We start from the raw sequence: 60,948 nt of genomic DNA, 5'->3' as shown, positions 1-60,948 counted from the left end.
CCAGAAGAGTGGAGGCTGTTACAGCAAAGGGGGGGACCAACTCCATATTAATGCCCATTGTTTTGGAATGAGATGTTTGACAAGCAGGTGTCCACATACTTTTGGTCATGTAGTGTAAGTTTAATATTTAACATTGTGTTATTTCTAAATACGTTTTTTTAAGTGTTATTTATTACATATTTATTTAAAGCTCCTAATCAATCATGTAACCAGATAGGTGGAGAAAATATGTTTTATCACAATTGACAAAAGCAGTATCGCTGATTCATTTAAATGCATACATTGTGTGCAAAACAATCTCTCAAAAATATAACTGAGAACTTTGGTGAAAATCAAAACAATACGGTACCTTGCTTAATGCAGCAGATAACACTAGCTGAAACTTACAAGATCAAAGTGCTTTTGATCTTACACAATGAAGAATTAGTTATACGATAGACAATTTATCAATTGCTATAATCAATATGGGTTAAGACAATGCAACTCAAAGAATTAGAATATTCTCTGGATCCAGCAAATGACACCCTTATAAAATCATGAAATGGAAGCAAGCTTATCATTAAAGCCAAAGAAGTTAGTGAATAGATTTTAGGATATGAAAAGGACAGCACTGGCAAGGTGTTTTTGCTTGTCCTTGAGCAACTGTTGACACCAACAGATTTGCTTCTGTTATCTTGTTTTGTGGTGCGTTTGGGATTATTTTTAACCCAACTGGCCACAATGTTCTTTAAGCGCTCAACATTAGCTACACACAGATGAATGCCGATTTTTTCCACTGAACAGAATTAGCTGTTTTGCGGCACTACAAGTCAACAGAGGGGTTTTTAGTTTCAGTTCCCCCAGAGCTTTAGCGTGTTACACACTGTCTGTCTGGAGAGGGGCAGGTTAAAACATCATCTGTTTACCTCTACACTCTTTAAGACTTGAACACAACCCCCTAGATCACAACAGTTTCTGCTTTTCCTCATCCTCCTTGACTGTGACTTTCACTCTGTGCCAGGCGTTACTCAAAACTCCCCTCAGGTTCCAGATAGGTGCCACTGAGTCTGGCTGCATGTTGTAGCTGTTGTCCACCGCCTTGCACACAATCTCCAGTTCCTGGACCACGGGGGGCAGTGGGGCTGTCAGCTCCCACAGCTTCCAGGCCCAGGCTCTGCCGGGTGGGGGCGAGGGGGCCGGGACCTGCCCCTTCTCACTGCTCTGTAACTGCGCCACTTGCCAGGTCCGCCCCCCATCCAGAGACACATCGACACGCACCACCTCCCGGCCGCCCCCGCTCCAAGCGTAGCCCTTCACCGTCACCTCCTCTGCGCTGCGTTCCACCACAGCTCCTTCCACTGGCTGGGTGATGGCCGACTGGATGGGCAGCTCCTGGATGGCTGGGGCCGACTTGAAGTCCACCGTGTCCCAGTCAGTGGCGGGGGAGAAGCCCTTGTAGTCATTCTGCTGCCAGTGGCTGCTGCTCTCCTCCTCACTCACTATGATCTTTCCCAGCCACTTGACATTGCGGGCGCCCACCGTTCCCGGCACCACCACCCGTACGGGATAGCCGTGGTCAGCAGGTAGGTCTTCTCCATTCATCTGGTAAGCCAGCAGCACGTCACCCTCTTCACTTACCGCCTTGTTGAGCGGGATAGATGCTCCGTAGGTGGTGCCGGTCACGTCACTGTCAAGGCCTTCAAATTGAACGTGGGATGTCTGCTGGGCCACCTCTGACCTGTAGCCAGCTGCCAGCAGCACATCCTTCAGCCTGGCGCCGCTCCACGTAGCATTACTTATCGCAGCGATGCCCCAATTGAGCCCCTTCACCTGCTTGACTTTATTCATCTCCGAGCGGCGGTTGCCAGCACACTGCAGCGTGGCCGTGACTGTGTGTTTGGGGAAGTGTGTCTTCAGCTCCTCCAGAGAGAGGCTCAGAGATACTCCACCAGGCACACCCTCCACCTGCAACCGGTAGGATTTCGGGTCCACTTGTGGCACAGGCAGGTGGTTCCTCTTAAAGAAGATGGCTGAAGGGGTGATGTAGTTGTCGGAGAGGATTTCGGGTGGGGGCTCGGCATTGAAGGGCTTGAGGCTGTTGATGCGCAGGGCAGGGTGCCGCTCCGGGTCGGTGGAGTAGGGGTCCGTGGATTTCACGCTTTGTTGCTTCAGCCGATCCTCCGCACTCAGCTCACCCACCTTTTTTTTTTTTTTAAAGTATACAAATATATATATATATATATATATATATATACAGTGCCTTGCAAAAATATTTGGCCCTCTTGAACTTTGAGACCTTTTGCCACATTTCAGGCTTCAAACATAAAGATATAAAACTGTATTTTTTTGTGAAGAATCAACAACAAGTGGGACACAATCATGAAGTGGAACGACATTTATTGGATATTTCAAACTTTTTTAACAAATCAAAAACTGAAAAATTGGGCGTGCAAAATTATTCAGCCCCTTTACTTTCAGTGCAGCAAACTCTCCAGAAGTTCAGTGAGGATCTCTGAATGATCCAATGTTGACCTAAATGACTAATGATGATAAATACAATCCACCTGTGTGTAATCAAGTCTCCGTATAAATGCACCTGCACTGTGATAGTCTCAGAGGTCCGTTAAAAGCGCAGAGAGCATCATGAAGAACAAGGAACACACCAGGCAGGTCCGAGATACTGTTGTGAAGAAGTTTAAAGCCGGATTTTGATACAAAAAGATTTCCCAAGCTTTAAACATCCCAAGGAGCACTGTGCAAGCGATAATATTGAAATGGAAGGAGTATCAGACCACTGCAAATCTACCAAGACCTGGCCGTCCCTCTAAACTTTCAGCTCATACAAGGAGAAGACTGATCAGAGATGCAGCCAAGAGGCCCATGATCACTCTGGATGAACTGCAGAGATCTACAGCTGAGGTGGGAGACTCTGTCCATAGGACAACAATCAGTCGTATATTGCACAAATCTGGCCTTTATGGAAGAGTGGCAAGAAGAAAGCCATTTCTTAAAGATATCCATAAAAAGTGTCGTTTAAAGTTTGCCACAAGCCACCTGGGAGACACACCAAACATGTGGAAGAAGGTGCTCTGGTCAGATGAAACCAAAATTGAACTTTTGTCAACAATGCAAAACGTTATGTTTGGCGTAAAAGCAACACAGCTGAACACACCATCCCCACTGTCAAACATGGTGGTGGCAGCATCATGGTTTGGGCCTGTTTTTCTTCAGCAGGGACAGGGAAGATGGTTAAAATTGATGGGAAGATGGATGGAGCCAAATACAGGACCATTCTGGAAGAAAACCTGATGGAGTCTGCAAAAGACCTGAGACTGGGACAGAGATTTGTCTTCCAACAAGACAATGATCCAAAACATAAAGCAAAATCTACAATGGAATGGTTCAAAAATAAACATATCCAGGTGTTAGAATGGCCAAGTCAAAGTCCAGACCTGAATCCAATCGAGAATCTGTGGAAAGAACTGAAAACTGCTGTTCACAAATGCTCTCCATCCAACCTCACTGAGTTCGAGCTGTTTTGCAAGGAGGAATGGGAAAAAAATTCAGTCTCTCGATGTGCAAAACTGATAGAGACATACCCCAAGCGACTTACAGCTGTAATCGCATCAAAAGGTGGCGGTACAAAGTATTAACTTAAGGGGGCTGAATAATTTTGCACGCCCAATTTTTCAGTTTTTGATTTGTTAAAAAAGTTTTAAATATCCAATAAATGTCGTTCCACTTCATGATTGTGTCCCACTTGTTGTTGATTCTTCACAAAAAAATACAGTTTTATATCTTTATGTTTGAAGCCTGAAATGTGGCAAAAGGTCGCAAAGTTCAAGGGGGCCGAATACTTTCGCAAGGCACTGTATATATTACACACATACACAGTGCCTTCAAAAAAGTATCCAGACCCCTTGACTTTTTCCAAATGTTTTTAGGTTACAGCCTTATTCTAAAATTGAGGAAAGAATTTGACCAAATCTACACACAATACCCCACAATGACTAAGCAAAAACAGGATTTTAGAAATGTTTGCTAATTTATTAAATATAAAAAACTGAAATATCACATTCACATAAGTATTCAGACCCTTTACTCAGTACTTTCTTGAAGCACCTTTGGCAGCGATTACAGCCTAGAGTCTTCTTAGGTATGACACTACAAGCTTGGCACATTTGTATTTGGGGATTTTCTCCCAGTCTTCTATACAGATGCTCTCAAGCTGTCAGGTTGGATGTGGAGAGTTGCTGCACATCTCTCCAGAGATGTTCGATTGAGTTCAGGTCCGGGCTCTGGCTGGGCCACTCAAGGACATCGAGACTTGTCCCGAAGCCACTCCTGCATTGTCTTGGCTGTGTGCTTAGGGTCGTTGTCCTGTTGGAAAGTGAACCTATGCCCCAGTCTGAGGTCCTGAGAACTCTGCAGCAGGTTTTCATCAAGGATCTCTCTGTACTTTGCTCCGTTCATCTTTCACTCAATCCTGACTAATCTCCCAGTCTCTGCCGCAGAAAAACATCCCCACAGCATGATGCTACCACCACCATGCTTCACCGCAGGGACGTTGCCAGGTTTCCTCCAGACGTGACGCTTGGCATTCAGGCCAAAGAGTTCAATCTTGGTTTCATCAGACCAGAGAATCTTGTTTCCCATGGTCTGAGTCTTTAGGTGCCTTTTGGGAAATTCCAAGAGGAACTCTGGAGCTCTGTCAGAGTGACCATCAGGTTCTTGGTCACCTCCCTGACCAGGGTCCTTCTCCCCCGATTGTTCAGTTTGGCCACGTGGCCAGCTCTAGGAAGAGTCTTGGTGGTTCCAAACTTCTTCCATTTAAGAATGATGGAGGCCACTGTATTCTTGGGGACCTTCAATGCTGCAGAAATGTTTTGGTACACTTCCCCAGATCTGTGCCTCGACACAATCCTGTCTCGGAGCTCTACGGACAATCCCTTCAACCTCACAGCTTGATTTTTGCTCTGACATGCACTGTCAACTGTGGGACATTATATAGACAGGTATGTGCCTTTCCAAGTTAAGTCCAATCAATTGAATTTATCACAGGTGGACTCCATGTTGCAGAAGCATCTCAAGGGTGATCAATGGAAACGGGATGCACCTGAGCTCAATTTCGAGTTTCATAGCAAAGGGCCTGAATACTTAGGTATGTGTTTTTAATATGGAATACATTTGCAAAAATAAAATAAAAACTTTTTGCATCGTCATTATGGGGTATTGTGTGTAGATTGCTGAGTTTTTGTTGTTGTTGTTAATCCATTTTAGAATAAGGCTGTAATGTAACAAAATGTGGAAAAAGTCAAGGGGTCTGAATACTTTCTGCAGGCACTGTATATATTTTATTGTTATGTTATTTAGATAAAAAAAGAGAGTAAATTGTAACAAAGGTTTCATAATAAGAATTGGTTGTGGGAAGATATGCTGTCGTAGCAACAGTAGAATTATTCACACTTGCGCAGACCAGATAACAAGACCATACACAGCTCGCCCACCTTATACTCAGACAGGATCTCCAGCACGTGGTCTTGACTGTGAACGGCATACAGTGCCCAGAAGGGCTCCAGAGCCCCACCTGCTGCTAGCAGGATCTTATCACCACCAGGGTGCATGGACACAAACTCTGTGATGTCATAGACACTGCCCTTGTAGGTGACCCAGACGCCCTCCTCAACAGAGCGGTGTTTGGTGACCTCGTCCTGGGTGTAGATGGGTAGAGAGGAGGCTGGGGCTATGGGCTGGACTATAGTGGTGGCTGCCTGCTCAGTCTGGAGAGAAGACAAACAGTCAAATATCAGCTACAGAAGAAACAAAAAGAAGAAAAAAAGAGCAGAAACATACCGAAAAGTAATTTTTGACATAATTTATGCTACAAAACAGGTAACAAAATGAATTGTACTGAACAATATACAGCCTTGAAAAACTATAAATGCTGTTAAATGCCCATATTGTAGGTTAGATTTCTCCAACAGTATAATAGCATAAATGCACCACAACTTCCATCACACCAGCTATTAGTACGCAGACTGTCCCTCTCACCTGGCTGTGGTGGAGGCCATAGGCCAGTACAGCCCCTGTCCCAGCCAGCAGCCCTGCTAGGGCGTGTCTCCAGTTGGGGCCATGGCTGCGTTGGTACTGCCCTGACTTATGCCCCCCATGACTGCTGCCCCAGCGTGCACAGAGGCTGCCCGCACACACTGCCACAGGAAGGGCCGCACCCTGCAACAACTGCACCCTGTGGGAGACACACAGACCAGTGTCACAATCAGACAAACAGTAGGGGTGGGTCCCAAATGGCTCTGGCCAAAAGCAGTGCACTATATAGGGAGTCATTTGAGACACACCTAGCAGTTTACTCATGTACTGATTGCATTCATGTTACAGATAGTTACACCCATGTCCATACAAAGGACAAGTTATGGTAGGCAGTGCAAATATACTTGAGTAGATCCTGCTGTAAGATAAGGCGTAACTATGCAACTGACAAAAGCTTTTTCTATTCATGGACCAGAGGCCTAATCTAAAAAAGTTTGGGCCCATTAGACTTAACTGACATGTTAAAATAGTTTCTATGGTCCAGATTTCACCTGATAACCCAGACAGAGGCCTCTCCTAGGAGACTCCACTCCTTAGATGTTAAAGGTCAGGCAAACTGCTTACAGTTCATATCAATAAGCAATAAGACTAACTAAACAAATAAAGGGGGAGACAAATCTGTATTTCAGAAGCTCGTTTGATAAGGAGGTAATTGATTATCTCTGCTCCTGCTTGGAAATCATTAACCCAGCTTCTGACACTAGGGCCACATTCCTATTTAGTGCACTACCGTTGATCACTTTTTACTTTGGGTCCTGGTCAAAAGTAGTGCACTACGTACAGTACATTTGGAAAGTATTTTGACCCCTTGACATTTTATAGATAGAGATCACTCAGACAGCGCTCCAGAGTTCCTCTGTGGAGATGGGAGAACCTTCCAGAAGGACAACCATCTCTGTAGCACTCCACTAATCAGGCCTTTATGGTAGAGTGGCCAGACGGAAGCCACTCCTCAGTAAAAGGCACATGACAGCCAATTTTGGTGTTTGCCAAAAGGCACCTAAAGGACTCTCAGACCTTGAGAAACCAGATTCTCTGGTCTGATGAAACCAAGATTGAATTCTTTGGGCTGAATGCCAAGCGTCACGTCAGGAGGAAACGTGGCACCATCCCTACGGTGAAGCATGGGGGTGGCAGAATCATGCTGTGGGGATGGGACTGGGAGACTAGTCAAGATCGAGAGAAAGATGAACGGAGCAAAGTACAGAGAGATCCTTGATGAGAACCTGCTCCCCAGCGCTCAGGACTTCAGACTGGGGAGAAGGTTCACCTTCCAACAGGACAACAACCCTAAGCACACAGCCAAAACAAAGCAGAAGTGGCTTCAGGACAAGTCTCTGAATGTCCTTGAGTGGCCCAGCCAGAGCCCGAACTTGAACCCGATAGAACATCTCCGGAGAGACATAAAAATACCTGTGCAGCGACGCTCCCCATCCAACCTGACAGAGCTTGAGAGGATCTGCAGAGAAGAATGGGAGAAACTCCCTAAATACAGGTGTGCCAAGCTTAAAGCGTCATACCCAAGAGGGCACGAGGCTGTAATCACTGCCAAAGGTGCTTCAACAAAGTACTGAGTAAACGGTCTGAATACTTATGTAAATGTTATATTTTAAAAAATAAAATAAAAATTGAAATGTGCTAAAATTTCTAAACAACGGTTTTTGCTTTTTCATTATGGGGTAAAAAACTATTTAATCCATTTTAGAATAAGGCTGTAACTTAACAAAAAATTTTAAGACCTGTCTGGGTTGGCGGCCCCCCTTGGGTTGTGCTGTGGCAGAGATCTTTGTGGGCTATCTTTGTGGGCCATCCTGGCCTTGTCTCAGGATGGTAAGTTGGTGGTTGAAGATATCCCTCTAGTGGTGTGGGGGCTGTGCTTTGGCAAAGTGGGTGGGGTTATATCCTTCCTGTTTGGCCCTGTCCGGGGTTGTCCTCGGATGGGGCCAGTGTCTCCTGACCCCTCCTGTCTCAGCCTCTAGCATTTATGCTGCAGTAGTTTATGTGTCGGGGGGCTAGGGTCAGTTTGTTATATCTGGAGTACTTCTCCTGTCCTATTCGGCGTCCTGTGTGAATTTAAGTGTGCTCTCTCTAATTCTCTTTCTCTCTCTCGGAGGACCTGAGCACTAGGACCATGCCTCAGGACTACCTGACATGATGACTCCTTGCTGTCCCCAGTCCACCTGGCCGTGCTGCTGCTCCAGTTTCAACAGTTCTGCCTTATTATTATTTGACCATGCTGGTCATTTATGAACATTTGAACATCTTGGCCATGTTCTGTTATAATCTCCACCCGGCACAGCCAGAAGAGGACTGGCCACCCCACATAGCCTGGTTCCTCTCTAGGTTTCTTCCTAGGTTTTAGCCTTTCTAGGGAGTTTTTCCCAGCCACCGTGCTTCTACACCTGCATTGCTTGCTGTTTGGGGTTTTAGGCTGGGTTTCTGTACAGCACTTTGAGATATCAGCTGATGTACGAAGGGCTATATAAATAAATTTGATTTGATTTTAAAAAGTCAAGGCATCTGAATACTTTCCGAATGCTAAGGAATAGGATGACATTTGGGACGCAGTTAGCCGTAGTGAAAATGATTCCTTTAAAGTCATACTGGCCCTGCCTTGCACTTTCCTGGCTGACAGCCCTGGGTGGATGGTGTGTTTTTTTTTTTAAAGACATGTAAGATATTTTTAGTGGCTGTTCCGACTCAGACCTTTGACTAGGCAAGACATAAACAGGTAATTAAAGTGGACTATAGCAATAAGGAGAAAAGGCAGATGCCAAGTCTGCCAGAATGGCCATGCAGTTAGTGATATATTTTTTATAACTTTGATATTACTTTTAAGCTGAAAGGTAACAAATGCAGCTTATTTTATGACTACCTTTGAGTCTTGAGAAGGCCTACTCTGGTTAGGCCTCGACAGTGTCTGAGGAGCAGCATTGCATTGGTGTTGATAGTCTGAGGGGAAAGAAGTACAATTAATAAACAAGAAGCACAAATATACACGTTCCCCTAACATGAAAACCTCATTTAAACATACCCATAGCATGGACCCGTACAAAACATGGATGTCATTCTTTTTTACACAGTCAACTGCCTCATGGGAAATGCTGACCCTACTGTTCTGTTATATTATAACATGGTAGATCTGTACCTGAGATCTGTAATCATAGTTTTTTGTTTGCAATTTTGTCATGTAAAAACTGGCGCACTGGCATTTTCCATCCCTTATGCCAGGTTCGGCAATTTACCTGTCTCACATCAACCCACTTGTACTGAGGTGGGAGGGGTGGTAATATTTGAGGTATGTCGTAAAAGCAAGCACAAAAGTGACAATTGCATGCAGCACGAAAGTTGAGCCCAACCAAAAGCAGGTCTTAACAATAATGCAATAATACACAATATATAACAACAATAATATAACAATAATAAAGAATGCTTGGTTTTTCATTTCAGCAGCCTATCAACAAAGGATTTGGTTCATGAGACTGCTTTAAATAAATATTAAATCACCAAAGCTTTATTAAAAGATCAAGTTTAGGAGCAGCAAAACAGTGAGTGAATGCAATCTGTATGATCCTTCCACAATGTTTATAAAACGTATTATGTATGGGGGCTGCTCTTGCAGAGACACGGTCATTTGTGCTTGTCGTTTTTCGTGCTTGTTTATTTAATGTGTTTTAAAGTTGCGATCCACCTGCGATCCACCTCAATCAACCAGTTTTTAGTGGTATGAAATTAGATAGCTAATAATGAGGCAAACAGCAGTACTTTTGCTGTTAGTTTTAAAAAAATGTTTTAAGTGAAATGCACCAATCATGCTGTCGACCAATACATCCATATCAATGGATATAGAGAGCCGCAACCGCGGATATCATACACAAGATATCCTGCTTATTCTCCGACCCTTGGCTGCAAGTTTACACTAGAATGGACTTTCAATATAAAATGTGAATACTGTCAATACACAGTGGACTCACCTGCTCCCGCTTTCTCACATTGTGCTATTTACAAACAAACAAACATGTGACTGGCTCAACTGGGGAACTACAATACGTTTCATAATGTAAAGTAACGTGACAGGTGAAATGAAGAACGCGGTCTGCTTTATCTCCTAACGTATTGCACAAGTTAACTACAGGTATTTGCTTACAAAGTAGCTACAAAAATTTAAATTGGTTGAAAAAAATAATAATTTAAACAGTATTGAAAACCATCCCATGGCTATTTCCAAATACCCCAGTATACTGTATACCGCCCAAGCCTACTGACGAGCTACAGGCAATACCTGTCTGAGTACCGACAATCCTGCCTGATCTGTCTGAGACCTGGCTTATGGAATAGGAACCCGACTCTGCAGTGGAGCTGGACGGCTACACAATCATTAGAATGGACCGAAGCATCAACTCCAGTAAGAGGAAAGGCAGAGGAGTTTGAGTTCATCAACGAGAAATACTGTAATTCAGCCCATATCACAACGAAGCACCAGGTCTGTACTAAAGATATTGAACTCCTTGCTCTTAACCTACAGCTATACTACCTGCCACAGGAAATAAATCAAGCCCGACTGTTTGTTTACACAGCCCACAACTGCCGACGTGATCCATGACCTTGTTTCCCAGGCTGAAACAGTCACCTGACGCAGTAAAGCCGATCATGGGAGACTTTAACATGTGCAGTCAATCTGAACATTTACCATCATACCAGCAATATTTTACATGTCCTACCCGAAATGAAGCCTGTCTGGACCTCTGTTATGGTAACATCCCAGGTGCGTATTCCTCCAAGACACTACCCAATCTCGGAGATTCAGCTCATAACATGGTCCGGCTCATCCCAGTCTACAAACCGCGACTGCAGCGAAAGAAGGCTAAATAGGTGGAGATTAAAAGTGGGACTCCTGAAGTTACTGACCCCCTCCAAGACTGTTTCAAGCCCACTGACTGGGCGGCCCTGATGGACAGAGACATTGCATGACCGTTGATAATGACTTTGTCTTTGCAAATTATTTGAACAGTTTCTATTACAGGTTTGATGTGTGATTTTACAATGCAGCAGAAAGTGGAGTCACTGGAAAGCGGGATAATTCCAGATTCATGGAAAAAACAGCTGATTGTCCCAGTACCTAAAAAAACAGGCCAAAATAAAATAATGACTTATGCCCTGTAATCTGTACCTATGAAATGTTTTGAAAAAATAATTATAAAAAACATCTTCTCTCTGGTGTCTCAACTTGGGGTGGGGTGTTAACCCCGGTGTCCTGGCTAAATTCCCAATCTGGCCCTCAAACCATCACGGTCACCTAATAATCCCCAGTTTATAATTGGCTCATTAATCCCCCTCTCCCCTGTAACTATTCCCCAGGTCGTTGCTGCAAATGACAATGTGTTCTCAGTCAACTTACCTGGTAAAATAACGGATAAATAAATAAATAAAACTAAATCCAAACAAGGGGTGTTGATGATGTGTTACTGGTCATGCTGAACAACATTTACAAACACTTAGAACAGGCAAATAGCCAAGTTAAAGTGGTATTCATTGACTTCAGTAGCGCGTTCAATAACATCCAGGATAAACTGGTGAATATGGGTGTCAACTCTGTACTGATCAACTAGATTAAATGTTTCCTTGTGAACCGTACTCAACAAGTTAAATTTAACTCCGCTATCTCCACATCTAAAACGGTGAATATGGGAGCCCCGCAAGGTTGCGTACTTTCGCCAATCCTGTACACGAACGATTGTCAATCCTCTGATCCAGCCCAAAAAATTATTTAAATACGTTGAGCAACAAAACCGACGTGTGCGCAACTATGGGAAAAACAGAAGAAAAAAAAAAGACTTCACGCAAAAAAGTCATGCTATTTGCATTTGAGCAACATGATTGGAGGTTCATTCAACAACGCTCCTCGCGAATTACAACTTCTCGAGAAGTACAAAGCTAAATTGATGCGTTCACACAGCACACATGAGCTGTCGAGAGTAAAAATAAGCTCTCATCAATCCACTTGCTGAATTTAGGGAAATTGATTTACAAGTAAACGTTCAATTGTGAACATCCTAGTAATATGCTAGCTACTGCTGATAGTCTGCACAAAGAAAACTACAAAAAGGCACATAGCATTAATCTACTGTAGCCGGATCAATATCTCTTTTTAAAGGCTGTTGTCTTAAAGGGGCAGCATCCCGATGTTAAATGTTTAAAAAATCTTCTCAAAATGAGAGTAATAAAGTAATGACTTACACTGCTAGATTATATTACACAGCTTTTTAATACATACCATAATAACCAACTTTTGCCTAATACAGCTGAACATAGAAAGCACGTCAACCTATTGGCCCTGCATGATCCTAATGCATTTTAACTAGGCTACGCCATGTCCGGGCCAGTAAAGTTTTGATTAGTGTTATTTAACATTGGAAACTATAGGAATAGTGGTTTTGGGTTGATTTTTTCCTTTAATATTATATGCCCACGGGGAGCAATTATGGTGCCTGTAACTGTATTTCGACATAGCCTATTTAAAACAAGTTGTTTAGTTTTGATTAGAATTATTCACTCTTCTAAGCCTTATCAATAGTGAATTTAATCTTGCTTATTGACAACGTTTGACATGTACATGGCAGACATAATGCAATTTACAGTGGGTCTAGCCCCTATATCAGTGTGAATGCTATGTTTAACAATATATACTGAACAAAAATATTAAAACAACAATTTACAGTTACAGTTAATATAAGGAAATCAGTCAATTGAAATAAATAAATTAGGCCCTAATCTATGGATTTCACAAGACTGGGCAGGGGCGTAGCCATGGATGGGCCTGGGAGGGCATAGGCCCACCCATTGGGTGCTAGGCCCAGCCAATCAGAATTAGTTTTTCCCCACAAAAGGGCTTTATTACATTCAGAAAAACTATTGAGTTTCATCAGCTGTTTGGATGGCTGGTCTCAAACGATCCCGCACGTGAAGAAGCCGGATGTGGAGGTCCTGGGCTGGCATGGTTACACGTGGTCTGCAGTTGTGAGGCCGGTTGGACGTACTGCCAAATTCTCTAAAACAACGTTGGAGGTGGCTTATGGTAGAGAAATGAACATTCAATTATCTGGAAACAGCTCTGGTGGACACTCCTGCAGTCAGCATGCCAATTGCACACACTCTCCAAACGTTATGTATCTGTAGCATTGCATGACAAAACTGCACATTTTAGAGTGGCCTTTTATTGTGTAATGATAATGCTGTTTGATCATCTTCTTGATATGCCACACCTGTCAGGTGGATGGATTATCATGGCAAAGAAGAAATTCTCTAACTGGGATGTAAACAAATGTGGGCACACAATGAGAGAAATAAGCTTTTCATGCGCGTGAAACATTTCTGGGATCTTTTATTTCAGCTCATGAAACTTGGGACCAACACTTTACATGATGAGTTTATATTTTTGTTCAGTATATATCCATATGAGCTAGCTGAAAATGTCACGAAAACAATGCACACGCTTCAATGGGGCAGAAGTCAGAGCTGTTGTGATTCTGGATGGCCAGATGGCTACCAACATTGACAAGAAACTGCCATCGGGGAATTGTACGTGGTTCATTTCAGCTAGTTTCATCTTGTTCTTGATAGCATGTCTTGTTTTGAGGTCTTTTGACCGATTTCATGGCAATGCTAATGCTAAAATTCAAAAGCTAGCTAACAACTGTAACAATGTATTTGAGAGACAACAAGTGATCATTCTGCAAATGTATTTGTTTTCAATAAACATTGGAGACTAAATATAATTTACATTCTAAGCCAACCCCATCTGCTTTGCCCCATAGTTGCGCACACACACACACTTCGGTTTTGTTGCTAAACAACCAAACCCATTTATTAAAGCCACGTAATTAGGCTTCCTACAATGTAGACCGCAAACATGTTCAACATATTTAGGAAAGATGACATAGGCCTACATACATTTAGTTTATCTAGGCTATTTAACAAACTATGCTGTAACGGACTAACATTCTTATTGGAGTTGATGACAATGCAATACATAAAAGACTGTAAATACACAACTTGAAGCAACCACTTATTTAGCCCTGGAGCATGTTGTGATTGGCCAGTGAGGGGGTCAAGCCTACACACACCTACAGCTAATTTATGAATTAAAACTCAGTCCTTTCGCACTACCGCACCCATAATTCCGATTGTGAAAATAGCTGAAATATTTCTGCCACACCCCCAAACCTATAACGCTACCGCAAGCACTAAGATTTACCATTGCGTTAGGCCTAGGTTTGTTAAAATAGAGCCCAGATTGTGTGTGTGACCTAAAAAGAGAGTCGGTGCTATCAGATTTCACAGTGCCTGGGTGACCCCAGCATGAGTCGGGCATGCACCCAACAATACAACCAGGGCATGCACCAAAGTTCAAAATAATTGTTCAAAGTAGACATGTCATTCCCCATGAAGTAACCTGTTCACTTTATTGTGTGTACAGTATAGTCCCTAGTTATATCTACAGAGGGGAAAATCTCACATGGCAGGAATAGGGCAAAACTATTCAATGTATATGGAACTCTGTGTCCTAAATGACTCTGTGTTGAGAATGTATGTTTTCAAATAGAAAGGTTAGCCTTAACAATTTAAGGGGCATTTGTCATATGAGATATCCAGTTCCAGTTAACTTAGCATGACTCACTATAACTCGATATTAACTGCTCTCTGTTTCACTGCCAACATGTTCCTGCTGCTCCGGAGTGAAGTTTCCCCTAGATCGGGAGCCTGATTGGTGTTGTACTTTTGCCCCAGCCCCAGCTAACAAACCTGACTCCAATAATCAACTTCAGTTCAGAGAGTAATTAGTTTAATCAGCTGTGCGTGCTAAGGGATGGAGAAAAAGTGTGACACCACTCCGGCCCCGAGGGCTGAAGTTACCCATCCCTGCCCTAGATACAGATCTAGGATAAGCTTCCCTTCCTCGATACTAACCTTAACCAATAGTGGGGGAAATGCAAAACTGACCCCAGATCAGCATCTAGGGGCAACTTCACCCTATACCAGTTCTGCTCCAGCAACCAATAGGTCTTTCAATCTCCTTCAACGCCTCCTCCTCGACCAATCAAGGGCTACCAAGCCAAACTAGCCAAGGGGCGTGAACCAAGGGGAGGGCTAGCTTGTCAGAGTCAGTTATTTTCTCCGCCCATTCAGAACTGTTACAAAAGTAGATTCAGTAGGGAAAGAAGAAGTAGGCTAACTGGGGAAAACTCTGGGCCCTTGTAGTATTAATAAGCTATACATGTTGTATCAACACTTATTTAAGTCTTGTTTAAATTCCTGTTTATGACTTTAGCAGCTACCTGCATCATTTACTTATATCAGTATCATCTCATATCATATCAGTTGCTGACAGTACCGCCTAACACCAGTCAGAGCTGTGGGTGACCCTCACGAAACTGGCACTTGATCAGATATTATGCATTTTACCACAACTTCCACAACCACCAACGCAGGTATATAAAAATGACCTGACAATTTCATCTGGATGCATTTCGGGTAATGAGAATTTGGGGTTAAAATGTAAAAAATGAAGTGTGAAAATGTATTTTAAATCAGACACTAGACATCTTAGCCTTCAGAATGATAGTTGATTGTTGAAGATGCATCATGGTTTTCTACACTGAATAAATATAAATGCAACATGTAAACTGTAAACTGTTGGTCCCATGTTTCCTGAACTGAAATAAAAGATCCCAGAAATGTTCCATATGCACAAAAAGCTTATTTCTCTTAAATTGTGTGCACAAATTTGTTTATACCCGTTAGTGAACATTTGACCTTTGCCAAGATAAACCATCCACCTGACAGGTGTGGCATATCAAGAAGCTGATTATAAACAGCACAATCAAACCTTGTGCTGGGGAAAATAAAAAGCCACTCTAAAATGTGCAATTTTGCCACACAAAATGCCACAGATGTCTCACATTTTGAGGGATTGGCATGCTGACTGCAGGAATGTCCACCAGAGCTGTTGCCAGAGAATTGAATGTTCATTTCTCTACCATAAGCTGCCACCAACGTCGTTTTAGAGAATTTGGCAGTACGTCCAACCGGCCTCACAACCGCAGACCACGTGTAACTACACCAGCCCAGGATCTCCACATCCGTCTTCTTTACCTGCGGGATCTTCTGAGACCAGCCACCCAGTCGGATGATGGAACTGTGGGTTTGCACAACCTAAGAGTTTTTGCAAAAATTGTCTGAAACCATCTCAGGGAAGCTAATTTGCATGCTTGTAACCCTCAAGAGGGTCTTGACCTGACTGCAGTTCGGCATCAAAACCGACTTCAGTGGGCAAATGCTCACCTTCGGTGTTCATTAGCACGGTGGAGAAGTGTGCTCTTCACGGATGAATCCCAGTTTCAACTGTACCGGGCAGATGGCAGACAGCATGTATGGCATTGTGTGAGCGAGTGGTTTGCTGATGTCAACGTTGTGAACAAAGTTCCCCATGGTGTCAGTGGGGTTATGGTATGGGCAGGCATAAGCTACAGCCAACAAACCCAATTGCATTTTTCGATGGCAATTTGAATAAACAGAGATAACGTGACGAGATCCTGAGGGCAATTGTCATGGCACTCATTCACCACCATCGCCTCATGTTTCAGCATGATAACGCAAGGCCCTATGTCGTAAGGATCTCTACACTATTCCTAGAAGATGAAAAATGTCCCACTTCTTTCATGGCCTACATACCCACCAGACATGTCACCTGTTGAGCATGTTTGGGATGCTCTGGATTGACGTGTACGATAGCATGTTCCAGTTTCCGCCAATATCCAGCAACTTCGCACAGCCATTGAAGAGGAGTGGGACAACATTCCACAGGTCACAATAAACAACCTGATCAACTCTATGTGAAGGAGACGTGCCACGCTGCATAAGGCAAATGGTGGTCACACCAGATACTGACTGGTTTTCTGATCCACGCCCCTACCTTTTTTAAAAGGTATCTGTGACCAACACATCTGTATTCCCAGTCACATGAAATCCATAGATTAGGGCCTAAAATTAATTTATTTTAGTTGACTTATTTCCTTATATGAACGGTAGGCCGTCATTGTAAATAAGAATTTGTTCTGACTTGGCTAGTTAAAAAGGTTAAATAAAAAATAAACACATTTTAAACTCATAAAACTCTTTGAAATTGTTGCATATTGCGTTTATATTTTAGTTCAGTGTAATTCAACTACTGCCAGGGTTAAAACAGGTTTCATGAGAATCACCTGACTACACTATCAGAAGAGTGAAAAGTCGGTGATTAATCAACTGTTAAGTGGTTTATTGTCCATCATAAATCTACATAAGACCGATTGTGATAACACGTTAAACACAGCAATCCGGCGCTTCCTGCCTAGAAGAAAACGTCCTGGACACTGAAAGAGTGCATTTACTTATTTTCTTGCAAATTGAGGCACTCGTGGTAAACACCCTTTTAGTAGGCTTTTAATCAAAAATCAAATGTATTTTAAACAAGTCAAATATACTTTAAACACAGCATCCTGGCTTGATACATACATACAATATAAACACAGAGTAACAAATCCTGGACACTGCAATTGTATTATTGCGATGCTGCTTATTGAGCCATTCTACAATTTCCAGGGAGTTTACCCTACTGAGTATTGACGCAACTCGGGTGTCTGGCTTTCATGCCAGCGACCCGGGTTCGATGCCTTGCCGTTCGTGTTAAAAGTGGGATGACTGCTGTGAGGCCATCGGAACGCACGACCCGGACTTGTAAGGGGGGCTAAGCATACGAAGCACCGGAACGTGCTTCCCGTTTGTAAGGGGCAGTGTTGCGTCAGCAGTGTTCTAATTCATACCAAGTGACGTCACTATTGACGTTATGCGTTTCCTTTCACACCAGCGACCCGGGTTCGATTTCTGGTGCACCGTTCGCTAGATATGTGTTTTTTCTTAAGTAATCAAAACCATATTTGCTACAGCACTAATTCCACATACCCTTATTTCGAATGGCATCATTGGTTCAATTGATTAAGAAATACTCATGATTTCATTAAATTAATTACCTAACGTTACCTTTGATGTGCCTGCATAATCTGAAAATCGGATGGATGGCAAAGACCTGATAAAATGTCATGGCTTGTATCATAGCTGCTACCAGCCGCAAACTAGCTACATTACGTTAGCATTAGCTAGCATGTGGATTTGCCAGCTAGCCATGTCAGGACCATGTCATAAACAAGCCACTCAATAGTATTTCTAGGTGTGGCTAGTGTTCTTGCATTCCAATTATTGAATAGAAACGATAAATTAGCATCTTCAAAAGAAAGTGACATTAACTGTTACTCACCTAAAGTTTAATATTGTCTATTTTTGTATATTCCAGATGCACTGCTGACAAGTCCTCGAGGATCGAGCTCTCCTCCACTAGCCGGTTGGGTACGTAGTTTGATTGTCAGTGGGCAAGTTCGTCTTGCATGCCCCGGTGCACCGGCTCGGTGGAGATGTTGCCTAACGACCAATGGAATGGTCTAAAATATGCAACATCCGCCCATCCAGGGCAACTGGCAATGTTAAACGAACTCGCTCATTGTGGAATACTCGCTGGCAGAAATTGGCCAAATAGGGTTAACTAGTTACTTCAGAAATTGTCTACATCCCCAAATAAAATGGTAAAACATAAAGCAAGCCGTGAGTAAACCTATTTTGTTATTCCAATTCCTGATGCTGCTGATCAATTTAAATATCCAACATCCACATTTGATCAGATACCACTTTGTTTTACATTATCTGAAGATGGTAAATCCTCACTGTATGAACAACAAATAGTGGGGAAAGATTTCTAAACGAAGATCTGTATTTAGACAAATGTCTTTTAGGTGAACGTAGCAAAAATGATCCAGCTCACCGAAAAGACTCAGAATGCCCATCACTATAAATTGGCACCCAGGATAACACAGAGTGTTTGATTTAAATTTAACAGAAAATTCCACAATGAGGAGATAGCATAAGAGCATAGGGTTTATGTAAATCATACCACTATTTATTAATGTATTAACTGCTACTACAAGTGAGCGTTAACAGATTAAAATCATATTTTTCAATAGACTTCTTTCACTTCTAGAAAATCTGCATATCCACTGATGTGATATTCTTTAATATTGCAGCATATTAAAACGGAGACTGTGGTGTCTCCGATTTTGGAAATGAACTAGCAACTTTCTACTATGTTGCAAAGAAAATAGTACTATACTGTAGTCAGACAAGCACTACACCTGCTCATGGGACTCTGAGGTTCTGTCTACACCTATCAGGCAAATTATGGAGTAGAATTTATATTTTTCATTGACCGCTCAACTCTCAGATATGAATAACATGAAATACACTCTGTAATAATGTGTGCTTCAGTATCAAGACTGAAGAGTAAAAAACAAAAACAATCTGCCGTTTTGAACCGATTTAATTATCCAACAGCGTTACCTTGTGGTAGAACAAACCCCCTACATTTACATGCTATTATGATGACACTTAAGAAATGGCTCCCCAAAGGAAGGACATACAACTAATGACAAAGTTTAATCCAAACTTTCATACAAAAATCTAAGAAACGGTCACATTTACATGGCTTTGGCTTAAGTAGCACTAATATAGATACATACAGTTGAAGTCAGAAGTTTACATACACTTAGGTTGGAGTCATTAAAACTCGCCTTTCAACCACTCCACAAAGTTCTTGTGAACAAACTATAGTTTTGGCAAGTTGGTGAGGACATATACTTTGTGCATGATAAGTAATTTTTCCAACAATTGTTTACAGAAAGATTATTTCACTTATAATTCACTGTATCACAATTCCAGTGGGTCAGAAGTTTACATACACTAAATTGACTGTGCCATTAAAACAGCTTGGAAAATTCCAGAAAAAGATGTCATGGCTTTAGAAGCTTCTGATAGGCTAATTGACATCATTTGAGTCAATTGAAGGTGTACCTGTGGATGTATTTCAAGGCCTACCTTCAAACTCAGTGCCTCTTTGCTTGACATCATGGGAAAATCAAAATATATCAGCCAAGACCTCAGGAAAAAAAGACCTCCACAAGTCTGGTTCATCTTTGGGAGCAATTTACAAACTCCTGAAGGTACCATGTTCATCTGTACAAACAATAGTATGCAAGTATAAACACCATGGGACCATGCAGCCGTCATACTGCTTAGGAAGAAGACGCGTTCTGTCTCCTAGAGATGAACGCACTTTGGTGTGAAAAGTGCAAATCAATCCCAGAACAACAGCAAAAGGACCTTGTGAAGATGCTGGAGAAAACAGGTACAAAAGTATCTAAATCCACAGTAAAATGAGTCCTATATCAACATAACCTGAAAGGCCGCTCAGCAAGGAAGAAGCCACTGCTCCAAAATCACCATAAAAAAGCCAGACTACAGTTTGCAACTGCACATGGGGACAAAGATCGTACTTTTTGGAGAAATGTCCTCTGGCCTGATGAAACAAAAATAGAACTGTTTGGCCATATTGACCATTGTTATGTTGGGAGGAAAAAGGGGGAGGCTTGCAAGCCGAAGAACACCATCCCAACCGTGAAGCACGGGGGTGGCAGCATCATGTTGTGGGGGTGCTTTGCTGCAGGAGGGACTGGTGCACTTCACAAAATAGATAGCATCATGAGGTAGGAAAATTATGTGGATATATTGAAGCAACATCTCAAGACATCAGTCAGGCAGGAAGTTAAAGCTTGGTCGCAAATGGGTCTTCCAAATGGACAATGACCCCAAGCATACTTCCAAAGTTGTGGCAAAATGGCTTAAGGACAACAAAGTCAAGGTATTGGAGTGGCCATCACAAAGCCCTGACCTCAATCCCATAGAAACATTTGTGGGCAGAACTGAAAAAGCGTGTGCGAGCAAGGAGGCCTACAAGCCTGACTCAGTTACACAAGCTCTGGCAGGAGGAATGGGCCAAAATTCACTCAACTTATTGTGGGAAGCTTGTGGAAGGCTACCCGAAACACTTGACCCAAGTTAAACTATTTAAAGGCAATGCTACCAATGCTACTAATTGAGTGCATGTAAACTTCTGACCCACTGGGAATGCGATGAAATAAATAAATAATTTCCTCTATTATTCTGACATTTCACATTCTTAAAATAAAAGTGGTGATCCTAACTGACCTAAGACAGGGAATTTTTACTAGGATTAAATGTATTTGGCTAAAGTGTATGTAAACTTCTGACTTCAACTGTACATACATACATACACAATATCCCTTTTCAAGTGATTCCCTATCCTGGTCCTAAATGCATTTTTGCATGTACCAGCTCAACCTAAACCAATCTGTATGGGGGAAAAACAGAATTAAAACCAATTCATTGTCTTATATGCACTGTGGAACCTCATGATATGAATGCCAATTTAAACAAGACTAAACTGGTGTTATGGTCCTGTAGTTTTGAAAGTATAATTGAGGGTCTTTGAGATAAGATTCACCTTAAAATACCCAGCAGTGGAAAGGTTACCAAATATCACAACCATTCTCAGTGTGTGGGTGTCCTGCTCTTACTCCACTGTATAACCATGACCAAAGGGGTTCTGGGTTCCTTTCATTCAAGTCTGTGCTCCTTCATGTGGACCTCATTGCTCTGTATGTAGGAGCTGGCTGGGCAGTAGACAAAGGCATGTGCCTTGGCCTCTGCTCCACTGAGGCAGCACAGCTCTCTCTCTCTCTCTCTCACTGCTGGTTCATCTTAGCTGCTTCTGCCTTGATGAGTGAGATCAGCTGCTGGTTGATCAGGAATACAAAACGAAGACCGGCAATATGGAGAGATAAATTACCTGTGAGGTTCATGTATTATAAGAGGTGGCTGTTGTTGTTTATGAAATATACCCTTTGCCACTTTTAACAGATTTCTCAATCATATTCCCTGCCATTGAAGTTGTCCAGAACCATCCACACACCACCACCACAGAGTTATTGTTGAGTTTCCACTTGTAGCCAGACAAGACTGGTCTGCTGTCTATGTAGATGGGCCTGCGGCCTTCGTTGGCTATGAAGAAGTCTCCGTTGTTCTTTAGTTTAATGATCCCTGTACATTATGGACATATAATTATAAACCAGTTATAAACACACAATGACAAACTAGGTAAAGTCCTGATAATATTACCCCATGATAGACATTTAGCAGAAAACAGTCACATTTTAACAGGGTATAATTTCACTAAGCCGTGTAAAGCCGTGAGGACAAGACAAGCACTGCCCTGTAGAGTCCAGATAATACTGGTTGTTCAGCTTCAGACCCAGATAATGCAGATAGGTGGTGTGTCTGAAATGGCATCTTATTCTTTACATAGTGCACCATTTTTGACCAGGGCCTATAGCGCCACCCCATAGGGTGCCATTTCAGACACAACCAGTGTTAAATGAGGACCAATGTCATGGTGCTGCACGTGATGTAGTGAGTCACCTTGTTTCCTGGAGATCTTCCATGCAGGTCCTTCCAGAGACAGATCTACATCGATCTGCTTGTCCTTGGTGGCTCTGCCCAGGGTGATCTAGAGGAACAGTCAGATCAGCTTCATAAAATACAGGACATTTAGCAGACCAAAGCAAGTTAGTCATGTGTGTATATATTTTCATATTTTGTAAGCATACATTTCTGTATAATTAACCTGCTCCACAGTCATCTTACCATGGTGCTAATATAATTTGGTCTTGGACGGTCTAATGTAAATTCAGTTAACTGTCAAATCTGAAATTAGCTGCTCACCTCTCGTGACCTCATAAGGTCAGCGAACCATCCGGCCTCTCAGCGCTGCCAGTGTCTGGTTGTCAAAGTCTGGAGAGTTCATCCCTGAGAACAAAACAACATAAAGGGCTAGATTCTATCAGATCCGCACTAGCTGACACCCGCATAGCGGTTGTTTTGATGTGTCGGAACTGCGTTATAACGGTCAAATCCACAAGCGGCTCCTTGCGTTGGCAGTGTCTGAAAAGCTATTGGACGCAACGAAACCACCCGACTTTATAGTCTGACAAATCCCATGCAGCCATATTAGAAGTTAATGCAGCCGCGTTAACAAGTTCTATTGTCTACACCTCAATTAGACTGATACTAGGCTATAAATCCCCCCTATCCTATTCGAGATCCTTATCCTATCCCACCTCAAAACCATCACAGATGCCCTCCTTGACCCCCTGCAGTTCGCCTACAGAGCCAACAGGTCTGTGGGCTACACTGTCAAAATGGGTTTCCAATTAAATAAAAATGTTGTGTTTGTGTTGGAAAGACAGAGATTAATGCTGAAGAGAAAAAAATATCAAATCAGGATTTTCTTTGGTGGTCTCTGGGTAGCTATCTCAGTCAGCCATTGACTAGGCCTTCAGAAGAAGGCCTCAGCCATACAACTGTATTAGAGCCGAATTTTGGAATGACAGTGAAATGAACCAATCACATTTTGACTTGCAATGGGTGGGGCCGTTTAGCTATCTCTGAAAATAATGACTGAAACATTGTTACGTGTAAACTTTTTAACCCAACTGGCCACAATGTTCTTTAAGCTACACACAGATGAATGCCTATTTTATTTTTTACATCTCCACTGAACAGAATTAGCTGGGGTGCAACAAGACAACAGAGGGGTACTTTAGTTTCAGGGCACCATACACACAGCGCCTGTGGTACGGTCAGTTCCCCCACTGAGCTTTAGCGTGTTAGACGCTGTCTGTCTGTCTGGAGGAGTGGCTTCGGGACAAGTCTCTGAATGTGCTTGAGTGGCCCATCCAGAGCCCAGAATGAACCCGATCTAACATCTCTATGGATACCTGAAAATAGCTGGGCAGCGACTCCCCATCCAACCTGACAGCACTTGAGAGGATCTGCAGATAATGGGAGAAACTCCCCAAATACAGCTGTGCCGAGCTTGTAGCGTCATAACCAACAATTTAATCAATTTTAGAATAAGGCTGTAACGTAACAAAATGTGGAAAAAGTTAAGGGGTCTGAATACTTTCCAAATGCACTGTATTGCTCACCTGTGATGCTGTCCACCAGGACCTGCCAGCGTGGTAGCTCCTGTTCCAGCTGTCTTATCTCCTTCTTCTGATGGCGGTCAGAGATCATCAGCTCTGAGAGTGAGGAGAGAATGAGGAAGGGCAGGAGAGATGACGCAAAGAATTTCTACTCCAATAAACCATTAACATGCATTCAGTTGCTCTGAATTTGGTCATTGAAGCACCTTCTTAGACTCCTTTTTATGTGTTAGTAATGTGTAATTTATATACAAGGTTCTATGGTTGAGTAACCCACCATGCTCCAGCACCTCATCTCTGCTCTCCCTGGGTAATGAGACAGAGACACTGATTAAAATGACCGACACGGGAGGAGCTCTGAATTTAACCTCAGGGGAACTTTAATTAATTGTGGTCAGAACGTTTCTCTTACTTTAGCTTAGCATCATCCACCAGCTGCTCAGCATCAGAGAAGTTGAGAACTTGGTTTCCTTTTGGGAGAGGTTGAACTGCAAAAGAGAATCAAACCATACAATAAGGCTCAACTCACTTAGTTTTAGTTTAACAGTCAAACATTTGTGTATAGTTAACTTTTTTTTAAATAAATATAGTAACTACACTCCATGGATGTCAAGTGATGGGCTAACAGTGTCCCAAATGGCACCACTACTTTTGACCAACTAAAAGGGAATAGGGTGCCATTTGGGATGTAAACTGTGTAATGAACAGATAAGCCTTAGTTGAGTTTCTCTCACCACTCTGGTCCTCCAGCAGATAGTACTGTTTGAGTAGCTGCCAGTGCACCAACAAGCTCTTGGGAGTGCGGGAGGGATAGAACACACTGGGGTGCTTACTCAGCATCTCCTGGAACACCTCCAGCTTGGGCTGACTGCTCTGCTCATCAGAAGAAGAAGAAAAAAACACGTATTTAAATAAATGCACACTCACTTCTTCAAACGGACACAAATACAGTGCTATCAATCACACACACGTAAACATATGCAGCGAAATACATATTTCACCACAATTATTTTTCCAGCCTCATTAAACTTAGTTAATGACCGAACCATATACATACACAAGTGCATATAAATGACTATATGCACGTGTATATGAAGTCCACACCATATGTATTTGGACAATGAAGCTGAAATGTTACATGTGGCTCTATACTCCAGCATTTTGTATAGAAAGTCATTTTTTATTAAAGTGTATTTTCATACAGATCAGCTTTAATATTGCATATTCGGGAAAGTATTCAGACCCCTTGACCTTTTCCACATTTTGTTATGTTACAGCCTTATTCTAAAATGGATTAAATAAAACATTTTCCTCAGCAACATACACACAATACTCCATAATGACAAAGCAAAATTACTTTATTATTTTCCCCTAACCCTTCCATCCCTCCCCTAAGTGGAGTAAACTAATGGACAGCAACACTTAGGCTTCTACTTCCAGCTTATACATACTATATACATTTTACGGACTCTTGTTTGTTTTTAGTCCCATCCTTCAGCTCCACTCAACCCCTCCCATCTACCTCTCAACTGTGCTGTTTCACAAAAGTTCTGAACCTCTATTCTCATAGATTCTACATATTGCAAAATTTTTGCTAAGAGTATAATTATTATGGATGCACGATATATTGGTGAGCATATCGGAATTGGCCGACATTTGCTAAAAATGCCAACATCGGCGTCAGCCCGATGTCTAGTTTAACGCCGATGTGCAAAACCGATGGCGAAGCTGACGTGCATAGCTACATAACGTAGGTAAATGACGCCATGAAAAATACAGCGCTACACAGAACAAAAATATAAACGTACTAAGAGCACACTACCAACAACTACAGTGGGGCAAAAAAGTATTTAGTCAGCCACCAATTGTGCAAGTTCTCCCACTTAAAAAGATGAGAGAGGCCTGTAATTTTCATCATAGGTACACTTCAACTATGACAGACAAAATGATGGGGAAAAATCCAGAAAATCACATTGTAGGATTTTTAATTAATTTATTTGCAAATGATGGTGGAAAATAAGTATTTGGTCAATAACAAAAGTTTATCCCAATACTTTGTTATATACCCTTTGACAAAGGTCAAACGTTTTCTATAAGTCTTCACAAGGTTTTCACACACTGTTGCTGGTATTTTGGCCCATTCCGCCATGCAGATTTCCTCTAGAGCAGTGATGTTTTGGGGCTGTTGCTGGGCAACACGGACTTTCAACTCCCTCCAAAGATTTTCTATGGGGTTGAGATCTGGAGACTGGCTAGGCCACTCCAGGACCTTGAAATGCTTCTTATGAAGCCACTCCTTCCGTTGCCCGGGGGGTGTGTTTGGGATCATTGTCATATTGAAAGACCCAGCCACGTTTCATCTTCAATGCCCTTGCTGATGGAAGGAGGTTTTCACTCAAAATCTCAAGATACATGGCCTCATTCATTCTTTCCCTTACACGGATCAGTCGTCCTGGTCCCTTTGCAGAAAAACAGCCCCAAAGCATGATGTTTCCACCCCCATGCTTCACAGTAGGTATGGTGTTCTTTGGATGCAACTCAGCATTATTTGTCCTCCAAACACGACGAGTTGAGTTTTTACCAAAAAGTTATATTTTGGTTTCATCTGACCATATGACGTTCTCCCAATCTTCTTCTGGATCATCCAATTGCTCTCTAGCAAACTTCAGACGGGCCTGGACATGTACCGGCTTAAGCAGGGGGACACGTCTGGCACTGCAGGATTTGAGTCCCTGGCGGCGTAGTGTGTTACTGCTGGTAGGCTTTGTTACTTTGGTCCCAGCTCTCTGCAGGTCATTCACTAGGTCCCCCCGTGTGGTTCTGGGATTTTTGCTCACCGTTCTTGTGATCATTTTGACCCCACGGGGTGAGATCTTGTGTGGAGCCCCAGAGGGAGATTATCAGTGGTCTTGTATGTCTTCCATTTCCTAATAATTGCTCCCACAGTTGATGTCTTCAAACCAAGCTGCTTACGTATTGCAGATTCAGTCTTCCCAGCCTGGTGCAGGTCTACAATTTTGTTTCTGGTGTCCTTTGACAGCTCTTTGGTCTTGGCCATAGTGGAGATTGGAGTGTGACTGAGGTTGTGGACAGGTGTCTTTTATACTGATAACAAGTTCAAAGAGGTGCCATTAATACAGGTAACGAGTGGAGGACAGAGGAGCCTCTTAAAGAAGAAGTTACAGGTCTGTGAGAGCCAGAAATCGTACTTGTTTGTAGGTGACCAAATACTTATTTTCCACCATAATTTGCAAATAAATTCATTAAAAATCCTACAATGTGATTTTCTGGATTTTTTTCTCTCATTTTGTCTGTCATAGTTGAAGTGTACCTATGATGAAAATTACAGGCCTCATCTTTTTAAGTGGGAGAACTTGCACAATTGGTGGCTGACTAAATACTTTTTTGCCCCACTGTATGTATGTATGTATGTATGTATGTATGTATGTATGTATGTATGTATATATATATATATATATACATACTGAGTTCATGTGACACTTAAATAAAGTTCACCTGTGTGCAATCTAACTAATCTAATCTAAGTAATCTAACGTGACTTCTGAAGGTAACTGGTTGCACCAGATCTTATTTAGGGGCTTCATAGCAAAGGGAGTGAATGTACACACCACTTTTCTTTTCTTTTTCTTTTAAGAAAACAAGTAAAAATTGTATTTCACTTCACCAATTTGGACTACTTTGTGCATGTCCATTACAAGAAATCCAAATAAAAATCCATTTAAATTACAGGTTGTAATGCAACAAAATAGGAGAAACACCAAAGGGGTGAATACTTACGCAAGGCATTGCATCTTTTCGCCAGGCCTACTTCAAATTCAGTAGGTAGGTGATGCAGAACAAATGCAGTCCAGTGGTCAGAAGTGTAGGCAGCTCCTTTGAGTCACTGAACTGTACAAGGTGTCATGTTCATCTTTCAGTTTAAAACTAGTGGAAAGATTGAAGCTGGAAAAGGTGCTTTCAGAGTAAGCTATAACATTAAACTGGACTGTTCTCTCTGCTACCGCACAGCAAGCGGTTTCCTGGAGCACCAAGTCTAGGTCCAAACAGCTTCTACCCCCAAGCCATAAGACTCCTGAACATCTACTCAAATGGCTACCCAGACTATTTGCATTGCTGCCCCCCCCCCCTCCCTTCTACACTGCTGCTACTCTGTTATTATCTATGCATATAGCCACTTCAATAACTCTACCTACATGTACATATTACCTCAATTACTGCAACTAACCGGTGCCCCTGCACATTGACTCTGTACCGGTATACCCTGTATATAGCCTCTGCTGCTCTGTAATTATTTGTTACTTTGATTTCTTAATTTTGGGGGGTATTTTCTTAAAACTGCATTGTTGGTTAAGGGCTTGTAAGTAAGCATTTCACTGTAAGGTCTACCTACACCTGTTGTATTAGGCAAATGTAACAAATAACATTTGATTTGACACAAGTGAGTAGCAGTCCAACCTTGAAGAGCTCCTGCGTTTGGGCACAACACCGCCACCCCCAACGAAAGCCTGTGTTGCTGTTCTTTTGATGTCTTTTATCCCAGTCAACTCCTCATCCTCTGACAGGCTCTGTGTCCCAGCTGCTCCAATCTGTGCACCAATCACAGATACAACTGCAGCGCCTGCCTGTATATCTGTCCCCAAACGGAGACAGACTTCGATGTTAGACACTAGAGCCTATGGATTATGATGACAACATATATGGCAACAACTTACAACAAGAGGCTGACAGACAACAAAGAGATGTGTATACCTTGTCCATGATCTTGGTCAGTCCTGGGCTTTCGAATAGTAACGTTGCTACATTCGGCAGGTGTCACTCAGACAACGTATATCAGGTGGCAATCTTGAGACGAGAGAGAGAGTAAGGTATCAGTTGGGCGGTAAATGGGAAGCATGTGCGGATAGCCAGCTAGCTCAATGTGATAAATATAAGCTCTACTATGCAGCTATTAACTAGCTTGATGTGAACAATATTGATAGGTGTCCCAAAAGCCAGCGATCTAATGTAGATGGATGAAGCTAGGAACAATTCACATCACTCGCTAGCTAAAGTTAGCTAGCAAACGTTGGTTATAACAGTAACGAAACAGCCTCTTCGCTCATTCTCTACTTACCTCGTTTATCAACCAACTAGAGTCTAGCCAAGCATATTGAACTTCGAATAACACAATTGCTATACGAATATGTTATTTTATATTCTTCTTCGATCGGGTTTAACAGCGGTTGGCATCCAATGTTAATGGTGCATTACTGCCAATAACTGGACGGGGTATTGAATAATGTTATCTTTCCTTCCTCGCCTCCAGACCGTAGTCGTCCCGACTAATTTACGAATGCTCTGGGGTAATTCCCACATTTGGGGATCTTATCCACTGCTAATGACGAGTTAGTCTGGAATTCCACTTAAGTAGTTTACATTTATTAAACTTGTACACCATGTGATGTAGTCAGAATGATGAAATAACAGGCGTTACTAACAGTTCCCCTACATCTCCTCCGCACAACAATTGCGTAAACAAATGAAAGATAACTTACTATGTTACCCACAATGCACTTAAATGTTTTAAAGCTATACCCCTAGTTTACCAACAATAAGAAACTAAAAAAACGTTCCGGGAAAGGGGGAAATCGAGAGCATACAAAATTAAACACGTGAACTAAATTAAACATAAATAAATAAAACATCACACTTTTCAATCAAAGCGCGGAAATCGATTCTGCCGCACGAGCATACTTTTGCGGCACAATCGATAGCGCGCCGGACCCCGGGCTAGAAGGTCGAGGGTTCGAGACCTGCTCCCTGCTGTTTCATTCCATTGGTGTCAGAAGTGGATCGCCTGACCAGGAGGCAGAGACCATTGTCAACACCCTGACAGCAGGGATGTTCAGCAGGTTTGGAGCTGCAGAGTCCATCCCGTGTGTTCGCCACCATGTGTGAGGCTGGGTATGCAAAAGATCCACACTATTCCTCTCCATCCTCAAAGTGATGGCCTTGTGGAGCGCTTCAACAAAATGCTTGGACAGCAGCTGGCCATCGTCTCTGCCAAACACCAGCATGACTGGGACAAGCACCTGCCTATGGTCCTCATGGCATGCCGCTCCGCTGTCCAAGACTCCACCTCCTGCACGCCTGCCCTCCTCATGCTGGGGAAAGAGATCCACACCCCTGTGGAGGTGTTTGGTCGGCCCCTGGATAGCCCTCATGTTCCCCCGGGGCCGGAGTATGCCCAGAGACTCCAGGACCGCCTGGAGACAGCCCACACTTTCGCCAGAGAGCAGCTGGTGAATGCAGGTGTGAGGCAGAAAAGGAACTACGACGTGCACACCCGGGGAAGGCACTTTGTGGCTGGGGAGCTGGTCTGGGTCTACAGCCCCCTAAGAAAAAAAGGCAGATACCCCAAGTTGGACAGTTGAGAAGACTGATCAGAGATGCAGCCAAGAGGCCCATGATCACTCTGGATGAACTGCAGAGATCTACAGCTGAGGTGGGAGACTCTGTCAGATGAAACCAAAATTGAACTTTTTGGCAACAATGCAAAACGTTATGTTTGGCGTAAAAGCAACACAGCTCATCACCCTGAACACACCATCCCCACTGTCAAACATGGTGGTGGCAGCATCATGGTTTGGGCCTGCTTTCCTTCAGCAGGGACAGGGAAGATGGTTAAAATTGATGGGAAGATGGATGGAGCCAAATACAGGACCATTCTGGAAGAAAACCTGATGGAGTCTGCAAAAGACCTGAGACTGGGACGGAGATTTGTCTTCCAACAAGACAATGATCCAAAACATAAAGCAAAATCTACAATGGAATGGTTCAAAAATAAACATATCCAGGTGTTAGAATGGCCAAGTCAAAGTCCAGACCTGAATCCAATCGAGAATCTGTGGAAAGAACTGAAAACTGCTGTTCACAAATGCTCTCCATCCAACCTCACTGAGCTCGAGCTGTTTTGCAAGGAGGAATGGGAAAAATTTTCAGTCTCTCGATGTGCAAAACTGATAGAGACATACCCCAAGCGACTTACAGCTGTAATCGCAGCAAAAGGTGGCTCTACAAAGTATTAACTTAATTTTTCAGTTTTTGATTTGTTAAAAAAGTTTGAAATATCCAATAAATGTTGTTCCACTTCATGATTGTGTCCCACTTGTTGTTGATTCTTCACAAAAAAATACAGTTTTATATCTTTATGTTTGAAGCCTGAAATGTGGCAAAAGGTCGCAAAGTTCAAGGGGGCCGAATACTTTCGCAAGGCACTGTATTGTGGCCTTTTTCTTGCATTTCAAAATATTATCTTATTATCTTATCTTTTAACAGATTTAATGGATTATATTCTCCTACATTAATTTCACATTTCCACAAACTTCAAAGTGTTTCATTTCAAATGGTATCAAGAATATGCATATCCTTGCTTCAGTTCTCCAGACAGTTAGATTTGGGAATGTAATTTTAGATGAAAGTAGCATTGATCCAAAACCCTGTCTCTGACCAAAAACGATTCTAGTGGTTTCCTATTTTCCAACAGTACAGTTGATAACCATTGCTATAAATGCTAAAAATCCAATCTTACTGAAACATATTTCACTTGTTGGCCTATCCTTCTGGTATAGATCTACTACTCACACCACCTCTCAGGATCCCTCCCCCTTGACCCATCTTCCTCTACTTTCTTCACAACCTCAGAACACGACAACTTCTGCACAACTCTAACCCTGGAAACCTCAACCTGCTTCTCTCGCACAGGACAATTCTGATCCCCAGCCACAAGGGCACCACTACAATTATCACATACCACTACTTTCCCCAATGCAACACATTCCTTTGTCTCATGCCCTTCTGCACACTTGTCACACCTAGGAACCTCCCTCCTACACACTGCTGCCACATGCCCATACGCTTGACACCTGTAACGTAATGTATTCGGCACAAAAGCTTGTACAGGATAACTTACAGTTGAAGTTGGAAGTTTACATTCACCTTAGCCAAATACATTTAAACTCAGTTTTTCACAATTCCTTACATTTAATCCTAGTAAAAATCCATGTCTTAGGTCAGTTAGGATCACCAATTTATTTTAAGAATGTGAAATGTCAGAATAATAGTAGAGATAATGATTTATTTAATCTTTTATTTCTTTCATCACATTCCCAGTGGGTCAGAAGTTTGCGACCAAGCTTTAACTTCCTGACTGATGTCTTGAGATGTTGCTTCAATATATCCACATAACTTCCCCTCCTTATGAAGCCATCTATTTTGTGGAGTGCACCAGTCCCTCCTGCAGAAAAGCACCCCCACAACATGATGCTGCCATCCCAGTGCTTCACGGTTGGGATGGTGTTCTTCGGCTTGCAAGCCTCCCCCTTTTTCCTCTAAACATAACAATGGTCATTATGACCAAACAGATCTATTTTTGTTTCATTAGACCAGAGGACATTTCTTCAAAAAGTACGATCTTTGTCCCCTTGTGCAGTTGCAAACCTTAGTCTGGCTTTTTTTTATGCGGTTTTGGAGCAGTGGCTTCTTCCTTGCTGAGCAGCGTTCCAGGTTATGTCGATATAGGACTTGTTTTACTGTGGATATATATACTTTTGTACCTGTTTCCTCCAGCATCTTCACAAGGTCCTTTGCTGTTGTTCTGGGATTGATTTGCACTTTTCGCACCAAAGTACGTTCATCTCTAGGAGACAGAATGCGTCTCCTTCCTGAGCGGTATGACGGCTGCGTTGTCCCACTTGCGTACTATTGTTTGTACAGATGAATGTTGTACCTTCAGGTGTTTGGAAATTGCTCCCAAGGATGAACCAGACTTGTGGAGGTCTACAATTATTTTTATGAGGTCTTGGCTGATTTCTTTAGATTTTCCCATGATGTCAAGCAATGAGGCACTGAGTTTGAAGGTAGGCCTTGAAATACATCCACAAGGTACACCTCCAATTGACTCAAATGATGTCAATTAGCCTATCAGAAGCTTCTAAAGCCATGACATCATTTTCTGGAATTTTCCAAGCTGTTTTAATGGCACAGTCATCTTGGTGTATGTAAACTTCTGACCCACTGGAATTGTGATACAGTGAATTGTAAGTGAAATAATCTGTCTGTAAACAATTGTTGGAAAAATTACTTGTGTCATGAACAAAGTCGATGTCCTAACCGACTTGCCAAAACTATAGTTTTTTAACAAGAAATATGTGGAGTGGTTGAAAAACGAGTTTTAATGACTCCAACCTAAGCATTTGTAAACTTCCGACTTCAAATGTATATATCCTAACATAAATTTGTCGGGCAAAGACTCTTCTGCTTCACCACTCACACCACTCTGTCTGTGTCGCACCAAATGACAAGCATCACAAACAACGGGAATCTTCGCCTTCAGTTGGACAACTTTTACATTTTCTGCTACCCCAGTAATCACTCATTTCAATGGCACTCTTTTCTTGAGAGCAAAACAATTCACATTTCTTGCCCCCATTCGTTTAACGCGGAGCGCCTTTTCCCTCTGACCAGCAGAAACACAAACAATCATCACAAGACCACTTCTGGTTACCCTCCCCGATTCCACAGCCCCCAACTCTGTTTTCACCCACCCTGAAACCACAAATGGATCTGCTAAAAGGCAAGGGTCCACTTTTCCCAAAAATGTCACTCCTACTTTCACAGACTCATCTTTATCCTGACCCTCAGTGCAAGCCTTGGGCCTGAGAACTTCATCACACGTAACAACTCCGATACTTCAACCTCATTAACTTCCATTTCTCCTCCTGTCTTCAGCTCACTCTGCTTACACTTTCTACCATTCTTCTTTAACAAACCATCTCCCTTTTCCCACCATCTTCCTCTCAGACCTCCTCTGACTCTCTTTTTTCCTCCATTCTTCCTCAGTATTCCAAGTATTCGTCTCCTTATGATAATACTGCACTTCTCCTGACATACATCTTATTCTTGCCTTTTCAAGGGACGCCATTTAACCAGCTGTCACAATCTCTGTACAATCAGCACAAACACTTCGGGATGTAGTGTAATGGATGTGAAACGGCTAGCTTAGTTAGCGGTGGTGCGGGCTAAATAGAGTTTCAATCGGTGACGTCACTTGCTCTGAGACCTTGAAGTAGTTGTTCCCCTTGCTCAGCAAGGGCCGCAGCTTTTGTGGAGCGATGGGTAACGATGCTTCGTGGGTGACTGTTGTTCATGTGTGCAGAGGGTCCCTGGTTCGCGCCCGGGTATGGGCGAGGGGACGGTCTAAAGTTATACTGTTACAGTAGCGCTCAACAGTGCATCCCACTTATAAAGCAGCTGCTTCCTCTTGATATTCTCCTTTATCAAAAAGCTACCGAAAAGCTTTTCCATTTCAAACAAGCGCGCTCCTCAAACCATCCTCCACCATTTCGCTCCATAACAGGGCTGGAGTATGGAATGCTTATTGACATGTAGCCATTACCCCAAAATGCAAATAATGGCTGTGTAGTTCCAGCATGTGAACTCTTAGGACATGTGCAATTAATGATGACCTGGTTTAGTCAAATATTTTACCAACAGATGGTGCTGCAAGACACCTCTCTTTTTTACAGTCATTGCACAAGACAGCGTTTTGTTTGAATCATCTAGATCAGGGTTACCCTTGCACGACACAGCTGATTCAAATAATCAACTAATCCTCAAGCTTTGATCATTTGAATCAGCTGTGTAGTGTCAGGGCAAAAAAACAAAATATGTACCACTTGGGGTCCCGAGGACCGAGTTTGGGAAACGCTGATATAGATGTATAGAGATCGCAACGTTGTATCTGTCACATTAAGGTGTCTGTGAGAGTACGGGCAGTGTCATCTCCATTTTTAAGTAGTCAATTTCATTCTTCTACTAGCTACTTCTATGACTAAACAAACTGAAATGATACATACTGTGTTATTTGAACAGGTAAAGCCAAGGTTGGTGATTTACTGCCACTTGCAGTTATGGAATGTTTGCTCACAAGTATAATTCATTGGGTTGATCCTTCTGATGACCTGGATGGAATTATGTGATCCTTCCTTAACCCATAGGAAGTCCCACCCAGTTGACTATTTCAAGATGGTGAAAGTCCTTAATGCCAGTGCCTATGTTAAAACAGGATTTTGGGTGCTAGAGTCCTCTATACATCTCTATGGTTTGAATTCACAAGACTATAATAGACTACATTCTTTTCGAAATTAGGAAGTACAATCACACTAATGGATTGAGCAATTCTGAAAAAGCAAAATCAATCATTATAATCTATAATTTGTGTTATCTATTTCAACTTTCGCAATTCACTTTTCACCTATACAATCACATAACATACCCTCCTAATGTCCCCTAACTCCACATCCCCTTCAACACACCCTGTTACGTGTTGTCTGTTTACCAGACAACAGAAATTAGGCAGACTAGACTGAGTCCGTATAGGCACTGAAAGGCACAGACCCACTGCTTACAGTCACCTGCTAAAGTCCAGCAATTGACCTGGCCTGTTCTCAGCCCACCTAAGGCCCCTACCTCTGTTGCTGCCTCTGTCAGGCAGAGGGTGAAATAAGAGAAAAGGAGTCTATGAATTATTAACCTTTTTGGAAAAAATTCAGCTCTGACTGGCTATGGATGTTTTTCCTCCAGTATTTCAGTCCACCACTTAGGCGGGCTTCATTTATTGTAGGCCTATGCATGTATAATACTATAAAATGCAACATATGATTACAGCTGTGTTGGAAATGCATTGTTCTGTTCATGGTCAGAACATTTTGGAGAGTGAAGCATGATTAATTGAAGGAAGTGTGGTTGGTATTTTACTCAGAAAGAGAGGCATAACCATCAAAATAACATCCTACTAATGAGTAGGCCTACCACTGCAGTGTACTCTTTTACATAATTTATAATCTAGCGGGTTGCTTCCTGTCTGTCTCAACCTTTGTTCCAGTGTGATTTGGGCATTTTGGACAGTCAGGGTTATGTGCAAAACCCTCACTCTCTCATTCAGAATGTAATTGGGGGTGGAGTAGTTATGTTATGCAAACTGTTGACCTGCAAACTTAGCACCAATGTACGGTAGCACAATGTCCCCACAGACACATCCCACAGGAACAGCGATACCCAGCAGCGGCATTCTCAGAACCACCTGCCTTCATGTCTAAATATTAGTCCATTGGTTTGAGCCACAGACAAGCTCGAACCAGAAACTAGGTTACAATGTCTTGACGTTTGGGAATTGCCAGGGACCTCACAATACAATATTCTCGCGATAATTATGTTCCGATACGATATGTATTGCGATTCTCACGATTCTACAGTGCCTTGCGAAAGTATTCGGCCCCCTTGAACTTTGCGACCTTTTGCCACATATCAGGCTTCAAACATAAAGATATAAAACTGTATTTTTTGTGAAGAATCAACAACAAGTGGGACACAATCATGAAGTGGAACGACATTTATTGGATATTTCAAACTTTTTTAACAAATCAAAAACTGAAAAATTGGGCGTGCAAAATTATTCAGCCCCTTTACTTTCAGTGCAGCAAACTCTCTCCAGAAGTTCAGTGAGGATCTCTGAATGATCCAATGTTGACCTAAATGACTAATGATGATAAATACAATCCAATCTGTGTGTAATCAAGTCTCCGTATAAATGCACCTGCACTGTGATAGTCTCAGAGGTCCGTTAAAAGCGCAGAGAGCATCATGAAGAACAAGGAACACACCAGGCAGGTCCGAGATACTGTTGTGAAGAAGTTTAAAGCCGGATTTGGATACAAAAAGATTTCCCAAGCTTTAAACATCCCAAGGAGCACTGTGCAAGCGATAATATTGAAATGGAAGGAGTATCAGACCACTGCAAATCTACCAAGACCTGGCCGTCCCTCTAAACTTTCAGCTCATACAAGGAGAAGACTGATCAGAGATGCAGCCAAGAGGCCCATGATCACTCTGGATGAACTGCAGAGATCTACAGCTGAGGTGGGAGACTCTGTCCATAGGACAACAATCAGTCATATATTGCACAAATCTGGCCTTTATGGAAGAGTGGCAAGAAGAAAGCCATTTCTTAAAGATATCCATAAAACGTGTCGTTTAAAGTTTGCCACAAGCCACCTGGGAGACACACCAAACATGTGGAAGAAGGTGCTCTGGTCAGATGAAACCAAAATTGAACTTTTTGGCAACAATGCAAAACGTTATGTTTGGCGTAAAAGCAACACAACTGAACACACCATCCCCACTGTCAAACATGGTGGTGGCAGCATCATGGTTTGGGCCTGCTTTTCTTCAGCAGGGACAGGGAAGATGGTTAAAATTGATGGGAAGATGGATGGAGCCAAATACAGGACCATTCTGGAAGAAAACCTGATGGAGTCTGCAAAAGACCTGAGACTGGGACGGAGATTTGTCTTCCAACAAGACAATGATCCAAAACATAAAGCAAAATCTACAATGGAATGGTTCAAAAATAAACATATCCAGGTGTTAGAATGGCCAAGTCAAAGTCCAGACCTGAATCCAATCGAGAATCTGTGGAAAGAACTGAAAACTGCTGTTCACAAATGCTCTCCATCCAACCTCACTGAGCTCGAGCTGTTTTGCAAGGAGGAATGGGAAAAAAATGTCAGTCTCTCGATGTGCAAAACTGATAGAGACATACCCCAAGCGACTTACAGCTGTAATCGCAGCAAAAGGTGGCTCTACAAAGTATTAACTTAAGGGGGCTGAATAATTTTGCACGCCCAATTTTTCAGTTTTTGATTTGTTAAAAAAGTTTGAAATATCCAATAAATGTCGTTCCACTTCATGATTGTGTCCCACTTGTTGTTGATTCTTCACAAAAAAATACAGTTTTATATCTTTATGTTTGAAGCCTGAAATGTGGCAAAAGGTCGCAAAGTTCAAGGGGGCCGAATACTTTCGCAAGGCACTGTATATGTATTGTGATACGATACTGCGATTTTATTGAGATTTGATGTTCCAAACATACTGCTCACTATATGTCTTCTGCAGAGAGTCAAGAGAGAGCATGAGAAAACTTCCTTGACCAGTCAAGGAAACAAAAATGCTGAAAACACGTAGGTTAACTATTTAAAAAGGAGATGGAGAACAAGCTATAGGATGAAAATTAGCGGAATGTTAATGCAGGTACTGCCGACTAACGATAGATAGCGCTTCCTACAGCAGCAAAAAATAATATATACACTGAACAAAAATATAAATGCAACATGCAATAGTTTCAAAGATGAGTTAGTGAGTTACTGTTCATATAAGGACATCGGTCATTTGAAATAAATAAATTAGGCCCTAATCTATGGATTTCACATGACTGGGAATACAGATAGGGATCTGACGGTCACAGATACCTTACAAAAAAGGTAGGGGCGTGGATCAGAAAACCAGTCAGTATCTTGTGACCACCATTTGCCTCATGCAGCACGACACATCTCCTTTGCATAGAGTTGATCAGGCTGTTGATTGTGGCCTGTAAAACGTTGTCCCACTCCTCTTCAATGGCTGTGTGAAGTTTCTGGATATTAGCGGGAACTGGAACACGCTGCCGTACACGTTGATCCAGAGCATCCCAAACATGCTCAATAGGTGACATGTCTGGTGAGTATGCAGGTCATTAAAGAACTGGGACATTTCCAGCTTCCAGGACTTCAGACCCTTCAAATAACATCAAATTGTATTTGTCACATGAGCCGAATACAACAGGTGTAGTAGACCTTACTGTGAAAAGCTTACTTATAAGCACTAAACCAACAATGCAGTTCAAGAAAATAAACTTTACTAAATAAACTCAAGTAAAACAAAAAAAAGTAACACAATCAACATAACAATAATGAGACTATATACAGAGGGTACCGGTACCGAGTCAATGTATAGGTTAGTTGAGGTAATTTGTACATGTAGGTAGGGAGACAGTGACTATGCATAGACAATAAACAGCGAGTAGCAGCAGTGTAAAAACAAAGGGGGCGATGTCAAAGTAAATAGTCCATTTTATTAATTGTTCAGCGGTCTTATGGCTTGGGGGTAGAAGCTGTTAAGGAGCCTTTTGGACCTGGACTTGGCGCTCCGGTATCGCTTGCCGTGCGGTAGCAGTGAGAACAGTCTATGACTTGGATGACTTGAATCTTTGACCATTTTTTGGGCCTTCCTCTGACATCGCCGAGTATATAGGTCCTGGATGACAGGAAGGTTGGCCTCAGTGATGTACTGGGCTGTATGCACTACCCTCTGTAGCACCTTACGGTCGGATGCCTAGCAGTTGCCATACCAGACAGTGATGCAACCGGTCAGGATGCTCTCAATGGAGCAGCTGTAGAACTTTTTGAGGATCTGGGGACCTATGCCAAATCTTTTCAGTCTCCTGAGGGGAAAAATGTGTTATTGTGCCCTCTTCATGAGTGTCTTGGTGTGTTTGGACCATGCAAGTTTGTTAGTGATGTGGACACCAAGGATCTTGAAACTCTCGACCCGCTCCACTACAGCCCTGTCGATGTTAATGTTCGGCCCTCCTGTAGTCCATGATCAGCTCCTTTGTTTTGCTCACATTGAGGTTGTTGTCCTTAGCTTAGTGATGAGCTTTGAGGGCACTATGGTGTTGAACACTGAGCTGTAGTCAATGAACAGCATTCTCACATAGGTGTTCCTTATGTCCAGGTGGGAAAGGGCGGTGTGGAGTGCGATTGAGATTACGTCATCTGTGGATCTGTTGGGGCGGTATGCGAATTTGGAGTGGGTCTAGGGTTTCCGGGATGATGGTGTTGATGTGAGTCATGACCAGCCTTTCAAAGCACTTCATGGCTAACGCCGTGCTATGGGGCGGTAGTCATTTAGGCAGGTTACCTTTGTTTCCTTGGGCACAAGGACTATGGTCGTCTGCTTGAAACATGTAGGTATTACAGACTCAGTCAGGTAGAGATTGAAAATGTCAGTGAAGACACTTGACAGTTGATCCGCGCATGCTCTAAGTACACGTCCTGGTAATCCATCTGGCCCGCGGCCTTCTGAATGTTGACCTGTTTAAAGGTCTTGCTCACATCGGCTACAAAGAGCGTGATCACATAGTTGTCTGGAACAGCTGGTGCTCTTATGCATGCTTCAGCGTTGCTTGCCTCGAAGCATGCATAAAAGGCATTTACTGTAGCTCGTCTGGTAGGCTGACGTCACTAGGCAGCTCACGGCTGGGTTTCCCTTTGTAGTCCGTAATAGTTTCCAAGCCCTGCCGCATCCAACGAGCATCAGAGCCGGTGTAGTAGGATTCAATCTTAGTCCTGTATTGACGCTTTGCCTGTTTGATGGTTCGTCATGCGACATGGGGCTGTGTATTATCATACTGAATCAGGATGTGATGGCGGTGGATGAATGGCACGACAATGGTCCTAAGGATCTCATCATGGTATCTCTGTGCATTTAAATGGCTTATGCTTGCAAATACCATAACAACACCACCACGGGGCACTCTGTTCACAACGTTGACATCAGCAAACCGCTCGCCCACACGTTTGCCATTTGCCTTGTACAGTTGACACTGAGATTCATCCGTGAAGAGCACACTTCTCCAGCATGCCAGTGGCCATCGAAGGTGAGCATTTGCACACTGAAGTCAGTTACGACGCCAAACTGCATTCAGGTCAAGACCCTGGTGAGGATAACGAGCACGCAGATGACCTTCCCTGAAACGGTTTCTGACAGTTTGTACAGATAATCTTCGGTTGTGCAAACCCGCAGTTTCATAAACTGTCCATGTAGCTGGTCTCAGCCGATCCCGCAGGTGAAGAAGCAGGATGTGGAGGTCCTGGCCTGGCATGGTTACACGTGGTCTGCGGTTGTGAAGCCGGTTGGACAAACTGCCAAATTCTCTAAAATGACATTGGAGGGGGTTTATGATGTAGAAAAAATTATCATTAAATTATCTGGCAACAGTTCTGGTTGACATTCCTGCAGTGGCAGCATGCCAATTGCAGGCTCCCCCAAAACTTGAGACATCTGTGGCATTGTGTTGTGTGATAAAACTGCACATTTTAGAGTGACTTTTTATTGTCCCCAGCACAAGATGCACCTGTGTAATGATCATGCTGTTTAATCAGATTATAGATATGCCAAATCTGTCAAGTGGACAGGTTATTTTAGCAAAGGAGAAAGACTCACTATCAGGGATGTAAAAAAAATTGTGCACAAAATTTGTGAGAAGCCTGAAACATTTCTGGGATCTTTTATTTCAGCTCATGAAAACAACACTTTATATTTTTGTTCAATATATTGTATATTATACAGTTGAAGTCGGAGGTTTACATACACCTTAGCCAAATACATTTAAACTCAGTTTTTCACAATTCCTGACATTTAATCCTAGTAAAAATTCCCTGTCTTAGGTCAGTTAGGATCACCACTTTATTTTAAGAATGTGAAATGTCAAAACAATAGCAGAGAGAATTATTTATTTCAGCTTTTATTTGTTTTAACACATTCCCAGTGGGTCAGAAGTTTACATGCACTCAATTAGTATTTGGTAGCATTGCCTTTAAATTGTTTAACTTGGGTCAAACGTTTCAGGTAGCCTTCCACAAGCTTCCCACAATAAGTTGGGTGAAGTTTGGCCCATTCCTCCTAACAGAGCTGATGCAACTGAGTCAGATTTGTAGGCCTCCTTGCTCACACACACTTTTTCAGTTCTGCCCACAAATGTTCTATAGGATTTGATGGCCACTCCAATGCCTTGACTTTGTTGTCGTTAAGCCATATTGTCAAAACTTTGGAAGTATGCTTGGGGTAATTGTCCATTTGGAAGACCAATTTGCGACCAAACTTTAACTTCCTGTCACGTCCTGACCTTAGTTCCTTGTTTATGTCTCTGTTTTAGTTTGGTCAGGGCGTGAGTTGGGGTGGACATTCTATGTTTTGTATTTCTATGTTTCGTGTTTCTGTGTTTGGCCTGGTATGGTTCCCAATCAGAGGCAGCTGTCGATCGTTGTCTCTGATTGAGAACCATACTTAGGCAGCCTGTTTTCCCACTATGTGGGTAGTTATTTTCCGTTTCAGTGTTTTCACCATCGGTTTTCCTTTATTATTTTGTTCAGTTTATTAAAGGCATCATGAACATATACCACGCTGCGCTTTGGTCTACTCCTTCTTCAACCAATGAAAATCATTACAGAATCACCCACCAACCAAGGACCAAGCAGCGTGGTATAGAGAGGCTGCGATATCTGGAGAAATGGACATGGGAGGAGATATTGGACGGCAAGGGACCCTGGGCACAGGCTGGGGAGTATCGCCGTCCGCAGGAGGAATTAGAGGCAGCTAAGGCTGAGCGGAGACACCATGAGGAGTTAACACGATGGCAAGGAAGCCTGAGAGGCAGCCCCAAAAGTGTATTGGGGGAGACACACGGGGAGTGTGGCTAAGTCAGGTAGGAGACCTGAGCCAACTCCCCGTGCTTACCGGGGCTAGAGGTTGATCGGGCAGGCACCGTGTTATGCGGTGAGGCGTACAGTGTCCCCAGTGCGCACGCATAGCCCAGTGCGCTACATCGCAGCTCCTTGCTTCGGCTGGGCTAGAGTGGGCATCGAGCCAGGAGGAATTGAGCCGGCTCAGCGCATCTGGTCTCCAGTGCGTCTCCTCGGCCCGGGTTATATGGCACCAGCCCTACGCACGGTGTCCCTGGTTCGCCAGCACAGCACGGTCTGTTCACCCCGCCGCACTTGCCGGGCTACAGGGGCATCGAGCCAGGAGGAATGAAACCGGCTCAGCGCATCTGGTCTCCAGTGCGTCTCCTCGGCCCGGGTTATATGGCACCAGCCCTACGCACGGTGTCCCTGGTTCGCCAGCACAGCATGGTCTGTTCACCCCGCCGCACTTGCCGGGCTACAGGGCAGCCAGGACAGGTTGTGCAGGTTCGGTGCGCGAGACCTCCAGTGCGCCTCCACGGTCCGGTCCATCCGGTGTCCTCCTCCACGCACCAGGCCTCCTGTGGCATCCCCACGCCCCAGGCTGTCTCTCCGTCTCCTCCCTCCAGGTGCTCCCGCCTGTCCAGCGCTTCCAGAGCCTCCCTCCTGTCCAGCGCTTCCAAAGCCTCCCGCCTGTCCGGCGCTGCCGGAGTCTCCCGTCTATTCGGGCCCGCTGCAAGGGTCCCCAGTCTGAGGTCGGCGGCGAGGGTCGCCGCTCCAAAGGCGCCACTTAAGTGGGTCAAGACTATGGTGGAGTGGGGTCCACGTCCTGCGCCATAGCCGCCACCCCGCACAGATGCCCACCCAGACCCTCCCCTATGGGTTTAGGTTTTGCGGCCGGAGTCCGCACCTTTTGGGGGGGGGTACTGTCACGCCCTGACCGTAGATTGCTTTGTATGTTTCTATTTTTAGGTTGGTCAGGGTGTGATGTGGGTGGGTATTCTATGTTGTAGGTCTAGGTTTTATTTTTCTATATGTTTGGCCTGGTATGGCTCTCAATCAGAGGCAGCTGTCTATTGTTGTCTCTGATTGAGAGCCATACTTAGGTAGCCTGTTTTCCCATTTTGAGTTGTGGGTGATTATTTTCCGTTTCAGTGTTTGCACCATACGGGACTGTTTCGGTTTTCATTTATTCTCTTGTTCTTTTGTATTTTGTGTTCAGTTTATTCAATATATTATGGACACTTATCACGCTGCGCATTGGTCCAATATTTCATGCTCCTCGTCAGAGGAAGAAGAAAACCGTTACACTTTCTGACTGATGTCTTGAGATGTTGCTTCAATATATCCACATAATTGACCTTCCTTATGATGCCATCTATTTTGTGGAGTGCACCAGTCCCTCCTGCAGCAAAGCACCCCCACAACATGATGCTGCCATCCCAGTACTTCACGGTTGGGGTGGTGTTCTTCAGCTTGCAAGCCTCCCCCTTTTTTCTCCCAACATAACGATGGTCATTATGGACTCATTTTACTGTGGATTTAGATACTTTTGTACCTGTTTCCTCCAGCATCTTCACAGGGTCCTTTGCTGTTGTTCTGGGATTGATTTGCACTTTTCACACCAAAGTACGTTCATCTCTAGGAGACAGAACACATCACCTTCCTGAGCGGTATGACGGCTGCGTGGTCCCATGGTGTTTATACTTGCGTACTATTGTTTGTACAGATGAACGTGGTACCTTCAGGCGTTTGGAAATTGCTCCCAAGGATGAACCAGACTTGGTCTTGGTTGATTTCTTTAGATTTTCCCATGATGTCAAGCAAAGAAGCACTGAGTTTGAAGGTAGGCCTTGAAATACATCCACAGGTACACCTCCAATTGACTCAAATTATGTAAATTAGGCTATTAGAAGCTTCTAAAGCCATGACATAATTTTCTGGAATTTTTCAAGCTGTTCAAAGGCACAGTCAATTTAGTGTATGTCAACTTCTGACCCACTGGAATTGTGATACAGTGAAATAATCTGTCTGTAAACAATTGTTGGAAAATTACTTGTGTCATGCACAAAGTAGATGTCCTAACCGACTTGCCAAAACTATAGTTTGTTAACAAGAAATGTGTGGAGTGATTGAAAAACAAGCTATATACAACTGCATATATTCTTATACAACTCAATACTTCAAATTTTATAATATCGCCCAAAAATAATATAGCAATATGTAACTGTATTGATCCCCCCCCCCATCACTAATGCCTTACAGGTAAACAAACGATGCCCCAAGGTAGTATAATATTGACATTTCTAGAACAGAAAAAGAAGACCATGAATGTGATTTTTATTTTATTAGAAAACAAATAGAAAAGTAAAATAGTTCCATATTGTTGTAACAGTTTTCCACAATGTGTTATCACAACAGAGAAAGAAGCACCACATCATACAAGTCACGTAAGGTTCTAGATGTAGAAAAACTGGTAACAATTTTTTAGACGTAAGAGGTACAGACACCACACATTAGCTAAATAGTTTGGGACTTCATAAAAGTTGAAAATAGTTTAAAAAGACAGTGTCTTTAAACAGAGTAACCCAGGTGGAAGGATATGGTGCACCATGCTAGTCCCACCAGCTGCCATTTTTTATTAAGATATTAACGAGCACCATATGAGCACCATATAAGCACCATCCTGATAGGAGCATCATAGTTTTGACCAAAATAATTATTATTCAACAACACTCTTCTAAAAGGTAGTACATGACACATTTCTAGGCATTTTAAGGAACCTTCATCAGCAATGCCTTAACATTATTACATGCAACTGAGATGTCAATGCAATTAGCATCTGCCAATCTATGATTGCTAAATTACTAAAATGTCAAATGAAAGCATAGCAGACACTCTTATCCAGAGCGCCTTACAGGAGGAATTAGGGTTAAGTGCCTTACTCAATGGCACATTGGCAGATGGTTCACCTAGTCGTCTCGGGAATCGAACCAGCACTCTTTGGGTTACTGGCCCAACGCTCTTAACTGCTAGGCTACCTGCCACCGTACTTTCCATTTGTGTTAGCTAAGGAATGAGTTACAACATCGCAGTCCATATTCATTTTGCATTACATGCTATGGTCAGGATTCTTACAGTCAAATAGCAATTGATGTCTAGTTAGGTGAGAGGAACATATGTAGTTAATCAGATTCCTTTGATAATACCATTGGCAACTGGCAATATAATTTGCTACAATCTAAATCACAAGTAAGTATAAGTGATTGTATTCATGAGCATTATTGAATAAATCAGAACGTTTAAAGAGATTGAACTGGATCTTAAGCACTTACAAATTCGTAATATATCATACGAATTGTAGATTTGTAAAAAAAATATATATATACTGCAGGATGTAACATTTCATACGAAATGGATGACAATTTTCAGGGCCCGTTGTGGCTTTAAGTGCTACTTTCAAAACTACTGGCTGAAATTATACAAAACCTTTATAATGCATCTTTAAGAGGTGAAAAGAGGGATCAACCTGATATTGAGAAGGAAAATCACTTGTCATTAAAGGGGAAAATCAGCAGTTTTTTACTTATCAATTAATGTTATGTACCCATTGATTCTTGAATAATGCAACTTATAAATGCTTCATGATCTTAGTTCAACTGTCGTACCCCATCAGAACGCAAAACACAAGCTTGTTTTACTCCAATGTTTGGAAACAAAGTAAATGTAAATAAACACTACATGGCCTCAAAACATGGTTAAAACTATAATTTTGATATCATGGATGGTCAGTCCTATCATCCATAGCTTTGTCTATGAATTTTTAAGTGGTTACATTTCTCCAGACCCATCCGCTTTTTACCAAAATAGGGGAGGGGCACAGTTTGTTATAGTACTATAAAGCTGCAATCAGCAGTAGAAACTATGTCACATAATATCTCCTGATGCACTTTTCAAGTTTCAGTCAAAAGTTTCAAGTTCTATGCATTTCACTCTGCATGGAGAGAAGTTTCAAGATAGGCTCTAATGCACTTGAAATATTGCCGTACCCTCCCTTCACCATCTCCAAGCTTCCTTGTGCAAAAAATGTGTGGGAAGTGAGTTTCAGTTCACTGGAAATGCAACTACTACTGTTCATTTACAGAGAGAAAGGTTTTCAATTAACAAAGACCTCTATCAGCCCCTCATTCAGTTGCTGTATCAACTCAGACCCAGGCCAGCCCAAACCAACTGGGCTTGAGATCTGAGGGGCTGAGGGCCTGGTCTATGGGTTTAGGCCTGCAGGGCTGCAAATTCAGTCGGGCCCTCTTTCGCAATGCTTTTCCCAGTGCTCCCAACTGTCTCACTCTGAGAGACATGGATTGTCAGTCACAGTCAAATACACATAGCTAGTGTTCAGCAGGTCATCGACTCATCTTTCAATAAACTGCAGATTGATATCACTCTCTGGCACCAGCAGTGTCCGGGTCATGGGTTTGACTGCTGCACCACTGCCTTCTGGATCGGGCTTTATATCAAACTGCATCAGAATCTGAGGGGACCAGGAGAGGGGTTGAGAAAATTAGAGGGCATCCCTCACATGAACAGTACTTAGAAGAGCGGAGGTCTACTACAAGGATAAAAACACAGTATACAGTCACAACCGAAATGATTGGCACCCTTGATAAAGATGAGAAAAGGGCTGTATAAAATAAAAAATACAAATACTGAGCTATATCGTATGCTCTGGCACCCTCCCCTTGCGAAGATAACAGCACTGAGCCTTTTTGTAAAATGTTATGAGATTGGAGAACACATTGGGAGGGATCTTACACTAGAGGGGAAAATGTATTACTTGTTAAACAAAATCTCATTAAATAATAAAATGTTCCCAAAAAATGTAGTGTACTAAATAGCTCAATATTTGTGTTATTTTATAGTTTCTCATCTTTATCAAGGGTGCCAATTATTTCAGTCACGACTGAAAGTACTGGGACTCAAAATGCTATGAAAACGAATGTCATTTTATGAGACACTTTCTGCCAAAGCCTCGATGTAAAAGTGACCAAGAATCAACTCACTCGTGCAAGTGCCAGGTAGACCTCCAGTTCTGCGATGCGGCGGCCGATGCAGCTGCGTTTGCCCACACCAAAGGGCACCGAGGCATACGGGTGGTGGCCTTCGTCCCGGTTCAGCCAGCGATGGGGCTGGAAGGCATTCGGGTTCGGGAAAAATGATGCATTCCGGGATGTGGCAAAGTGGCAGAGGGTGATCAGAGTCTGGATAGGATAGAATCCTGCTGTTAAGAATCCGTTTGGTTTTTTTACTTTCCATTACACACATTTGCCTTTACACATGAATATTACACCATATTACACCAGATTGCTGTAAAAGTGCATAAAAATAAGCACTCAACATCACGTCAACACTTACGTTTTTGGGGAGGAGGTAGCCTCCGACCTGGATGTCTTTGTCTGCGATGACCCTGGCATTGGCCGGAATAACAGGATAAAGTCTGAAGAAGCCAAAACACAACAATGCCAGTGTGACTGATCAGTCTAATGACTGATCGATTGGTTGTAGTAGTTGATTGAATCAAGGGTACATAGTTCACCCCAATTGGTAGTGGATGAAATTAACTTCCCTTAATAAATTATATAACGAGGACCTATGAGTGGTTGGAATAGTGCTGTATAAATCCAAACCTATATCATTACTATTATTATTTTGGGGCGGCAGGTAGCCTAGTGGTTAGAGCGTTGGGCTGGATCGAATCCCTGAGCTGACAAGGTAAAAATCAGTCGTTCTGCCCCTGAACAAGGCAGTTAACCCACTGTTCCCCGGTAGGCTGTCATTGTAAATAAGAATTTGTTCTTAACTGACTTGCCTAGTTCAATACAAAAATGATCATTCATCATATTTATGCTGCAGTAGTTTGTGTCGGGGGGCTAGGGTCAGTCTGGAGTATTTCTCCTGTTTTATTCGGTGCCCTGTGTGAATTTAAATATGCTCTCTCTAATTCTCTCTTTCTTTCTTTCGCTCTCGCTCTCTCGGAGGACCTGAGCCCTAGGACCATGCCTCAGGACTACCTGGCATGATGACTCCTTGTTGTCCCCAGTCCACTGGGCCGTGCTGCTGCTCCAGTTTCAACTGTTCTGCCTGCAGCTATGGAACACTGACCTGTTCACTGTGATTACTATTATTTGACCATGCTGGTCATTTATGAGCATTTGAACATCTTGGCCATGTTCTGTTATAATCTCCACCCGACACAGCCAGAAGAGGACTGGCAACCCCTCATAGCCTGGTTCCTCTCTAGGTTTTGGCCTTTCTAGGGAGTTTTTCCTAGCCACCTGCATTGCTTGCTGTTTGAGGATTTAGGCTGGGTTTCTGTACAGCACTTTGATATATCAGCTGATGTAAGAAGGGCTTTATAAATTAATTTGATTTGATTTTTACCTGAGAACTTCCTTGACCACAGCCTTCATGAGGGGCATGCGAGCCACGTCTGCAGCCCCAGGCACCCTCCGACCCCCCATCACAGTCAATACCTCCTCCCGCAGCGAGGCCTGAACCTCAGTGTGCCGAGACAGCTCGTAAAGGGACCAGGACATGGTGCTGGAAATCTGAACACACACAGGACACAGCAGATCAGTACGACTGTAAAATCATTCACCATAAGAACACCGCAGCAGTGGATGGAGAGGATAGTGAGCTCTCTACAACTAAGCCTGACTGTATGGGATCAGACTTAACATACAGAGAGGGAGATTAAGAAGAGGAAGTACACTGTGACTAGGAGTGAGGGGGAATGGAGACGTTTGGCTATTGGATATGTTAAAAACGAATATTAAAGCACTAGGTCAAAGAGCGATGACGACAGAGGTGAGAGAGATGAGAGAGGAAGGAGAGATTAGAGATGTTCCTCACCGTGTCCACCCCAGCCAGGAGCAGCTCAGTGACGTTGCTGTACACCGTCTTCATGGGTAGCCCCGTGCGGGTCAGAAAGTAAGTCAGATATCGCCCCTCCACCTCCTCTCCCCGCGCCACCTTCTCCGCTTCCTCCATCAGACGCTGGTCAATGTGACCTTTAGCTGCAATGAGATAGATCAGGGGTCAAGATCAGAATGAAGGAGCTCAGTCAGACCTGGGTTCAAATACTATTTGAAATTTTTCAAATACTTTCAGCGTTTTCTTTAGCCTGCCTGGAGTACCAGATGGGCTAGGTGTGCAGTATTGCGACAATTATATTGGTTCCATAGCACCAGGCTAGCTCAATCAATTCTAGCTAGTATTTGAAATGATTTCAAATAGTATTTGAACCCATGTCTGAAGGAGCTCTAGTCAGACTTAAGGGATCCGTACAGCTTGAAGAGGAAAAAATAGACCTCTGGGAACGCTTACTACAGGGATTACAGGTAATGAATGGAAGGAGACCACACACTATGGGTTCTGTTCAATGGGAACTATTTATAGTTACTATAAGTTACTAGAAATCTATCCGTTGGGAAAAACTAACACTGGGGACAACTAATAATAAATCAGTAGGTCAGTCAGGTAGCATGGATTAAAGAAGTCCATGGAATTAAACCAAGGTGGAGCAAGTATGAGGCTATCCAAGATGGCAGCTCACCGAATTGGAACATGTAGTCCCAGCACTGGCAGAAAGTGTCCCAGGGCTTGGGGAACAACTGGTGTAACCAGGCAGGCATAGCCATGGTGAGGAGCGTCATGACAAACATGGTGTTAATGGACTGAATGAAACGTTCTGTCTCCATGGGAACCACAGGGTCTAGACAACCAATCCTGGAATCGAACAAGATTGAGGAGATCCCTGCAGAAAAGACAGGCAGAGGGTAAGGGGAGAAGGGTTTGAAAGGCTTCCAGAAGGGCTTTGCGTTTTCACTCTGTAATACAGATCCAATCAAGACTATTATAGACTTGTCAGAGTAACATATCGTAACACATCGTACCATACACAAGTATGTTATGTTAATAGACTAAACTAGTAACTTAAAACATCAACAAAGAGAGTTGAGTAAAAGCAGGCCTCAGGGGCAAACCACAGTGAATGTAAATAGGCCTTACCTTCGAGGCCGAAGCGGTAGAACTCGCTGCCGATGTCCGGGACGAGGCCGCGGGGGTCCTGGCGCCTGCGGAGGCGGAGCTTAGTGATGAGGTCATCTACCACGCCGTTTAGAGTCGCATCGTAGGCCTCCACCGCCTTCGGACGTAGCATGTGCTTCCCCAGGAGACTCCGCACCGCCTGCCACTCCTCCCCCTCACTGAAGAAAGTAAGGTAAACAGAAAATAATGCCATCAAATGAGTTTGCACACCAACAAACATCAATAATGTACATGTTTTATACAGGCTGGGCCAACTGTACTGTAGGCTACATTATGGAACTGTAATTGTTCAGTTTGTGTCATTCTTTTGTTTTTTTTATCTTGTGTTTGTTGTGTAGTAAATATTTCAGCTTTAATTTTCATGGTTTTATTTGAGTTTTTTTTCCTGTAAAGCACATTGTGTTGCATTCCATGACTGAAATGTGCTGTATAAATAAAGCTTGAATTAATTTGAGATAGTATTTTCATATTCCTGGTGATTAGGTAATAACCCATAGGTAATAATAACCCATCATAGATCGAGGGATGACTCACTGTCTGTATGGCCACTAGCCAACTATTCCTTTGTCTAAAGTCTTTGTTTCGTCTCTGTTAATCTTTCCTGTTTCCTGTGAACAGCACGTCACCCTGACGTCAGAACAGCTTAAATCAGCTTGACAAGTCATTGAGTAAGATCACACAGTCAGACACTGTCACAAAGATAATTAGGCTGCTATAGTGATATTATGAAATATGGGACACCCATAAAAACAGATGCTATGTGTCAAGTTTAACAGTGTCCAATGGTGATGACTGTGGCTGTCTGAGGGTGTGGTAAAGACAGAGAGAGGAGGAGAGGGGAGGGGGGAAGAGGAGAGGTGTGGTGATGAGAGAAAGGAATATGGCGATAGGGGAGGGAAAGGGATAGGATAGGGGAGGCAAGGTCAACAGAGTAGAGGGGAGGGGGACAGCACGGGAGGAAAACAGCAGAGGAGAAGAATGGTACTCACGCTGTGAGCAGTCCGTAGCCGTGGCCTCGTTGTTTCCTATAGTCCTTCCAAGAGGAGAGGTCAGAGCGGATGGGGGTCTGGCCCTCCTGCCTCAGCACCTGCTCTATCAGGGCTGGTTCGGCCACGTGCACTGTCAGAATGGGACCGAAGCTGGCCTTCCACATTGGCCCGTAGCGCTTCACACCCTCAAGCTGGGAGAGACAACACATTAGCACACAACGCATATGGATGGCATGATTCAGTTAGAGATAGAACCGTCTATAGAATTATTATATTTCTATGGATGGAACATGTTGTGAGCAGACCTAGCTACAGTTCTAAAGCTGCTTAATGTAAAGTTTATGGCCAAAATCTGTACAATGTTCAAAGTTTTAGCAGCCGCCCTATGGTCAATATGTGATAAAAAAGCTTGCCTTCTTGCTCCTTATGCTCCCATCTACCCCTATGAGCCAGCAGACACCCCCAAAGCAAAGGAACGTGCCTGAGTTGCCCAAGGCACTTTCCTGCTCAATGAACCACTTGTCTTACATAGCCTATACATTCGCAACTGCATGTCTGGTACATTTAGGTAGCTTTTGTTGGCCCCTTCATAGCTTTTTAATTGATGGACAATTACATTACACACTGATGGTTAGGTTATACAGTACATGTAAGAGCCAGTGACAGGGTCTGCCAGTCTGACACTGTTTATGGCCTTGGCTGACTGAGGGGGGCAAGCCTCAAGCCTGCCCTTCTCTATAGCACCATGCCATATCTAACCTAATGGAGCAGGTGTAGAAAGATGCCTGAGCTGAGTTCCCACTTCCGTTTTTCAGGGGAAACAGAAGTTAGGTTGAAAATACTGTACCCCTGAAAACCGGATGTTAGCGTTTTCTGGCGACTCTGCATAGGCTATGCCAAACCCAACATCAATGTAATAACCTATCTATTCCAAGAAACAATGTGAAGACCATATACATATCCTAATGAAACATTAATTACTATGGTTTTGCCGTTAAAAAGACAAACCCATAAGCACTAAGTATAATAAATTATAAATCACACATTTCATACATTTACATCAGTGTCTGGCTAAAAAGTCACGATTAAAAAGAAAAGATCAACAAGTCAACAACATAATTTACCTGCAGCTCGTGGAGGCGGGACAGTCCCCGTTTGGCGAAGAGGTCCCAGGCAAATTTGGCGACGGTGGGTCCCGGCATCTCCTTTAGGGTTTTCATCCCGTGCGCCGCCTCGGTCTTCTTCAGGCCAGCTGCGCTCTCAGCCCACTTCTCCATCCACTTGATCAGCGGGGACGCACTGCGACCGGACACTTTGAGGGCTTGCTGCAGCATCCTTATGGCTATGTTCATACGATGGAAGATGAACGAAGGAAAGTATATCGGGTGTCGGTGCTCATCTTGCACCAAGACACTGTATTTATACCGCTCGACCCATGCCGGACTAGAGTTATTAGGTTTCTCAGTGTGGGCCAATGAAAGCGAATGCTGGGGTCGACCCCGCCCAGTGGCAAGGCTGGGACGCAGTAGGCGTGAACTATTTGGAAGGTGTGTCCAATCAGATGGCAGAAGTCAGACCAACCCAAAGAAGCGCACACGTGGAGGGTAAATAACCGAATCAATTTTTATGTAGGACGATTTTTCTCAGACACCGGTGTAGGTTGCTGAGAAACAATTTTCCTGCACTGTATTTCTCAGTCTAGGCTTTTATTAGGAGGAAATTAATAGCAAACTGATATATGATAAGAATAAGATACGTTACCCCAAATCACATATTGAAAAGAGTGTAGCTTAGCCTACTCCTATTATATGACATTTATCTGATGTGGGTAATCAATTCTACACATGAATATGAAACAAACATGCAAAATCATTTCAGTGCTGTTTAGCCTATAATATTCGGGTATTATATAAGGGATGCTTTGTTTCAGTCACAGTGGGGTTAATATATTTTATTTCAGTGACTCCAGAATAACCCATGTTAAATTAGTGTTCACTTTTTCCACGTCATAAATTGATTGACTGATACTTTAGAATGCATTTTCCAGTCCTGTAGATGTTGAGCAATAGGTCTATGCGTGATCCAATTATAGGCATAGGCGTCTCAATTCAAGAATTCGTTAATACTGCGAATTATCTGCTCATAAAGGGTCTACTGAGAATTTATTGCAATAGGCTACATGGATTGTTTGCTGACTAAGGGTTTTCCTGTTGGGTGCTGGCCTCTGTGTGAGCACGAGAGAAAATCCTGACCCGCTTTTCATTAAACGTGGAAGCTTGCCAAAACGCTATGTGTGCGCCTTGCGCAATTAAATAATAGTGGTTCTACTCGGAAACTGCTTTGACGTTTGGTCCTATTCTATCGTTCAACCCATACAACCTCTTTCCTCGGATGCCATTTTCAGAGAATTAGCAAACAATGAAATACATACGATTGACTGCAACAGCGCCAAATACAGGCACAGATTTGGTTAATCTTCTTCAGACAATTTTTGTGGGTAATTTGCATGTCCACCAGTGGCTTGTCCAGAACATTTTGAATGGGATGTATGGCGTCATTTCCGTCTCACAATTAAAAGGCATGTCGAGAACATGGAAAATAATGTTGAGCGTCCGTGGAGAGTTGTGAGTTCAGATAAAAAAATATTGAGGGCGCAAAGGATTATGTTGAGGAGCTGAGAGAGAGTTAAGAGCTCAGACAAAAATGTTGCAAGCCCAGAAAGTGGAATTGAGCACAATAAATTAAGTGTGGAGCACAGCATCTACCTGCTCACAATATACTTGCATGTACGATTTGATCTCTGACTCATATTTTTGCCAGCCTTATTGACCAATCATAGCACTGCTTTTGTTACAATGCCAGTGATTAACTAGCTAAATGGCAGGCGGGACCAACGTGATGTTTAGATACCCAGGTAGCTAACCAGTAGCCACATTGCAACACGGGTTTCGGTCCAAACACTTTAAAGACACACCCTCGACCACTTACCCTCGGGGGAATCCCCGTCGCCATGTTGGGTGGGCGGTCCAAATGATGAGCCAAGCAAGTGACGTTTGCAACGTAAGCCCATCAGCCCTCGTTTTTATTTTTTAAATTAATTGTTTTTATTAACAACAAATCAATACAGAAAGTACATGAGGGAACACAAGTATATATAGATTATATACAATGGACAATCGAGCTAGGGGGTACAATATCACATTACAATTACACAAGGACCTTAAGGGACATACATACACTTACAACAAATCAATACAGAAAGTTACAGAATTCTAACAGCTTTTTTGTTAGTAGGGTATTTTGCTGTCTTAAAATACAGTTCAATTTCTTTTAGTCGACTTTGCGAGTGTAAAATTAGGTTCACTCCGGGGACCTGAAACTCCCCATAATTCAATTCGCGACGATTGTACATCCGCTAAGAAAAGTCAGAGAAAACCTAACATCAATGGAGAAGTCAACATACAAGTGTAAGTAAAAACGAATGCAAATAATTTAGAATTTGTGCTACTAATGCACAAACACATCTCGTAAACAGTAAATATGTTTTTGTTTTGGCAATTGTATAAATAAAACATTTTCCTTCAGAAGTTCCAGCTAGCCAGGCTAACGTTAGTTAGCAAATTCATTTGCTAGCTATCATACAGTAGGGGTATATTAATAATTATATATTTCATATAAGTAGACATGCACTCAATTGACTGTAGCGCAAATAAAGCACCCACAAGCTACCGGTGGCTGAAAACAGTCATCGCGGGATGAACGAGTGACCAATTTCCGGGCAAGGGTGGCCCATTTAAAAATCATTCCTTCCTCCCTAGCCCCTTTTTAATTTAATTTAAAAACATTTTAAAATTAAAAACAAATCAATACAGGAAGTACATGTGGGAACACAAGTATATATAAATAATATACAAAGGACAATTGAGCTCGGGGGTACAATATCACATTACACAATGACCTTAAGGGATAGAATTGTGTATGTATAACAGCTTTTTTGTTCGTAGAGTATTTGTCTTAAAATATAGTTCAATTTATTTTTGTAAGGTATGAAAGTGTGGTGTTTTGTTTGTAAATGTACATTTGTGAATATGAAATTTGGCCAAAAGAATCATTAAATTACATAAAATTGTTTCAGTTTATTTCTATCATAGGTAAAGAATCCAAGCAGTACATCTCTCCACAATAGTGTAAAATCTTCATAAATGTGTTCAATTATAAATCTACTGATGTCTTGCCACAGTTACCTTACATGAATACAATGCCAAAAAAGACGCAACACCGTTTCTGGGTGGTCATTACAAAAGGTACAATTTGAGTTTGTTTTCCTTAAACTTCTTCATATAGTGGTTGGCAGGATAATATTTATGAACAATTACAACATCGTGCTGAAACTAGGTTCGTATCGCTCTGTTGTTGAATGGGCCAAAAGAGAAACAATTATTTCCTACTGATGAGTCAACAGGGTTAATGGAAGGTCGGCTCTGAGGATCAGGTCTTCACACGAATGAATAATAAAGCAACACCGGAGGGAATGGCATCTAAAACAATTGCAAAATCTTTAGGTGTTACAGGGACCTTGTAAAGTGATAGTTTTAAGGAAATCTTAAGTCAAAAACCCTCTGCATTTACATGTTGGCTCACCAATAGGATATTATTTCGGAACCAATATTCTAAAAACAAAATTATTTTTATACAATATATCTCGATTACTCCATATAATATCAGTGGAGAAAAATTATGTTTATAAATTAAGGACCATGACAAGAACCTGCCGATGAAAAGCAGAAAGTTTCACTGGAACTTTGTCAATATTATAATTGAAAACCAACATGAAGTTAAGGCTACCAAAAGTACAGAAGACATGATGAGGAATAAAATTCCACGTAGAAATGGGTCTTCTTAGGAATTGTATTATCCAATTTATCATAAAAGTATTATTTAAGGTAGTAAAGTCCAGAAAATTCAGCCCGCCACACTCATAAGTGTTCATTATAACAGTTTTCCTAATATAATGGGTATGGTTTGTCCACAGAAAGTTGAAAAGCATCTGGTCTATCTCCTTGCTTATTTTACCGTCAAGATATAAAGAGAGCACCATATGTAAGCCTAAAGATTCCTAATAACCAAGGCTGAAGGTCTCTTCCTTTTAAAGAAGTCCCTCTGTCGCCATTGATTTAGCTTCTTCAGGGTTTCCTTAAATAAGAGGGTTAAAATTTAGTAAGCCTTTAGTAATGGTTATGCCTAAATATGTAAGTTCTTCTTTAACTGGAATACCATAATATGAAGGTGTCATACAATCTTTGACAGCTATGAGTTCACATTTATTAATATTAAGATATAGACCAGACGCATTGGAAAAGGATTGTATCACATTGATCAATATGGGAATTTGGTTAGCGTCTTTCAAAAAAAATGTAGTATCGTCAGCCAGCTGGTTTATAATAATTTCTTTACCAGCTATGGAAATACCTTGTACAGGACTATTATTTAAAGAATTTGTAAGGAGTTGGGTGATTCATAAAAACAGATACGGAGAGATAGGACAACCTTGCCTAATTCCTCTCTTTAACTCAAATCTAGGTGAGGTGCCATATTTAAATTTGATAGAGCTTTTACCATTTGTATTTAGAGACTTAATAGCCTTACAGAAAAAATCCCCAAAGCCAAATTTCTCAAGGGAGTGGAAGAGGAACTGATGCTCTACTGTGTCAAATGCTTTATATAAAAAAATGAAGCAAGCTATAATCGGTTATTAGGTCTGAGTAGTCAAGTATGTCTAATACTAGTCTGATATTGTTAGAAATATGTCTGTTCCCCATAAAGCCATACTGTGTTTCATCAATGATTGCACCCAGGACTTCTTTAATTATTTTTGCAAGTAATAAGGGCAATATCTTATAGTCATTATTAAGAAGACATATTGGACGCCAGTTATCGATGAGCAGCACTTCGTTTTTAGGCATCAGTGTTATTAACCCCTGACTCATTGTAGAAGGGGGAACACTGTTTTTAATACTCTCTAAAAAGACTTCAAATAGGAAGGGAGCTACTTGTTCAGAAAATAATTTTTAAAATTCTGATGTAATTCCATCAACACCTGGTGATTTATTGTTGTTTAGATGTTTGATAGACTCTATAATCTCTTCAACTTTGATGGGTTCATCACACTGTTTTGATTCTGTATCACTGATAGAGTGAACATTATTCAGTGAGTAAAAAAACATCTGTGTATTCCTGACAGTACATAGAGCAATACAAATTCCTGTAAAAATTGCTTCAGTATTTAGCCATTCATTTTTGGTCATCTGTAATAACACCATCAATGTTTAATTTATGGATAGTGTTATTTGTAGAGTGAAATTTCTCAAGTCTAAAGAAATAGGATGAATTCTGTTCTCCCTCCTCAATACATTTTTCTAGATCTAATAAAGGCTCCTTCTGCTTTTAATTTATATATATTATCCAGTTTATTTTGTAACTCAATCAGTTCCATCTTCTCCTCCCCCGAGAGGCCGGCTGGGGACCTCTGAGAAAGGGAAGGTATCTTAATGATCACCTTTTCATCCTCAGCTATTCTGGTCTTAGCAATGTTACTACCATATTTTCTAAGGTATTTGGACACTCAAATTTAAAGAGCTCCCAGTTCTTGCAATAAGATTTTTCTTCACAAGCCCTTTCCCAAAAGTGTGAGAGCAGATTTTTAACCTCAAACGTAACTGTATCATTATTTAATAATGAGCTATTTAGCTTCCAGTAGGATGCTCTACCAAGGTAAATATTAGGCGGTAGATATTTTGATGTCAATGTAAATGGCCCTATGGTCTCTGAGGGGAGAATACAAATATCTGTAGTAACACACTCACTATCAATACATTTGGATATTAGCCAAAAATATATTCTGGACTGTCTGGAACCTGTTTTGTTACTCTAAGTGATCTGTCGGCCGGAAACCTCTCTCTCCATATATCAGTAAGATCAAACTTTTCCATAAAAAGTATTAAACCCAAATTCTGACTGGTTATTCTACCTGGTGGCCATCTATCAGATTAATTATCTATAGTAATGTTATAGCCCCCTTCTATAAATAATAACACATTGGGAAATGTAGATAACCAATGAAGTATATGTTTCTCTACAGACTCAATCAACTCTACAGACTCAAGCAACTCATCATTCTCATGTTTGGTGTTGTACCCGTAGAAGTACAACCCTAGCCCCTTGCCCTGCAAGTGTATACTCATCAGACGTAAAGATACGTCATCAGAAGTGCCCACTTAATTTGAGGTATGAGGGGATAGGGTGTGTCTTAATAACCTCTTGCGTGTAGGGGGCAGTATTTTGATGTTTGGATGACAAACGTACCCAAATTAAACTGCCTATTTCTCAGGCCCAGAATCTAGAATATGCATATAATTGTCAGATTAGGATAGAAAACTCTAAAGTTTCCAAAACGGTCAAAATATTATCTGTGAGTATAACAGAACTGATATTGCAGGCGAAAACCTGAGGAAAATCCAACCCGGAAGTGTTGTTTTTCCTGAAAGCTCTCTGTTCCATAGCCTGCCATCGCTCCATTTAAAGGGATATCAATCAGATTCCTTTTCCTATCGCTTCCCCATGGTGTGAACAGTCTTTAGACATAGTTCCAGGCTTTTATTTTGAAAAATGAGCGAGAAAGATCACATCGCTTCATTGTATGGCTGGGTGCCAGCAGCGTTTTGCATGCGCCAAACGAGCGGAGCAGACATTTCTCTCTCTCTCCTATTGACGAAGCTACAGTCCCGGTTGAAATATTATCGATTATATATTGTAAAAACAACCTGAGGATTGATTATAAAAAACTTTTACATGTTTCTACGAACATTATGGATACTATTTGGAATTTTCGTCTGCGATGTCGTGACCACTCGAGCCTGTGGATTTCTGAACATAACGCGCCAACCAAATGGAGGTTTTTTGAATATAAAATAATCTTTATGGAACAAAAGGAACATTTATTGTGTAACTGGGAGTCTCGTAAGTGCAAACATCCGAATATCATCAAAGGTAAGCGATTCATTTTATTGCTTTTCTGACTTTCGTGACCTATCTACTTGGCTGCTAGCTGTTTGTAATATTTTGTCTACTGAGAGAGATGTCCTTACATAAACGCTTGGTATACTTTCGCCGAAAAGCTTTATTGAAATCTGACACGCCAGGTGGATTAACAACAAGCTAAGCTGTGTTTTGCTATATTGCACTTGTGATTTCATGAAAATTTTATATTTTTAGTAATTTAATTTGGCGCTCTGCAATTCAGCGGATGTTGACAAATGATCCTGCTAACGGGATGGGTGCATCAGTGTTTGGACTTTTGGCATGTTTTTTTTCTCCACTGTTCTCATTAAAACTCTGTAGCGCAGCGGTAATGTGTTGGCTTTAGTAGCCTTGGAATATCAGGTTCGCATTTTACATAATTATTATTCTGAAAAACATCAAAAGAAAGATGTCCCTGCTAATCTGCGTGACGTGCCTTAGGCATGCTGCGAGGAGGCACGAGGACTACAGATGTGGCCAGGGCAATAAATTGCAATGTCCGTACTGTGAGACGCCTAAGACAGCGCTACAGCGAGACAGGACAGACAGCTGATCGTCCTCGCAGTGGCAGACCACGTGTAACTACACCTGCACATGACCGATACATCCGAACATCACACCTGCGGGACAGGTACAGGATGGCAACAACAACTGCCCGAGTTACATCAGGAACGCACAATCCCTCCAACAGTGCTCAGACTGTCCGCAATAGGCTGAGAGAGGCTGGACAGAGGGCTTATAGGCCTGTTGAAAGGCAGGTCCTCACCAGACATCACCTGCAACAACGTCGCCTATGGGCACAAACCCACATCGCTGGACCAGACAGGACTGGCAAAAAGTGCTCTTCACTGACGAGTCGCGGGTTTGTCTCGCCAGGGGTGATTGTCGGATTCGCGTTTATCATTGAAGGAATGAGTGTTACACCGAGGCCTGTACTCTGGAGCGGGATCGATTTGGAGGTGGAGGGTCCGTCATGGTCTTGGGCGGTGTGTCACAGCATCATCGGACTGAGCTTGTTGTCATTGCAGGCAATCTCAACGCTGTGTGTTACAGGGAAGACATCATCCTCCCTCATGTGGTACCCTTCCTGCAGGCTCATCCTGACATGACCCTCCAGCATGACAATGCCACCAGCCATACTGCTCATTCTGTGCGGGATTTCCTGCAAGACAGGAATGTCAGTGTTCTGCCATGACCAACGAAGAGCACGGATTTCAATCTCATTGAGCACGTCTGGGACCTGTTGGAACG

General features: G+C 42.5%; 2 protein-coding genes and 1 pseudogene across 4 annotated transcripts; all 3 read right to left on the bottom strand.

Annotated features, from left to right (window-relative positions):
* Nucleotides 1-216: 216 nt before the first annotated feature.
* LOC139413602 (sulfite oxidase) lies at nt 217-18,575 on the bottom strand. Of its 3 annotated transcripts, none has more exons than XM_071161186.1 (5): nt 18,440-18,575; nt 8,963-9,039; nt 6,031-6,226; nt 5,487-5,759; nt 217-2,178 (listed from the first exon to the last, which is right to left on the bottom strand). In XM_071161186.1, the coding sequence occupies exons 2-5, from the start codon at nt 9,019-9,021 to the stop codon at nt 943-945; spliced, it is 1,764 nt and encodes a 587-aa protein (XP_071017287.1). In that variant the 5' UTR covers nt 9,022-9,039; nt 18,440-18,575; the 3' UTR covers nt 217-942. The 3 variants fall into 3 exon arrangements, with proteins under 3 accessions (XP_071017287.1, XP_071017288.1, XP_071017289.1); XM_071161187.1 differs by lacking the exon at nt 18,440-18,575 and adding an exon at nt 10,809-11,034; XM_071161188.1 differs by lacking the exon at nt 18,440-18,575 and adding an exon at nt 10,370-10,616.
* A 956-nt stretch (nt 18,576-19,531) lies between these two features.
* LOC139413601 (microspherule protein 1-like) lies at nt 19,532-29,641 on the bottom strand (annotated as a pseudogene).
* A 15,217-nt stretch (nt 29,642-44,858) lies between these two features.
* On the bottom strand, nt 44,859-53,060 carry LOC139414377 (cytochrome P450, family 27, subfamily B, polypeptide 1). The gene is made up of 9 exons (XM_071162292.1): nt 52,746-53,060; nt 51,622-51,812; nt 50,594-50,790; nt 50,139-50,339; nt 49,436-49,599; nt 48,965-49,131; nt 47,939-48,020; nt 47,587-47,784; nt 44,859-47,057 (listed from the first exon to the last, which is right to left on the bottom strand). The coding sequence occupies exons 1-9, from the start codon at nt 52,971-52,973 to the stop codon at nt 46,938-46,940; spliced, it is 1,548 nt and encodes a 515-aa protein (XP_071018393.1). The 5' UTR covers nt 52,974-53,060; the 3' UTR covers nt 44,859-46,937.
* Between the last annotated feature and the right edge of the window lie 7,888 nt (nt 53,061-60,948).

This window comes from Oncorhynchus clarkii, chromosome 7 (assembly GCF_045791955.1).
Source record: "Oncorhynchus clarkii lewisi isolate Uvic-CL-2024 chromosome 7, UVic_Ocla_1.0, whole genome shotgun sequence".
NCBI lineage: Eukaryota > Metazoa > Chordata > Actinopteri > Salmoniformes > Salmonidae > Oncorhynchus > Oncorhynchus clarkii.
The sequence above is the reverse complement of the archived record's forward strand: the minus strand, read 5'-3'. Positions and strand labels throughout refer to the sequence as shown.

Bases quoted from the DNA above. Each gene is read 5' to 3' on its own strand.
- LOC139413602 (XM_071161186.1), bottom strand. From the start codon at position 9,021: ATGCTGCTCCTCAGACACTGTCGAGGCCTAACCAGAGTAGGCCTTCTC. The intron at 6,227-8,962 runs GTAGTCATAAAA...TGTCTCCCACAG, and splicing joins GGCCTTCTCAAGACTCAAAG to GGTGCAGTTGTTGCAGGGTG. The intron at 5,760-6,030 runs GTGAGAGGGACA...TCTTCTCTCCAG, and splicing joins ATGGCCTCCACCACAGCCAG to ACTGAGCAGGCAGCCACCAC.
- LOC139414377 (XM_071162292.1), bottom strand. From the start codon at position 52,973: ATGAACATAGCCATAAGGATGCTGCAGCAAGCCCTCAAAGTGTCCGGT. The intron at 51,813-52,745 runs GTAAATTATGTT...TGTCTCTCCCAG, and splicing joins CCCGCCTCCACGAGCTGCAG to CTTGAGGGTGTGAAGCGCTA. The intron at 50,791-51,621 runs GTGAGTACCATT...TACTTTCTTCAG, and splicing joins GGCTACGGACTGCTCACAGC to TGAGGGGGAGGAGTGGCAGG.